Source organism: Silene latifolia, chromosome 11 (assembly GCF_048544455.1).
Source record: "Silene latifolia isolate original U9 population chromosome 11, ASM4854445v1, whole genome shotgun sequence".
Lineage (NCBI taxonomy): Eukaryota > Viridiplantae > Streptophyta > Magnoliopsida > Caryophyllales > Caryophyllaceae > Silene > Silene latifolia.
The window spans coordinates 199,157,718-199,215,340 of record NC_133536.1 but is presented as its reverse complement, the minus strand read 5'-3'; the positions used below and the strand labels follow the sequence as shown (position 1 = coordinate 199,215,340).

Here is a 57,623-nt window from a genome sequence, read left to right as displayed (position 1 = left end):
CGTAATTGGTACACGGTGGGTCTTTCGCAACAAGCTAGATGATGTTGGAGAAATCGTACGGAATAAAGCTAGACTAGTGGTGCAAGGTTTTAACCAACAAGAAGGAATTGATTACGATGAAACCTTTGCACCGGTAGCTAGGCTTGAAGCCATACGAATGCTTGTAGCTTTTGCGTCTTTTCAAGGTATAAAGCTTTTTCAAATGGATGTCAAAACCGCATTTTTAAATGGATACCTTGATGAAGAAGTGTTCGTTGAACAACCTCCGGGCTTTATAAACAACGAGTTTCCCAACCACGTTTTTAAACTAGATAAAGCACTCTATGGTTTAAAACAGGCTCCTAGGGCTTGGTATGATAGGCTTTCAAAGTTTCTATTGGAAAACGGTTTCATACGTGGGTCGGTGGATAAAACGTTGTTTATCAAGTCACAAGGAGATGAACTGTTGCTTGTACAAGTATATGTCGATGACATTATTTTTGGTGCAACTAACAATGTTCTTTATAAGTACTTTTTCGATTTGATGACTTCGGAATTTGAAATGAGTATGATGGGAGAACTTGGATTCTTTCTTGGTCTTCAAATCAAACAATGTGAGAATGGAACGATGATTCACCAACAAAAGTACTTAAAAGAAATGCTAAGTAAGTTTGGGTTGACTAATTCTAATCCTATGCCTACACCAATGGTGTCTAAAGTCAAGCTTGACAAAGACGAAAACGGTAAGAGCATTAGTGAAAAGGTATATCGAGGTATGATCGGTTCCTTACTTTACTTAACCGCTAGTCGACCCGACATACAATTTAGTGTGTGTGCTTGTGCCCGTTTCCAAGCAAATCCTAAAGAATCTCATTTCAAAGCCGTCAAACGGATTTTTAGGTATTTGATTGGAACACAAGGGCTATATCTTTGGTACCCAACTCACTACGAACTTGATCTTGTAGGTTTTTCGGATGCGGACTATGCCGGTGATACATTGGATAGGAAAAGCACCTCGGGCATTGCTACTTTCCTAGGACCGTGTCTCATTTCATGGGCTTCGAAGAAGCAAAACACCGTTGCATTATCCACGGCCGAAAGCGAATATGTGAGTGCCGCTCTATGTTGTGCACAAATTCTTTGGGTACGTCAACAATTGCATGATTATGGCCTTACTTTCGAGACTACCCCTATTTTTTGTGACAACACTAGTGCAATTAATATATCAAAGAATCCTATACAACACTCACGAACTAAACACATCGACATACGACATCATTTTCTACGTGATCAAGTTGAGAAAGGTCATATTTGTCTAAGCTTTTGTAAAACGGAAAATCAAATTGCGGACATTCTTACAAAACCGTTAGAAAGAGAACAATTCGAAAGACTTCGGTCGGAAATTGGTTTATTAGGTGACATACCGCTAAATTAAATTACGTTTTCCAATGATTGATTAGAGGGAGGAATAACATGTAAATAAATATTAGTCAATATGATACAATGCATGCAAATGTCGAACAAAATGCAACTGACAAACGTATGAGTGCACTTGAGTTGTTTTTGCATTGAGCTTCCAAAAATCACTTTATGTCCCATCACTTAAAAGCCTACACCCTAGCCTCACATTATCAACACTCAACCGTCCCTCACCTAGAATAACTACACCATCCCCTCATTTACTTCCATGTTTCCACTAAACACACCCTATTACCCACTAAATAAACAACCAACTCTCACTTTTTCGGATTCCCAAAACCGTCAAAGCCATTTCCTCTTCCACTCTCTTCAAAATGCCTCCAAAACTTTCCAAAGAATTACTTCAACTCAGAAATTCCTTTAATCCAAAATACATTGCCAAGAAAAAGATGGCTCCCAAAACCGCTGCAAAACTAGATGAAATCACCTCTGCCACTGCCAAACCAACTGTTGCACGAAAAAAGACAACCGCCAAAAAGGGCGGTGGTCGTGGCAGAGGAGGTCGAAGTAGGAATCCTCCTATTTCTCTACAACTTGATGCTGAAGTGGACATTGAAACCGATGAAGAAGAATCCGGTTCTAAGGGAACCAAAAAGAATGAAGATAGTCAAAAATCAAGTGGTGTTATCGAAACAAGTGAAAAGGGAGATCACTCAAGTGAGATGAACGAGGGGGAACTTGAAGGAGAAAAATCAAATGAGGGAAAAGAAAGTAAGGAAAAATTAGAGGGAAACAAAGAAAAAGAAAGTAATGAAAAATCAAAAAGTGAGGAAAAATCAGAGAAAGATGAAGAGCAATCAAAAGAAAGTGAAGAAAAATTAGATAAGAAAAATGAGAGGGATTCAGACGGAAAGGAAAGGAAGGAGGATAGTGATGTTCTAATTGAAAAGAATGATGATGATGTGCTTCTAAAGGATTTGGTGAGTGACACTTTAGAGAAGGATAAGAGGAGTGAGATTGATGCAACGGAGGCCTCCACTGTTGAAAAGGAAATCGGTTCAAATACTGAGAAAATCGATTTTGAAGTAGTTGATGTGGAAGATCGTGATGATGCCACAGTGGTGTTTGATGATGGGTTTGACCCGTTATTTTCAAAACCCGCATCACGAACCCGGTCCAAGAGGAAGATGCTTGAAATATTCGGTGATGATGACGAGGATGTGACCCCGGAGGCATCCCCTCCAAAACCCAAGGTTACCCAAAGAAAAAGGGGATCCGGGTCAAAATCAAAAGCACCCAAAAGGGCTCGTTATCAACGGGATTTACCGAGCATAAATGAGGATGAGATCATTGAGGAGAAGGTGCCTCTCAACACATGCATGGACCTTGTCATTGCTCCTTTTGCCGAATCATTCAAGAATGATATCCTCAACCATCTCAATTCTCTTGATCTCCCGGAGGAGATCTTCAAGATATGCCACGGTATGCTGCTTTGTTGCTTCCACAATGGTCGTCGTTATAAGAAATCTTGGTATGACACCTCTCCTGCTTTTAAATATTTCAAAGAGGCCATGTATGCACAAGGTTGGGTGAAATTTTTGGACAAATATAGCCCCATGTATTTGTCCGAAATCATCCAATTCTATGCAACAGTCAAAGTGGATGTTGAAACGGAACTCTCTCTGCCTTTATCAATCAAAAACCCTTTGTCCTAACCATCGACCAACTTGCTGCTCATCTTGATATTTGTAATGTCGGGCTTACCTCTTTTCCCAAACGTGATTGGGGTGAAGTTGATGAGGTTACCTCTACCCAGGTCATGAAGGTTCTTCGACCTCATGATGATGATGGCCCTACCAACATATATGCCTTTGAATTAACCGCACCCACCCGGTTCATCTTCAACCTGGTTTTTCGCAACCTTGTCCCTTCCAACAATAGCCGTGGGAGATGTTCTCTTCTTGACATGCTCCTAATTCATCACATTGTTAAGCACAAACCCATTAACCTTCCTCGCCTTATGTTTCACCGCATACTTGAGATGTCCACTGAGTTCCAAAGCGGCAACTTTGACAAAAATGCCGTAGTTCCTTATGGTATGTGGCTCTCGATAATTTTCATGAGGGAAGGGTTAGTGTTGAAGGGAAGCCCTGCAATTGAGAAATTGAGTGATGAGATGACACCGGGTCTTCTTTCTCGAATGAACTTGGAGATTAAGAATGGCAAATTGGAAAGGAAGAATCAGTCGGGTTCTACAGTGGGTTCTACCGTTGAAATGGGTGTGGTCCTTGCAAAGTTGGATGAGCTCCTTGGGATTGTGAACCGGTTGGTCAAAGAACAGGGCAAGTTGCGGGATGAAGTTGGTGATCTTCGCACCATGAATGAAGATCTCCTTGAGCGTCTTCAGAATACCTCCTAAACTCATGCCTCTTTAACCCGTTTCTCCTCTTGAACTTTGGCTCTTTGTTTTGTTTTAAGACACTCTCTTGCACCTTCGGTTGTTTGTTTTTATCTTGCTTGAACTATTTGCGTGTGTTTTAATCGTGTTGCTTGCCTTTTGCACATGTTTTCTCCTCCTTTGACGATGTCAAGAGGGGGAAGTAGTTTAATTATGCCATGTGTGATCTTTTAACTCTTAGGCTAACGTCCACCTTAATTATGTCTTAGCTTCCATGATTAACTGTTTTACTTTGGCCAAGCATGTTGCACCTTTCGAATACCTTGATCATGTTTATTAATTATGTTTATGTTGAAATTGACCAAAGACCGACTAACCATGGGCTAAGGGGGAATATCACACATGTTTGGACTTGTCATCATCAAAGGGGGAATTTGTTAGAACACATTAGATTGATGATGTCAAGTCCCCTTGTTATTTGATTGTTTGCTCTTAGTTGATATAATTAGTGAATGAAGCAATCAAATGGACTTTCAACAATGATTCAAGATGATCAAGTCATTCAAGGAAGTCAAGACAATGATACTTTCCAAAGCCTTAGTCGATATATGTAAGAGTAAGTGTAACATTCTCATTTAAGTCAAGTAATGGCAAAACCATGCAACGATGTGATTGCATCGTGGTTTCGGTACTATCATACGGAGGAGTTTTTCATCCAAATGTTTTTGAGTGTCAAAACTTTGCAAACCTTAAACCTTAAACATTTGAATTTTCAGAAACTTGAAAACAATCTGAAATTTTGGAGTCACAAGCCCACTTGACTAAGCCTCTAGATTTGTGCAAACACCTTTTACCAAAAATGGCAAAGAAGACTTGTCAAACTTCTAAAGTAAGAAAGGCTTTTTGCCATTTTGGTAAATTGTCACATGTTGAGTGTAGAAGCTTAAGTTTTCTGATTTCTTAAGCCCCAAGCCTACAAGTCTAACACTTACCATCACTCAAAGCTATCATTTTAATATTGGATTTAATTTTTCAAAGTGTACTAACCTAAGACTAAATCCACTATAAATAGAGTGTCTTAGTCACATTTATTTCTCAAGACTTCCAAAGCATTTATTGTAAAAACCTTGCAAATCATTTGTGCATTAAAAGCTTTGTTCTTCAAGCATTTGCAAAACGTTTTTCTGGTTTTAAGTCTTCAAAATTGTTTTCGAAAAAGCTGTAAAACCTCCAAGTATCAGTTCGCTGTACTGTGACATGATGAGTTTGTTCCATGATTCTCGTGTTAGATCCTCATTGTAATCTCCATGTTCATTTAAGTGAACTCTTGAGATTCAAGATTCTGTAACACCTTGAGATAGAACCCATAAACTCTTGAAGCGGAGTAGCTTTAAGTTTGAGTGCAACCGGAGTAGGTTGGCGAGTTATTTTCATTGTAAGGGGTTTAGTAAGTTTGAGTAAATTTCTAAACAAGCAATAAAATAACGGTTGGACGTAGGCCTCGGAGTAGAGGCTGAACCAATTTTTAAAATGTCGTTTGTTTGTTCATTTACTTTTACGTTCCTCCACTTTGCCATTTCTCGCATGTACCTAATCAAGTTCTGTGTCACAGTCACCTATACCGTGACATAGAACTGCTGTACCTTCTTGTGAACTTACATCTAATTAAGTTTCTCAAGTCTTGTACTTCACTTATTCTCTACTTAAGTTAATTAATTAACCAAGTTAAGGATAAATTTTTAAAAGGTACACCTAATTCACCCCCTCCCCCTCTTAGGTGTTAATCGTTCCTAATAACTCTTCAAAGTACCATAATAACAAACTCGTCATTGCCACTTTTAGACACTTTGAGCACAACGAGCTTGGTCAAAATGACCATTAAACAATGATGACAATAATCTTTTTTATCCTTAAAGTCTTCCTCGTCGTATTCAAGTATGTGAGGGAGAGTAGTCAATCTTGGGAAACTAATACTCGCCTTGGTAATAGGATTAAACAGTTGAACATTCAAGTCAATCCCAGCCATTGCAATCCAACCATAAGGCGAACCCCAACATCTTGCTCCTCCGAATGTTTCAGGGAGATTCAAATTGTAACACTTGTTATTATTAAGATTAAAGATCTTACGAATGCAATCAGGATTATCTTTCGTGTTTTCAGGAAGTAAAAGCCATGGAACAACCGACGCAGCCGTCCACTGATGCTTTATTGAAGATGAAGCACGATTCCAGGACCGACAAACCGCAGAAAAACAAATAAAATCTTCGAAAAATTCCAACTTGAATGCAACAGTAGTAAGAAGATCGAGAGGCAATGCAGACCAATCTACAGCCATAGGAGGTATCTTAATTAATTAATTAATTAATCTCTTTCTCTTCATCAACTTGGATTTAATGATTTATATATAAACGTATGGAAACTTCAGATTTAAGAATACTTCTATCATGAATCAAATTTGGAAACTAAACCATCTTCGAGTCCATAATATTCCCAGGTGTCGTATGATTACCTAATATGCACAACAATACAAGTCCATAATATTCCCAATTTCCCATAATATTCCCAATACAAAGCATGCAATGACATGAATTGCGAGGTTCTGGGTTCGACTCCCTGCATTGGCAGTATGCGGTTATTGCAGGGGGCCTTTAGGGTCTGATAAAAGAGAGTATCGGCTTACCGGGTCTATTAAAAGAGATTGTTGTCGCGTATTTCTCGGGCTTTAGTCTCTCAAAGGTGTATCGCCCTAGGCTACTAATGAGAGATGTTTCTCGTTACTAAAAAAATTAACATGTTCTAAATTTATTAAGGCAAGCATAATTATCGATATGGATAAAGAAGCACAGGAGTCTCAATAACAACAGAGAGCGAGATTGAATGTATTCGTCACAAGCTTGTGACGGATATCGCCGTCGCAAATGAGAATTTGTGATAAAAGCTAAAGCATTTCAAGTCTTCTTAGTGTTCCTTAGATTTTTACAAACTAGTATTGGTGTCCGGCTTCGCCCGGGCTACCTCTACTTACCATTAAATTTTTTTTTTTCATTAAATAAAATTACTTAAAGTTGCATAACCCATAAATTTATCATTAATATATTTTTCTATGACATATCCTAAAATTACGATGAAATAAATTTTCAGACAAATTCACTACTCCCGCTATTAATATTTTACTCTTATTAATGAAACAATATTAATAACATTTCACTACTTACCCGTAATCATTGTTACTTTCACTACTCCCACCGTAATTATTGTTACTGTCACTACTGCCGCATTAATATTGATAATTTCACTACTCCCGCCGTAATTATTGTTACTTTCACTATTGCCGCATTAATATTGATTATTCCACTACTACCGTCGTTGTTTCTACCACTTTCACTAATCTTGCTGATAATATTGTTACTTTTACTATTCAAATGAGTGATTACTATCATATAATTATATCCAATGTTACTACAATTCTTTTCTTTACTAACGAAATTACTTTTACTACTTAGGCATGCAATTTTAAGATGATTATATATTTATATAAATATATTACATATATGCATTAAATCAAATCGAAAGAATTATGCAATATTATATATTATGGAATCTAACTTGAATTATTTATAACCTACTTATATTATATGTTTGTATTGTATGTCAAATAATTCAAATCTCTATACATCTAATAAACTATAAAGTTTAATAAAATTGCATAGATTTTAAATTTAATATATAATTTTATGATGATAATAATTAATAACATAAGTGTACATGTTTATATTAATTAATTGTTTTTTTTAGGGAAATTGACCATCTTCCGGTCTTTTATAAATATTTAGGAAAATTACCAAGCATCTTCTTTCTTTTAGTCTCCTTGAAATTGACCATCTTAATTAATTATTTATTAAGAAAATTGATCATCTTAATTAATTATTTTATTTTAAGGAAATTGACCCAAACTATATATATGTTTAGGAAAATTACCAGCTTATATATATATAATTTAATTTTAACCCAAACTATATAATATTTGCATTGAGATCCCTTAATCGGGTCTATCACACAGTGCTAGTAATTTAAAACTATATAGTATAATTAATTTGTATAACTTTCTTTAATTACATTGAAGTCCCTTGGTTTCTGGATTTAATATATAGTATTGATTGATTGATTGATTGATAGTATTGATTGAAAAAACTTTAATTTAGGTGGGGTCCCTCACTTTTCTCACTTACTTGATAAATAATTAATTACACTCTCTTATGCTTTTATTAAGTGATTAATATCTCTCTTACTTTCATTAATTAAATACTATGTTACATTCTACTACGCTTACATGAATGATTCCATGATCTTTGATTTAATTTAATTCCTTGATTAATTGTTTATACATAATAATTTCGGCACAAATTTAAAAGGAAAAAAAATCATACATAACAAAATTGCACATAAAATTTAAGGAAATTTGTGAATTTAAAATAGTAGCCATATAAATTTAAACAAATTGAAAAATAAAATAATTAAATAATGACAAATATTTATTGTTTATAACTGTAAATTCTTTGCCGTATCTTTGACCATTCTTTGCAAACATTGTTTAATCAAAGGTGAACCATGTGATTCATACAAAGAAACTACTAATCCTTTAAGGGGGTGTTTGGTTGGGAGGTTTGGAATGGAATGGAATGGATTCTAGTCATTCTAGTGTTTGGTTGGGGTGTTTTGGAATGGAGTTAGAATCCTGATGGATTCTCATTCCACCCCAACCCCTTGGAATCCCATACCCACCTCCTCCTCATGGATTCAAACTTCATTCCTTCATGTTTATTTTTCGAATGAACCAAACATGTTTGAGAAGGAATGGAATTGGAACCTCATACTCCTATGATTTCTCATTCCAATCCAATCCATTCCTTCATGTTGGGTCCTAAGGATTGAATATAGGAAATACATGATTTTGACCCGGGCATCGAGCTAAACCAATAGTTTCTTGCACTTAAGGCGGCCTAAGTTGTTGCCTTAGGTCCAAATGGATTTTATACATGTTATCCACCCCATAACTACATTTTCGGCATACATACGATCAAATCTTATAATTAGAGGAGTCAACTATTTGCCAAAAATAGGGCTCTTATCGGGCTAGTTGGTTTCTTAAAAAGATTGAGCTCGGACTACTAAGTTATTGTGGGCTATGTAACTATGTTACACCTTACACGTAGCATAACCAAAAACCAACCCACGACCTTTTTTTCGTTCTTTCCATATATGCTACCAAAAAACCCTACTTTGTTTCCTCAAAAACAAAAAAAAAAAACAAAAAATAACCCTACTTTGATTTCTCCCGCAAAACCCTAGGCACAACCACGCCATCCACCGTCCATCTTGACATCAGGCCGTCGTCGCCCTCCTCTGACAAAGCCACGGTGAAACTTGGCCCTCCACCGCGCCGTCACATACCCAACCTCCTATTTATTAAGGTACAATTCCTGTTTTATTAAGGGTTATTGTGTCTTTATTAATAAATATGGTACTCCGTATTAATTAAGATATTGATGACTTATTATCAATTTTGATTACTATTATTAAGGTACAATTCCATCCACCGCGCCGTCACATACCTCCTATTTATTAAGGTACAATTCCATCCACCGCGCCGTCACATATCTCCTATTTATTAAGGTACAATTCCATCCACCGTCCATCCTCACCATTATGACTGATTAATTAATTAATTAATTAATTAAGATAATATGTTTGATATTTCGTATTATCAATAATGTTTAATTTGCTTTTATGTTTGATACTTTACTCCGTATTATCAATACTGATTACTACTGTATTATTTTATGTTTGATATATACTCTGTATTACTAATATTGTAATTGATGTAGAATAGAATTTTTTATGTTTGATATGTAATCCGGTGCGAATTCTTGTTAAAAACCTGGTGGGGATGTTTGAATTTCATACAGTTTTCTATTGAAAGAGAGAAAATGAAAACGTTAGTAAAATGAATTTTAAAATGAAAAGAGATTTTAGACGGTTTTAAGTTAAAACGCACCCACAACCGATTGAAATAATGTTAAAATGAAAAGCAGATTGTGAGATGTCTTAACTTAGGATCGTGCTAAGCAAGACATAATAATAATATATTTATCAAAGAAAATAATGAGAGGGGAAGGATGTTATGCAATGAGGTCTGGAATATAAAAATAGAAGCAAAATGTATTGAAATTGTGAAATGTGTTACAACGGAGGAAGTACAGATTGTATAATAAGTGATTTGGTTATAATAAATTCAAGTACATGCTAGGTATAGGGTTCGTTTCCTAATCTTATCAAGGTCGATATGTCGTTTAAAAGTTATTGAAACGTAATCTAGTATAAAACGTATATGCATACGTATTACAATAATGGAGTACAATATAAATGCTAAAATCTGATAGACTCCCTTAGTAAAGTAAATCCTCCTAATATAAAAGTCTGCATGCTACTTATAAGCAACGAGCACCAGTTAAGAATAATCCGTAAAAATCTCCGACTGCTAATTAGTTGATTATGGAAACTCCTGTTAGGTTGTAAAATTTAGAGGCTATTATATGTTACCACCAGTTGGAGTATCCTCTAAGACTGTTTATTATATAACAATGGCGTATCTAGGATTTGGACATAGGGGGCAAAAAAATTTCAATGATTTGGGTGACGGGAACTAAAGTTTATACTAAAAAACTCGTAAATGAGGCTAATTTAAAACACTAAATTAAAATAAAATTAGATCCAAAAAATTCGAAAGATATAAATAAAATAAATATTCGTGAATGAAATAAATATGTATAGGTATCTACAAAGTACAAAATCTACAAAGTATAAAAGTCAAGTCTTTTCTTGACTTCCTATTGGCTCCCCTTTCTAGGAAATTTAGAAAACTTTTTATTCCAAACATGGTCCACCATAATTTTAGGGGATTTAATTTCTACCACTAGTTTTAATCCCGTGCAAAAAAAATACACGGGTTAATTATTTGATTGTGACATACGAAATATGTTAACTAATACGGTAACTTTCATGTTCTAAATTAACATACTAAATAAGAAATGTTATTATAAAAGGAATTTCAATGCACAAGTAAAAATCAATGAAACTCAAATTTGAAAACATCTCTTCATAAATTACATTAATAAGTAGTTGCGTCTAACATACGTTTATGACCATCGCATCTTATCTATAAAAATTCAGAAGACAATACTCATTGTACAGCGCGCCACGTCATTAATGCAATTTTTTTTTCAAAAATCCAGGTTATGGTGGGACCCATGTGTGTGCAACGTATTTAATTATTCAGAAATCCGTCTTTTAAAACATGCGCTAAAATCCGTCTCGCAACAAATTATATAAAATCATCTTATGGAATACTTCTTCGAATTAATATTATGATAAAATTTTATACATTCCGTGTAAAGAAAATGAATAACATTTACGCAGAATTAATTACAAATGCGAGTAAACGTAATTGAATTACATAATTTTTAAAACAAAATTACACAATAAAATTACATAATTTCAGGAATGAATTACACTTATATACGGATCGAACATACATCGGGAATGAATAACATGTATTTTTGTTATAAATAATTTTACCATGCAGTAACAAAATCACAACATAATTTTTTAAAAATACAGGGTACAAATTTTTTTTTTTTAAAATATCAATAATGAAGGCATATGTACTAGGAATATAAAACTCGGCATCTGAACTATCAGCTGCGCACACCGAAATTGGTAGGTGACGATGATAGAAAATCGAGTTAATATAGTCTTCATTTAATTTACAAGTTATTAAAAAAAAATTAATAAAATTTTTAATTTTTAATTACAAGCATTGAAAGCTATTTTTAATTTTTTTTTTTACTCTAAAAAAACAAATAAATAAATTTTCATTTAATTTACAAGAGATTAAAAATTTTTTAATAATTTTTTTTATAAATAATTCACAATTGTTATAACAAATATTTTTTAAATAATAAAAACACAATAAGATAAGTCGAAACACTTTAAAATATGTTGTTTTTAAAAAAAATAATCCTCTAAGATCTGTATAGAAAGCCGTTCATCACCGATGACTTATGTACTTGGAGCGAAAATTCTGGCAATTTAACTATCAGCCTCGCACTCCGAATTCGGAAGATGACAATGATAGGCTACCGAGTAATTTCTACTTCTACAAGTACGAATGATAGGCAACGTTATTATCATCATGATAAATACACTTGGACCGTCCAACCATGAAATCCGAAACTGCATTAAATCTTATCTTTATTAATTCAGAAGACAATACTCAATTTAGGACGTGTCACGTCATTAATTCAACCTTTTTTTTGGAAATACATGTTATGGTGGGACCCATTAGTGTGCAATTTATTTATTTCTTCAGAATTCCGGCTATACAAACATGCGGCAAATTCCGTCTTAGAACAAATACTATGAAATAATACTATGAAATAGTTTTATACATTCCGAATAAACTAAATTAATGGCATATAAGCGGAATGAATTACAAATCGGAATAAATGAAACTAATTACAAATAAATGAATTACATACTTTTAAAAAAAGTTAAATAATAATAAAATTAAAAAATTACGAGAAGAAATTACATTTAATTACGGGATTGAATTACACATAATGTGAATAATCTACATGCATAATTTTTAAAAACTAGATAGTACCATATATTTTAAAAAAAAAATTATTTGTTATTTCTTCTTAAACCATTGCACCATTGCATGTGAACACATACTTGTTACAAGTTTAAACATTAATTATATAGATCGTTGATTTAGACCAACTAGATAAGTACAATAGAAATGCAAAAAAAAAAAAAAATACATCCAAAAACATTAAAACCGGCCTAAATACATACCCGTGCACGGGCTTAAAACTAGTTAATCTTTATAGCAATTGCTCATTCTACTACCATGATAGATAAGTCAAACCTCCACAAACAGGTGGAATGTTGGATGGTACTCATAGAGTCATAGTTGACATCTTTACTAATAATACTTTTTCCCGTGCAAAAAAAATGCACGGGTTAATTCTTTGATTGTGACATACGAAATATGTTAACTAATACGGTAACTTTCATGTTCTAAATGAACATACTAAATAAGAAATGTTATTATAAAAGGAATTTCAATGCACAAATAAAAATCAATGAAACTCAAATTTGAAAACATCTCTTCATAAATTACATTAATAAGTAGTTGCGTCTAACATACATTTATGACCATCACATTAAATCTTTATAGCAATTTCTCATTCTACTACCATGATAGATAAGTCAAACCTCCACAAACAGGTGGAATGTTGGATGGTACTCATAGAGTCATAGTTGACATCTCTACTAATAATACTTTTTCCGTCCATTTAGATTTGACACATTTCATTAAAATACATCTCACGTATATTAAACGAATGTATGGAATCTAAATAAACGGAAAAAGTACATAATAGATAGAAGACAAAAGAAAAATATCTCGATTCAATTATTTTAAAGAAAAAAATAATAATTACCCTTAAATTAAATACTTAATTTTATATTACTCCCTTTAAAAAAAAATTGTATACAACCAAACCCAATATAATAATAACTCACAGCTCTCACAAATCTCACAAGCCCAATATAACAACTTTAAGAAATCTTTTCCTCAATATAAAACCTAAATGCTCACTTTTATTTATTGACCCCTCCCTTCATCTGCCGCCACCCTCTCAAATCTTCAATGCTCATTTTTTTTTATTTTTTTTCCTTTCCACTATTTTCAACTAAAATCTATCACCCCCTATAATTTCATCTCTATTTCCATGAGAATATAAAGTCCTGTCCAATATATAGATTTTTTTTGTTATTATTAGTTCATTATTTTTATCTTTCTCATCAATATTGACACTAAAAGTAACAGTTCTAGAAAAATAGGTAAAGATTTTCATATTTGTTGTTTAAACTCATTGGTTTTGTTTCCTGCATGTGAACAATTTTGCTGTTTTGATTGTGAAATACAAAGCTCATTGTTTACAATTTTGATTTCTGAATTACGAAGCTATTTTGGTAGGCATTTAAAGACGAAATTATCAAATAAATTATTTTCTAAGGAGTTCTGGAATTTAATTACTCACTGTGTTTTTTCATTATAAGATTATTTTATTTTATTCTTATATTTTGCATATAAAAATTGGTGCTTCATTTTATATGCAAATACTTTTTTTATTTTTTATTTTCATATCTTATTTCTTCGTTATTTCTTTTTCGAATATCTGTCAAATTGGTTCAGTTTTAATAGTCCTAATTTTTTTTTAATTCGAATATTCATTGATCTACTTCAATTTTAATATAATATATAATGTTCAGTTCATTAATTAATGAAATTAAACTATATGGAACCATAAATGTATTATCATATTATCATATAATATAAAATTCATTCAATAGTAATTAATATGGCAAATAGGAAAGAGAATTGAAAGTAAGAAAGAGAGAAATTAATTGGATTTAAGATCGTGGCTTTCATTTTCAGTAAAAAAAAAAGTGTTTCTCAATCCCTAAATTTAAGGAGCCGAGCTAAATGCTTCAGCTTTTATATATAGGGGATGGTACATTCTTATTTAATTTCTACAATCAACATTTCTATTTGATACAATCATGCATTGCAATTACATCAAAGACTATAAACTATACAAAACAATATATTACGGAGTATACATTTCATATAATATTAAAAATTTACGAATAAAAATTACAATTGCAAAATTATAAATATAATGTGATCTAAGTATACACACACACAAAAAAAACTTGGCCGGATTATGTTTAAGCCGTGAAAATATATGGAACTTGGTATGCAAAAACAGGGAAACACAACACAACTTGTCGTATTTAAAAGTTAAAATTGCTTATATGCCTTTAAAAAAATCTAGAAAACACTAATATGCAAAAGATGAATTCGAATTTACCGAAATTAATTATGTAAAATCATTTAAAAAATCCATAATAGACGAAAATGCTGTAGATTTAATATTTTGGCATTAGAAATTATGTTATACTTGACAATAAAACTTTACAAAAGAAAAAAAAATCGAAAAATAATTTTACTGACCAAAAATTCAGTGTTAGATACATGCAGCCACAAATCTACCTTTTTCGCAAACCAATATCAATTTTGTAAAACATTCGTCACAAGTTGCACGAAGTATGTAAAGGAGATTATGGTAATTTATTTAGGGTTTGACTAATGGGATGTAGTTGTGAATATGAGAGAATGAAGTGAGTTATGGGGCAATTAGAAGGGTGAGGTTTAAGGGTGAAGGGGAGTGAATTTCAACTTTTCAAGGTTTAACGGATATTGTTTTAGGGTAGGGTTTAGTCATTAGTATGGCTTATGAAGTTATGGGTGGTGTTTTCATTGTTGGACTGTGCGCAAACTATTTATTGTTTAGTCCCGTAAAGTCGGGGATTTGGTTGTTGGACCGGGTGAAAAATATTTTTTTTTTGTTTTTTGAAGTGTGAAGAATATTTGGGTCAATTGTTTAGTGGCGTGAAGTAACTTGGTACAAAATGGATTATTGGGTTTTACAAATAAACAATTAAATAAATTTTTTCTTAAGACGATTTTAATTTAAGATAACATGATCACGTTTTTAATTATCCTCTCTATATAAAAGAGAAGTCTTTTGAAGGTATGTGATTGATCCCTTAATTTTAGAATAAAAGCAAAACTATTTCTCCCTCCGTTCCAGTCAATAGTTTACACTTAGGCTTTGTTTGGTAAAACTAACTCAAAAGGTAGCCGAAACATGGAAAGGTGGCTAAAAACTGAAAAGCTAACTGAAACCTGAAAATGTAACTGATAAGGTAGTTGAAAATTAAGAACTGATAAGGTAGCTTATTATATAAAAAAATGTTTGGTAAACTAACTGAAAAGGTAACTGATTTTGATGAAATGACGAAAAAGGATATGATAATTATTTATAGATTTAAGGGGTAAAAAAGAAAAATAAAACCAAATCAGGTATCTGAAATCTCAAATGCTACTCTAGGTAGCATTTTGTTTCAGGTAGCTTATTTGGTTAAATAAGCTACTTGCCAAACGCTTACAAAAAAATAAGGTACCTTAAATTTTGGTCAAATAAGCTACTTTGACCAAATCAGGTACCTGAAATGCATTGCCAAACATATCCTTACTTTATTTCTCCCTTACAAAATAAAGCAAATGTAAACTATTCATTGGGATAGAAGGAGTACACCACTACCCCACTACCTATGAAAGATACATTTTTTTTCAAGTTTAAAACTATGAGAATTTCATAAAAACATATTAGCAATAAAGTTTTTAATTTTTAATTTTTTCATGATATATTTTAAAATTTTAACATACAAGCTCTAAATATTTGGAAAATTATGATTTACATGAATTGAAAATTTTATTTTTTTAAAAATAAATTCAATTGGATAATCATTAGATAATTACTCCCTCCGTCCCGGTCATTTGTTATCCTTTGGTTTGCCACAAGGACCAAGGAAAGAGAAGGGAACCAATTACTAAATGACAAGTGGAATAAATTGAGTGTGAATGATCAAATTGCTCATCAAGTTCATTCTTAAAAAAGAAAGGATAACAATTGATCGAGACACCCCAAAATGGAAAAGGATAACAAATGACCGGGACAGAGGGAGTATTTTTTAAATATTTACCGAGTAATAAAATTGTTAGATTTACTTATTTCTAACTTTTAAAAGTTTTAACATTCGATTATTAGATACATTTGTAGATAGTGTTACAGCAGACAATTGGCCTGAACTGCATCACATTATCAGGTATATAAATCTTTGGCACCAAGGTTATGATTGTGTCATTACACTGCTGCAATGATTTACCACTTTGGAACACAGATTGGATGGCCTTAGTCACCTCCTGGCCTGCAATGGTCCAGCTATCTTTAAAGAATTGACTACTGAAGCCATCAGGCCCAAGTGCTTTAGTACCAGGGATAGCAAACATTGCCACCTTGATTTCTTCAGCAGAAACAGGAGCCATCAGTAGTTCAGAGTGGGACATACTTAAACATTTGCCTTACTTCACCACTTTAACCTTAACATGTTCAACTGGTTTGAAGGTACCCAAAACTGATATGTTGTACTCCTCAAAAGCAAACTTAATATTATCACATGTGGTTCACAGCTTACCCCTTCTATCCTTCACTTGGTACACCTTATTTCGAGCTCTTATTTTCTTAATACTTGCATGAAAAAAGGAGATATTGTCATCCCCCTCTTTCAGCCAAGCTTCTTTAGATTTCTGCTTCAAACAATTAAGTTTAGCCTTGATAAGGAATTCCAGTTCCTTGGAACAGGCTTTCTCTGCATTGTAAAGATCCTTATTCATTGGATCATCTCTTAACTTGGTTTGGAAATGTTTTAGAGACAATTTTGTGATCTTCGTTAAATTTTCAATATCACTAAATTAGTTAGCATTCAGTTTCCTAAGCTCCTTTTTCATTCCTTTGAGCTTGGAGACCACTTGATACATAAGTGTCCCCTGAACTTCCTTCTCCAATCCTCTAGTCACAACATCTTCAAAGCCATCAGCCATAGACCACCACATGTTATAAAATTAAAATGGTGATTTGCTTCTCTCCACAGTCTCCTCAAATTGAATAAGACAAGGACACTGGTCAAATAGTCCCTCAGGTAAAAAATTAGCATAACTACTAAGGAAGGTAGTTAGCCAATCGTCATTGTGAAACACTTTGTCAATTTTGCTATAAACGTTTCCATCAAATTCATGTTTGTTGTTCCATGTGTAAAAGGAACCACATCCCTTTAACTCATAGAGCTCACACTCCTAGACCGCTTGAATCATAGGTTGCATATCAGCAATAGTGACATTTTCCTCTCCAATTCTCTCATTAGGTGCCATGATGGCATTAAATCACCACATACCATCCATGGCCCCTTGCACATCCTGAAGTAAATTCTCGGTTTCTTCCATAAACAGTCTCTCGCAGCAGCTTTGTTAAACCCAAACACAATTGTCAACCAGATCCTTTTATTTTTATCCAACACTTCAGCATGTATACACTGAGCATGTATACAATGAGCTGTGATGTCCTGCACATCCACACAGAAAGAACTAGGATCCCATTAAAGCCAAATCCTCCCTCCCTTGTGTAGACTAGTATTAGTGCAGATTGCCCAGTTCGCACAAATATTATTTTTCACCTTAAGCCAATTAATACTCCTTATTTTAGTTTCTAATAACCCAAATAAACCTACTTTATTCTGGTTAAGGAACCATTTTATTTCATTATGTTTATCATTACTAATCATACCACGAACATTCCAAACACCACAGCTACCCATTATCATATGGATGTCTGCTAGACTCCTCTTTCTCATGCATAACCCTCTCAATCAACCCACTCTTAGACTTCTTTAAAGAGAGGGACATGGCTTCCATGAAAGAGAGGCCACCAGGTGTGAACATCTTTTTCGCCCCATTATCTCCTTTTAACATTCTTGATATGAATCTCCTTGGCATAGATTGTGTCACCACAGGTATACTAGTCCCAGACACTGGAGGAGAACTAGTCCTCTGGAGTACTGGAGTCTATTGTGCTGGAGTAATTGGTTGACTAACAGGTTGTTCAGTATGACCTCTCCTCTGCATAGGTTGCTGGACCACTTTGGCGCAGGTTTAGTCTGCTGCGTTTTTTTTGTAGGAGCTTTAGGCTTCCATACTTTCTGTCCCACGGCAGTAGTTACTTTCTGTCCCACGGTAGGAGCGTTTTTTTTACTAGTTGAATTATTCGATTGAGCTCTGACTACCAAGTTGTGGGGTACGTTGCCTCTAGCACTCTCTACCCCCAACAAAGACCCTTCCAGCCACACTCTGCATCACAATGCATCACACTAACTAATTTAGAGAAATCTAATCTATTTAGACGTATAGAGTAGCGACAACTAATTTTTGGCAGCATGTTGCCTTCCATTATAGAATTAGCGTAAGTTGAATAATCCGTCTCGTCAAAGTCATGGTCAAAATCTTCAACTGCTAAGCTGCAGGTCATCTTATTCAAATGTCGTTTCGAGTTTCATATTATAAAGGTATTTTTCCAACAATTTCTCGATAGGTGATAATAACAAAGAGAATAAATATGAGAGCATATTAGAAGTTGTAGAGTACACTTACTATTCCATGAAGATAGTAGAGTAACAATACTCTTCTATCAATTAGAAAAGCGTTGTTTCTATGGGGCCCTACATATACATGGGCCTTCTACTTTGACGGAACGTAATTTAAGCTTTTATTTTGAACTTTAGCGGACAAACACACCAATATATGAGAGCATAATAGAAGCGGTTTTGGCCCGAGTGATTCACATTCGTCTTTATTCAGTGAAACTGATGAGAGAAAAGGTGTAATTAATGGAAAGCTGTAACTGATGGAGTGAATGAAGTAGAGGAGGCACCACATCACGAGATGAGGCTTTTACTATGGTTGTGGTATAATGTCAACAAGGTCTACTTGGGCGCTAATATGCAAGGCATCAACCTTGTCACAGTGAGTTGCTATGCGTTGAATTATGAATGAGGTATGTCACACACGCCACTGTACATTTATTTGATTCATGATTTTGATGTTTCTAGCTAGTGTTCATCAATTGCTAAAATTATTCATCATAATCACGTGAGAAACAAGTTTGTGGATGATTTTTTGACCCTAATAAAAGAGTGGAATAAGCTTTGTGCAACCTATTCTTCCACTCTTTTATTAGAGTCAAAAAATCATCCACAATCTTGTTTCTTACGTGATTGTGATGAATAATTTTAGCAACTGATGAACACTTGCTAGAAATGTCAAAATCTTGAATTAAAGAAATATGCAGCGGCGTGTATGACATACCTCATTCACAATTCAACACATAGAAACTCAACGTGACAAGGTTGATGCCTTGCATATTAGCGCTCAAGCAGACCCCGTTGACATTGTACCACAACCACAGTAAAAGCCTCATCTAGGGACGTGGTGCCTGTAACACCCCCTCATACCAAGGTGCCTTACCAGGACCACCCCACCATGAGAGTGTGTTACCATCTCGGTTGCCCGAGGTTAGTACATGCCAAAAGCGTCTGAATTGAGCACAATTATTAAAGTACTGAGAAATGTAAAGTTTACAATATCCAAAACCAAATACTGTTTAACAAAATACAACTTCAAAGTCTTAACATTAATCGAGTACCTGTCCTGCTCGGCCGAGTTACGCTATAAATAGGTTTACAGATTACAATTCCCCTATCATGCTCACTATTCCCGTAAAAAATACATAATCTTAAGAACTTAAAAGCCATGTTATAATCACATCAGCATACAATGCATATATTAAAACTTTAATGCCACATTGTAAACATATCAGCATACAGTTCATGCTTATTCGAGTTCTAACATGACAACCATTCACAACCCGTCTCATCTACCATCTCCTCCCATCACCGCATTCACAACTTTAACACATATACTTTCCACTATCAACCTTTACCAACCTTCATCATCACATACATGTACATATAAAACCTAACTCTCACCACTTTTCCCATGTTACCGGGTCGAGTTAGTGAGGGCCAATTTGCGACTCCGGGACGTCTCCCGAGTCTTTGCGGTAGCTCCAAACAACTCTCCCCGGGTCCATTTTATTTGGACCCCCTAAGTTCATTAACTTCATTTGTTTAGGTGCCGGAATCTTCGGCTCTGATACCACTTTGTAACACCCCCTCATACCAAGGTGCCTTACCAGGACCACCCCACCATGAGAGTGTGTTACCATCTCGGTTGCCCGAGGTTAGTACATACCAAAAGCGTCTGAATTGAGCACAATTATTAAAGTACTGAGAAATGTAAAGTTTACAATATCCAAAACCAAATACAGTTTAACAAAATACAAATTCAAAGTCTTAACATTAATTGAAAACCCACTAAGACTCAGACGGTGATGCTATGACTCGTGGTGGCAAATCTCCCAAGACAATCCCCAAGCTCTCACTAGCAATACCTGTCAAGCCTGCTCACCATCCCCGAATGGATCACCGCAGATTCCACAAATAACAACGGGGTCAGTAATACTCAACTAATAAGACAAACAAATGCAATAATTGTCTGATCATCACCAATTCCCAATCATCCAAGCTCACACAGTAACCGACTACTCACCAAAGTGTGTAGCCCTGCCAGATTACCCATCGCAACAGGTAATCCTCGCCGCCAGTGGGTGACCACAGCCGATCCCACCTAGTCCAACTCCTCAATGAGCGACAACAATCCCTATCCCTTAATGTGCACATCCCCTCCCGTGGCGGGTTCCACGGAGGGCAAACTAGGGTGTAAAGCCACTCCCGCAAGTGACTCCACCACAATCACAATCACATGACATCGCAATCATCTCAATCCCCCCACACCAACATTGTCACAAAAACCTCCATACTCCGATGATCAACAAACAACGATAATTACAACAACATATCATACAAAGCACAGTAAACTGAGTAGGGAAACCCTACCTTAGCAATCAACAGCAGTATGCAACACGGACAATCAAAAAGGCTCCTCTACGAAGTCTTCTCCTATACAATGATCATGCAACACGATTACACTTTGTACAATTCCCAAAATCCCCTTCTCATATAAATGTACAGTAACCCAAAAAAAGTACAAATAATCACGAAGATAAAACTTACCAACAGTGCAACGAGAACTTATACGCAAGAATCACGACGATTACCCACACAATGACGCTACGAAATGCTTAAGAGAATGATTAGGGAATGATTTGGGTGTGATTAGGGTAACGTAGAAATGATAAAGCTTTTAAAATGATATTAGAAACTGACGCGGAAATATAAAATACCCTAAACATTCCCTAATCAAACCGTCGAAATAACACTCCGCCAAACCGGACACTCGGTCGAGTAAGTGCATACTCGGCCGAGTGTCCAATACTCGGTCGAGTATTCACTATACTCGGCCGAGTATTCCTCGGCAGAACCAAAATAACACACAACCATAGCACTACTCGGCCGAGTAGGCTCTACTCGGTCGAGTAGTCACCAAGGAAAATCCGTAGTGTTACAATCTTCCCCCCTTAAAAAGAACTTCGTCTCGAAGTTCACACTCTACTATACAAGCAAGCGCAACACTACGTCACAAGACTATACCAACTACATAAGACAACTCCAAGGAACTATACAAGCACCACAACAAGTTACCACAAAATCATTTCCCGACTCGAACCAAAACAAAGAAAAATAAAACAAAACACCATCGCGACCATCTCCTACCCCCTTAAAAAGACAACGGTTACGTCCCCGTAACCAAACATACCTGATCAAAAAGGTTAGGAAAACGTTCTCGCATAGCTTCCTCAGGTTCCCATGTGGCTTCCTCCACATTATGATTAGACCAAAGGACCTTGAGTAAGACCGTCTCACCATTCCGGGTCTTACGAACCTTGCGATCAAGAATTTCCTTAGGAATCTCGGCATAGGACAAGGATTCATCAAGTTCGATGTTCTCCATCTCAAGGATATGCGACGGATCACTCACATACTTCCGGAGTTGAGATACGTGAAAAACATTGTGCACTCTATCCAAAGCTGGTGGTAAAGCTAACCTGTAGGCTACCTCGCCAACACGGTCCAAAATTTCATAAGGACCTATAAAATTTTGGCTTAGCTTACCCTTTTTCCCAAACCTCATAACACCTCGCATAGGTGACACTTTCAAAAGAACCTTGTCACCTACCGCAAACTCAATGTCCTTGCGGTGTAAGTCGGCGTAGCTCTTTCGGCGATCTTGAGTCGCTCTCATCTTTTGGCGAATCAACTGGATTTGCTCAACCATATCTTGAACCAGTTGTGGCCCTAAAACCCTTTGCCTCGGAACTATCATCCCAACAAACTGGACTTGGCATTTTCGGCCATACAAAGCTTCAAAAGGTGCCATCCCAATGCTTGTATGATAACTATTATTGTATGAAAACTCGATCAAATCAAGTCTGTCTTCCCAACCGCCCCCAAAGTCCATAACACATGCCCTTAGCATGTCTTCTAAGGTCTTGATGGTCCGTAAACCGACCATCGATTCCGGATGAAAAGTCAGTACTCATTTTCAACGTTGTACCCATCAACTCTTGCAGTTCTTGCCAAAACTTTGATATGAACCTCGCATCACGATCAGAAACGATATCTTTCGGTATACCATGTAACCGAACCACATGCCTTCTGTAACCCAATGCCAGCTGCATCTTAGACCAAGTATCCTTCATGGGAACGAAATGGGCTGACTTGGTTAACCGATCCACAATCACCCAAATCATGTTGTTACCTTGTTGTGACCTAGGTAGCCCCACAATGAAGTCCATGGAGATCGACTCCCACTTCCACTGCATCTTGTCAAAGACCGAATCTTACCTTGTGGTCTCCTTTGTTCACCTTTGACCCTTTGGCAGGTCAAACATCTAGCCACAAACTCCGCTACATCCCTCTTTATGTTCGGCCACCAAAAAGTCTTCTTAAGGTCTCTGTAAAGCTTGTCACCACCGGGTGAATGAATAAGGAGTGCAATGAGCCTCGACAAGATCATTCTCCTTAACTCTGCATCGTCAGGAACACACCATCTCCCATCAAAACGAACACTCCCATCTGGATGTATAGAAAACCTGGAAGCTGCTCCACTCTCTACCTTTGACTTCCACTCCTGGATCTTAGGATCAAGCTCTTGCTTACTTTTGATGTTTTCATACAACTCTGGCTCGATCGTCAAATCCCCGATGGTATCCCCCTCTCGAATCATAAAGATCCCCAAACTAGACATCTCATCTCTCAACTTCAGCAAGGACATAGCTGTACATAGCGAATGAATGCTCTTCCTACTCAACGCATCTGCAACAACATTAGCCTTACCCTCGTGATAGATGATCTCCATATCATAATCTCCAATCAGCTCCATCCACCGTCTCTGTCGCATGTTAAGCTCCTTCTGAGTGTAGATATACTTTAGACTCTTATGATCAGAGAACACCTTAAAAGTTGTGCCATAAAGGTAGTGCCTCCAAATCTTAAGAGCGAACACAATCGCACCTGACTCCGGATCATGAGTAGGGTAATTCTCCTCATATTGCTTCAGCTGCCTCGAAGCATATGCTATCACTTTCCCTCCCTGCATCAAGACACAACCAAGACCATTCTTTGAAGCGTCGGTATAGACCTCAAAGTTCTCACAACCCTCTAGCAAGGCTAGGATAGGAGCTGTGGTCAAGCGTTCCTTTAAGGTCTGAAACGCCGTTTCACAACTCTCATCCCAAACAAATCTAACTTCCTTCCTCATCAAGGATGCCATAGGCCGAGCTATGGTAGAGAAATCTTTCACAAATCTCCTGTAGTAGCCGGCAAGGCCTAAGAAACTCCGAATCTCAGCAACATTCTTCGGCGATTCCCACTTGGTAACGACCTCAATCTTACTAGGATCCACAGATACCCCCTTCTTAGATATTACATGGCCCAGAAAAGCCACTTCCTCTAACCAGAACTCACACTTGGATAACTTGGCATAGAGCTGATTTTCTCTCAAGGTCTGCAGAACTATCCTCAAGTGCTCTTCATGATCTTCCTTAGTCTTAGAATAAACTAAGATATCGTCGATGAAAACAACCACAAACCTATCCAAAAACGGTGTAAAGATCCGGTTCATCAAATCCATAAAAGCTGCTGGTGCATTGGTCAACCCAAAAGGCATCACCACGTACTCGTAGTGACCATAACGAGATCGGAATCTTTGTTTTAGGAATATCCTCATCTGCTATCCGCGCGGTGATGATACCCGACCTCGATCAATCTTAGAAAACACACTGCTCCACTTAGTGATCGAACAAATCATCAATCCTCGGCAACGGATACTTATTCTTCATCGTGACCCGATTGAGCTCTCGTAATCAATGCACAGTCTCATACTCCCATCTTTCTTCTTTACAAAAAGGACTAGAGCTCCCCACGGTGACACACTAGGCCTGATATAACCCTTGCCTAACAACTCATGTATCTGCTTTTTCAACTCTGCCAACTCTTTAGGTGCCATACGGTAAGGTGCCGTAGATATAGGACCCGTTCCCGGCTTAAGCTCCACGCTGAAATCAATATCCCTCTTGGGATGCAAACTCGGTATTTCCTCAGGAAAGACATCTTCGAATTCTCTCACCACGGATATCTCAGAAGCTGTCGGCGGCTCTACTCGGTGATCTCTCACATGACAAAGAATCAAGGGACACTTCTTCCTTAAACATGACTTTAAGGTCATCACAGCTATGAACCTACACTTAGGCTTTACTACAAACCCTCTATAGGACACCCTAACACCCTTGGGCCCCTTTAAGGACACTCTCTTTTGTCGACAATCTATCCTGGTATCATACTTACCTAGCCAATCCATCCCGACAATCACCTCAAACCCATCCATAGGAAACTCTAACAGGTCTACTGGTAAATCTACCCCTCCAATCACCATGGATATACCCTTATATAACTAGAGACACGACACAGACTCCCCTGAAGGTATGAACACATCATCTTTTACAACCTCAAACTTCCCCAAACCCATAGACACAGCATGACTTTTAGATACAAAAGAATGTGTAGCCCCGGAATCAAACAAAACAAAGGACGGTACATTATGAACAAGAAAGGTACCGGTAACTACATGAGCATCATCTTGTGCTTCCTGCTTGTCCATCATGAAGAGCTTTCCATTGTTTTTTGTCCTCCACCCCGAATCAAGCATTGGAGGTACTTGGCTTAGCCGCCGAATCGAGTGTGTTTGTTGTTCTCGCGCCGATAAGATCCACCACCACCGCGGTTGTAACCGCCCGGTTACCCCCGTCCACCTCTGTTGCCCCATGAACCTCCCGGTCAGTTACTAGCAAAACTCGAGTCGGCCCCCGAGAAAAATTCCCGATCGAGCTCTGAACCATTGCGGGCTTGTAGCTCGTGCATTCCGTCTTTGTGGCCTATCCCACCACGGTTGAAGCACGTAAGGTTGGTGTTGTCACTTACAGCCCGACCCCCATTCTTTCCCCAACCACGAGAACCTCCAGAGAAACCGGCTCCACTAGAAAAAGCCTTGGCATGGTTGAAATTCCCTTTCTTGTTGGTTGGCTGACTATTGTTTCCACCATCAGCCTTCCTCTTTTCTACACTAGTTCTCTCCTCGATCTCTCTCGGAGAGATCCACCATTCTCTCGGCTTGACCCGCTCTCGATACACTTCCTTGAGGTCGTAGCAACCCCGGTGGCATACGACTCACGATCTTAGCGAGATAAGCCCCTCTCAAAACGGAGAGCCAAACCTCTTTGCCCGAGCTGCATATCTTCAACATAACGAGATAGCTCCAAAACCGATGCTAGTAATCGGTGGATTGTCATATCCTCGTCATGGTGAAAGAATCAAAGTCGGATCTCATCCTGTGTCGGATATGCTCCGGCACAAATCGCTCCCTCATAGCACTCTTCAACCGGACCACGGAATAGCCCCTTTCGCCTGGTTGTAAGCTCTAGCATCATCCTTGACATTCTGCCACCAAACTGCTGCTTCACCTCTTAGGTAGTACACTACCCGCTCGACAATCATGTCCTCGGGGCACTTAACCATTTCCATGAGAGCTTCAATCTCACGGTGCCACTTCTCGAGCAGCTTTGGTTCACCTACCCCATCATATGTGGGAGGGTGGAAACGAGCAATGTTGATGCTAAGCTGGGTTGCATCCATCGACTTCTCGTTCCCTTTTCCCACATTTTTGAGAGCTTCAAGGAGAGCCTCTTGTTGCTCAATCATGCGAGCAACCTCGTCAAGAGTCATCTCCGAAGCTTGGATCTCACAAGCAGAGTTCTTTTGGGCGGCATTTGAGTGATAAGAATTAAAGAAACGTAAACACATGCTCAAAATTTAACACTCTTCCGCCATAAGAACACTCGGCCGAGTATACATCATACTCGGTCGAGTAAAGCCAACTCGGTCGAGTATCCCTCCAGATACTCGGTCGAGTATTGACTCCAGAAACGAACGTCAAAACACAAAAACAACACTCGGTCGAGTGTAACAACACTCGGCCGAGTGGACACTACTCGGTCGAGTATATGTTCATGCTCGGTCGAGTTATCACAAACAGTAGCGACTGCTACTTTCCATCAAACAACACTCGGTCGAGTTCTTGGTTACTCGACTGAGTACTCCATACTCGGTCGAGTACCTGCCCTGCTCGGCCGAGTTACGCTATAAACAGGTTTACAGATTACAATTCCCCTATCATGCTCACTATTCCCGTAAAAAATACATAATCTTAAGAACTTAAAAGCCATGTTATAATCACATCAGCATACAATGCATATATTAAAACTTTAATGCCACATTGTAAACATATCAAGATACGATTCATGCTTATTCGAGTTCTAACATGACAACCATTCACAAAGTCTCATCTACCATCTCCTCCCATCACCGCATTCACAACTTTAATACATATACTTTCCACTATCAACCTTTACCAACCTTCATCATCACATACATGTACATACAAAACCTAACTCTCACCACTTTTCCCATGTTACCGGGTCGAGTTAGTGAGGGCCAATTTGCGACTCCGGGACGTCTCCCGAGTCTTTGCGGTAGCTCCAAACAACTCTCCCCGGGTCCATTTTATTTAGACTCCCTAAGTTCATTAACTTCATTTGTTTAGGTGCCGGAATCTTGGCTCTCGATACCACTTTGTAACACCCCCTCATACCAAGGTGCCTTACCAGGACCACCCCACCATGAGAGTGTGTTACCATCTCATGCCCGAGGTTAGTACATACCAAAAGCGTCGAATTGAGCACAATTATTAAAGTACTGAGAAATGTAAAGTTTACAATATCCAAAACCAAATACTGTTTAACAAAATACAACTTCAAAGTCTTAACATTAATTGAAAACCCACTAAGACTCAGACGGTGATGCTATGACTCGTGGTGGCAAATCTCCCAATACAATCCCCAAGCTCTCACTAGCAATACCTGTCAAGCCTGCTCACCATCCCCGAATGGATCACCGCAGATTCCACAAATAACAACGGGGTCAGTAATACTCAACTAATAAGACAAACAAATGCAATAATTGTCTGATCATCACCAATTCCCAATCATCCAAGCTCACACAGTAACCGACTACACACCAAAGTGTGTAGCCCTGCCAGATTACCCATCGCAACAGGTAATCCTCGCCGCCGATGGGTGACCGCGGCCGATCCCACCTAGTCCGGCTCCTCAATGAGCGACAACGATCCTGTCCCTTAATGTGCACATCCCCTCCCGTGGCGGGTTCCACGGAGGGCGAACTAGGGTGTGAAGCCACTCCCGCAAGTGACTCCACCACAATCACAATCACATGACATCGCAGTCATCTCAATCCCCTCACACCAACATTGTCACAAAAATCTCCATACTCCGATGATCAACAAATAACGATAATTACAACATGTCATACAAAGCACAGTAAACTGAGTAGGGAAACCCTACCTTAGCAATCAACAGCAGTATGCAACACGGACAATCAAAAAGGCTCCTCTACTAAGTCTTCTCCTATACAATGATCATGCAACACGATTACACTTTGTACAATTCCCAAAATCCCCTTCTCATATAAATGTACAGTAAACCAAAAAAAGTACAAATAATCACGAAGATAAAACTTACCAACAGTGCAACGAGAACTTATACGCAAGAATCACGACGATTACCCACACAATGACGCTACGAAATGCTTAAGAGAATGATTAGGGAATGATTTGGGTGTGATTAGGGTAACGTAGAAATGATAAAGCTTTTAAAATGATATTAGAAACTGACGCGGAAATATAAAATACCCTAAACATTCCCTAATCAAACCGTCGAAATAACACTCCGCCAAACCGGACACTCGGTCGAGTAAGTGCATACTCGGCCGAGTGTCCAATACTCGGTCGAGTATTCACTATACTCGGCCGAGTATTCCTCGGCAGAACCAAAATAACACACAACCATAGCACTACTCGGCCGAGTAGGCTCTACTCGGTCGAGTAGTCACCAAGGAAAATCCGTAGTGTTACAGTGCCTCCTCTACGTCATTCACTCCATCAATTACAGTTTTCTATCAATTGCAACTTTTCTCTCATCAGTCTTACTGAATAAAGACGAATGTGAATCTCCTCATATAAGAGCAAGTGTACTCCACTCTTCTCCTATGTAGTGCCTTCTAGAAACACTATGATTATTCTTTAAATCAACTGTGAGTTTTTAGCACCGTCCTAACTTAGGGCCGTTTTGACCAAGACTTTGTAATATTTATCCATCTGCCCTCCAGATTTACCTTCTTGGCTTACTTCCTGTACCATTTCTATCGTAAAAAGTTTTTTCTGATTCTGATGTTTATTAGGTCATACCGCATACGTACCATGCAAATTTTTGATGGCTTTGTGATGGTTAAAGTTTAACCTCAAAAGTGAATGTATATTGTTGCATTAATTTTGATTCCACAAAAAGTATGGGAGATAGATGGGGAAAAACGCTTCTAATTCGAAGTAGACTAATCGAAGTAAATCTTGGATGGTTGATTATCTAATCGAAGTAGACTAAATGACAAGCAAAATAAACTAATTATGCAAATACTAAATTAAAGGAACAAGCTAAAAGGAATTCGGATTTACTCAATAGATTAAAGGCCTAGGGCGCGATTAAGCAACAAACATTCATAGTCACCATGTTAATTCTGTCAACTAGTCATCTAGGGGTAATTAGATGGGGAAAAACGCTTCTAATTCGCCTATTAACTTCCCCCGGACTCATAATAGGACACTAGTGATATCTACTCAAATCCCTCCCGGGCTCATAACTCGATTTCCCTGACTCAAAGCTCAAGATTCAGTAAAACAGACCAATTCTCACTCACCTCTCACAATGACCAAGGTCATAAGCACGCGATAAATTCCCGGCCTTTTCAACCCTTCTCCGAAATGTGGAGGTGTTGGAGCTAGTGTCCTCCACAGTTAGTGTGATAACGTGTATAAATCTCTTATAGGTTCACAGGGTATACTTAGTATTTTATCGGTTGATTAACGTTTACTAATAACGGTTGGCTTGCTAGAAGTTTGACGTTATTATCATACTGATGGCGGTGATCAACTGGTCCCTAAAAGTCACACCTAAAGGATGTGTTTGAGAGATGTGATTATATGAAAATATAATCACATTGATGCCTTATATGACTAAAAGGTTAGTCCATGTATTTGACTAAAAGGTTAGTCAATGTGATGATGAGTCGATTATTTAATACAATTAAATAATATCAGCTGAGACGAATTAATTGTTAATTCGTAAATTGAATATAAACAGTTATGTTTAATTAATGTATATAATGTTAGCTTAAATGACTTAAGATGTTAATTCGTAATTAAACATAAACGGTTATATTTAATTAGCAAATTATAAATATGCGATATTTATAGTTAATGTATATATTATACGAAATTGTCATAATAAATGTTGACAGACCGGTATTAATAAATCGACTACAAACTGTTGTGTGTGGACTTATTAAATATGTGACGATATAAATGACAATTGATAATTATACACATTTATACAATTTGATAACAACTTAAAATAAGAAGATTTTCTCCTTATTTTGGTTGGTTGTTACACGGTTCAAGGAAGGAAAAAGGAGAAAAATATCTTCCCTATTTCTCTCCTTTTTGGACGGTTAAAAGAGGAGTGAAGGGGATCATTTTTCTCACTTGTTTTTGACCTAATATTCTCATCACTAAAAACCTTAAATAATTATTAGAGATTAGGGTTTTCTTTCTAGCAAGAAAGAGGCATTTTCTCGGAGCATCTTGGGTGCAACGATTAGGAGAATATCGATCTGGATATTTGTTCTTAGGCCAAATTGCTAGGACCGGAGGTTAATTCTAATCTCTATTCTTTTGTTTATGCAATTTCGTTTATGACTAGTAATTTCATATTTCATAATTTCGTTATAATCCGAATTTCGGCCGCAGCAATTTTTTTATGCCGAGATATTTTTTTTTTATGCCTTATTTCCATTTTGATTTATTGATATTGTTGTTTTAATATGTTAAGATGATAATATGATAAATTTGTAGATGTTTTGATTTAATAAGAATTAAATTGAAATGTAAATGGAAATTGTTTTGATTGTTGATGTTCATTTGTTTTGCTATATAGTTTTGGCATACATGATGTTAAATTGTTGTTTATGAATCATGATTCATTAAATTTAATAATGTTCAAATCAATTGTGATGAATCAAATATTCAGATAATTGATTTAATCATAATTTAGATATTCATTTTAAGAGATTAAATTGAATCATCTAGTTTGAATCTATGTTTAAATTAAAAGATGATGATTATGCCAATCTTGTTATAGTAGCAACATTAAACAAATTGTTCACATAAAAATGTTTTTTTTTCGAGATAAGGAAAAAAAACTTGTTTTCATTTTTAGGGAACAATGCCGAGAGCATTTAAAAAAAACTGTTTTTTTTTTGTTTTTGAGGTATGCCGAGAGCAATTAAAAAAAAAAATTGTGTTTTGGCCAATAATTATTATACATTAAATCTATAATGTATGATTGTTAGTTGTGAAAAAGTTCACAAATTTCTAGATACCCAATTATTTTAAAGTGGTTTAAAATAATGTTGGATTAATTTAATGTGTATTAAAATTGGAATTATTGTGAGTAATTGAGGAATTGTCACATAATTTTGATTATTTTAAAATAGGTGGTTTGGATAAATTACTCTACATAATTAAGGAATTATGTCTTGAATGATTAATTTATAGTTGATACATTTTATTTAAGTTGTATGAATTGTTGAATGGTTTATTTATGTATTTTTGCAATCGGTTGTAATTTGTATTACCTAGTGTGGCCTTAGTTGATTATGTTTTCGTAATGATGGAAACATAATCTTGATGTAATTTTGAGATCTCGTATCTCCTTTGGTTTTCTTTAAGTATTATGTTTTGAAATTAGAATGTAAATAGGTTTATTTTGTAATTTTTATTTGTAATTTTGAGAAGACTAAAGATGGAGATTGGATTGCTCACTCCCACTACATGGACCAAGATGGAATATCAAGACAAGCTTCTCGGGTCCTAGGAAGGATTCCAAAGTTGTATTTATGTTCATTTTGGAAAATAGGCCACACTAGGACTTTGTTTTTGTTTTACGTTTTTCATTCTTGTTGCTTTTCTTCGCATGATAATTAGTGCATCATATTCCGCCTAAACCAAACCACCTACTTAAATGCATGAAAATTGACTCATATAGTTTGGATGTTAGTTATCATTCATCTTAGTTTATTCATTTTAAGTGAACTAATCTTTATAGGCCAAACAACTATGAATCCCTTCTTCGTCGGTAGGCATATTGGACCTTACTCTCCATGTGACCCCTTCTACGTTGGGTGAGTAGTTTGTGTTGACTTATTTTACCTCGACATTATAATCCGAAGAGTTTCTCGTGATTATGATGGACTGTAGATAGAATTTACAGAAATTTATCAACCAAGAATTCTAATAGTAGAATTAGCCAAGAGGTTGACTTATCAATTTACAGATAATCGAGTCTTGGGATCATTTATATAATTCTTGAGGGAGGACAATTGTATAAATGCTTGAGTCTTCGCATTATAACAGTTTTGCATTAGACTTAAATCATAACGATGAGTATGCTTATTATATTTTTCTTCCTTTTTTTTTTCAATGGAAGCAGGTGCGATAAAGAACGTACTCATTTTTGCAATGGAAACCAATTTGCAAAGACGCTTCATTGCCCAAGGTGCAAACAAGATTTTCACCACGCTCACTAATGAGTTCTCAAAAACACCGAGAATCGTTACTTATGAGCATACCTGTCGCTTCTTTGAGGCGAAACTCCAGAAGGGCCAACCGGTTAGCCCACACATTCTTGACATGATTGAGAATGTCGAGAAACTGGAGGCACTTGATTGCAAAATCAGTGAAAGCATAGTCATTGACCGTATGCTTCATTCACTTCATGATGGTTTTGCCCTTTTCAGGGCAAATTACTACATGAATGACATAAAGAAAAGTCCTTATGAGCTACACTCCCTTCTCGTACAGATCGAGAAGGATATGAAATTGAGTGGGAGCATGAAGCAAGATGTTCTCATGATTTCCAATAAGAATAAGGGTAAGGGCAAAGCTCACGGCGACCTAACTGTAGGAAAGCCAAAGTTTAAGAAGTCAGGAAACGGTAAGAGTGGGCCTGGTGAAACTAGTGGCTCACAAGGCAAGGAAAAGAGCAAGGGCGGTAACGTTGAGTGCCACCATTGTCACAAGACTGGGCATTGGAGGAGGAACTGTCCTGTGTACCGTGAGGACATAAAATCAGGCCGCGTCACTCCTGTTGGTATGTCATCTTATATTCATATGATTGAGATTAACCATGCAAGTTTCGGAACTTGGGTACTTGATACTGGTTGTGGTTCTCATCTGTGTAATCATTTGCAGGGCCTAAAAAACATCACACCCCTCGCAAAGGGTGATGTGGACCTGCGAGTCGGGAATGGAGCAAGAGTTGCTGCAGTCTCCATGGGAACATACGTAATCCAGCCCCCGAATGGTTTTGAGTTATATTTATATAACTGTTACTGTGTACTCAGTTTATCTAAGAATATTATTTCTGTTCTTGTACTTGATAAAGACGGTTTTTCATTTTCAATAAAGGACAATAGCTGTATTTTCTCTTTTAATGAAATGGTTTATGGCAAAGCAGTTTCCATGAATGGAATTTATATCTTAGGTTGGTGACAAAGATCAAACTTATCTATGGCATTGTCGAATGGGACACATAAATGAAAAACGTGTAAAGAAACTCATTGAGAGTGGGACTATCTCCACATTTGATTTCTCTTCATTTGGCACGTGTGAATCATGTCTTATCGGCAAAATGACTCGAATTTCCTTCAAAGGTGTTGGAATGCGCGCAATGACCTATTAGGACTCATACATACTGATGTATGTGGACCTATGTCAATCACCGCAAGAGACGGCTATAGATATTTTATCACTTTCACGGATGATTTGAGTAGATACGGATATGTCTACTTAATGAAGCATAAAAGTGAGTCTTTTGAAAAATTCAAAGAATACCAGAATAAGGTTGAAAACCAACTGGGAAGAAAGGTTAAAGCACTCCGTTCAGATCGTGGTGGCGAATATCTTTCAAATGAGTTTGATCAACACCTTAAAGACTGTGGAATAGTTTTACAGTTAACTCTACCTGGAACACCTCAATTAAATGGTGTGTCCGAACGGAGAAATCGAACACTACTTGATATGGTTCGATCCATGATGAGTCACACGGTAGTACCTGATTTATTATGGGGTTTTGCTCTTTTGTCAGCTATTCTTATACTTAACTGAAGTCCGTCTAAAGATGCCGACAAGACTCCGTATGAAATATGGAAAGGAACGGTCCCTAACTTGTCCTTTATTCGGGTTTGGGGCTGCGAGGCTTATGTCAAGTGGAGACACGAGGATAAGCTCGGCCCGCGATCGGTCAATACATACTTTATTGGTTATCCAAAAGGAATGTTTGGTCATTACTTCTATTCGCCTACCAAACATCGAGTTTTTGTTGCGGCTAGTGCAAAGTTCTTAGACAAAGAATTTCTCGAGAACAAGTCAAGTAATAGAACCTTCGAGCTGTCGGAGATTCAAGAACCAACAACCGAGGAACAGATGGAGGAAGATGTTCCTTCAACTAATGATACGGTTAATATTCCTCGGGAACCTAGAAGGTCGGGTAAAGTCACTAATCCTCCAGACAGATACATTGGTATGGTCGAGGAAAATGACGTTTTGCTCCTAAAGAGTAATGAATCCGCTACCTATAAAGGTGCCATGACCTGTTCCGACTCTAAGCTATGGCTTGAAGCCATGCGATCCGAGATGGACTCCATGTATGAGAATGACGTATGGGATCTTGTTGATTTACCTAACAAGGTACGACCTCTTCAGTGCAAATGGCTTTACAAAATAAAGCATTCTGTAGACGGGCAACCAGATACCTATAAAGCACGACTAGTGGCAAAAGGTTTCACTCAAGTGCACGGATTGCATTATGATGAAATTTTTGCACCCGTATTTATGTTGCGTTCTATTCGGATAATCTTAGCGATTGCCGCTTTTCATGACTATGAAATTTGGCAGATGGATGTGAAAACCGCCTTCTTAAACGGTTATTTGGAGGAGGAATTGTACATGGTACAACTCGAAGGTTTCATAGATCCTGAAAATCCTAAGAAAGTGTGCAAGCTTAAACGTTCCATTTATGGACTTAAGCAAGCTTCTCGGACTTGGAATCATCGTTTCGACCAGGTGATAAAAGAGTATGGTTTCACTCGATCGGTCGAGGAACCATGCTTATATGTCAAGTCGAGTGGGAGCAAGATTGTTTTCTTGATATTGTATGTCGATGACATACTCTTGATTGGGAATGACATTCCTCTCTTATCTTCGGTAAAAGGATGGTTGAAGAACCATTTCCAGATGAAAGATCTGGGTGAGGCACAACGCATATTGGGAATCCGTATCTATCGAGATAGATCACGACGGATGTTATCACTGAGTCAGGAGTCTTATTTAGATAAGATTCTTGAAAGGTTCAGCATGACCAAGTCCAAGAAGGGGAACGTTCCAATGACTTCTGGGATGCATTTGAGCAAGTCTCAGTCACCCAAGACACCGGAAGGGGTTGAACGCATGAGTCGCGTTCCTTATGCATCAGCCATAGGATCAATCATGTATGCCATGATATGCACATGTCCAGACGTGGCATATGCATTGAGTATGACGAGTCGGTACCAAGGCAATCCAGGTGAAACACACTGGATGGCTGTTAAAAACATCCATAAGTACCTACGGAGAACTAAGGATTGGGCATTGACTTATGGAGGAGATACTAAGCTATGTGCAATCGGTTACGCAGATGCTAGCTTCCAAACGGATCGAGATGATTCGAAATCTCAGTCTGGATTCGTCTTTACTCTTAATGGTACTGCGGTCAGCTGGAAAAGTTCCAAACAAGAAGTTGTAGCAGATTTTACCACTGAATCCGAGTACTATGCCACTTCAGAAGCAGCAAAGGAAGCTATATGGATGCGTCAATTCTTACAAGGACTAACCGTAGTTCCTAGTTCGAATGACCCAATCACCATCTATTGTGACAATAGAGGTGCCATCTTCCAGGCCAAGGAGCCTAAGTCTAGCAACAAGTCTAGACATGTACATCGTAAGGCTTACCTGATCCGTGATTACGTGGAGCAAGAGGAGATAGTGATTGACAAGATTGCTTCGGATGACAACATCGCGGACCCTCTCACTAAACCATTGAAATATGATAAGCATGAAGGGCACGTTATTTCCATGGGAATTAAACGTGTTCCTGAGTTGTAGTAGTTGCTTATGGATTCGATACATTTTCCTTTTCATATGATATTTATAACTTCATCGTTTTATTTAATATTTTGTTTTTCTGTGGATTGTACGACAACATTGAACGCCACAAAGTGAACTGAATTACATTATATTTGTTTTGGTCCGTAATCGCCTACATGAGCTGATAACTCTGGCTATTACATTGTGAAGTTGATTGATGGTGGGTTCAACAAGTCATAAGTCAAACGGTTGGCTGATCGATCGCAGATGCGAGTTATAACGATACCTCGTAGGACATTGTGACAACGTAATGGAGTCCTAAATGTTTAAAAACATTCGGTGCCGGATCGTGGATTGGACGTCCATTGTGTTCCTAGAGTCGATTCTTTTGACTATCGACTGTCTCTTGAGATTAAGGCAGTTTTTGGGTGACTTTGGTTTCTTTCTCATGGTCGACCGTAACAGGAGGCTAAGCGATTTTTCTTTGGGTCATTTCATACTTTGTGCTTATATCTGCAGGATTCGAGTTGAAGAAAATATCCAACCTTTATCAGGTTTAGTTATTTCTCGGGGCCACTCGAGGAGTTGAATCGAAATGCATGGCCATGCTTGAATGATGATTCGTTTATCAGTTAAGTTACTCTCTAGTCGGGAAAACCACTCTTGATATTGATCACTTGTAAAATACGACCTTTGTGAATACGGATTTTGCAAATTGTTTTACATTGAGTGGGAGAAATTAAGGATATGAGAATCGGTTATCGCACATACACTTGTGAGGACAAGTGGGAGTTTGTTGGAGCTAGTGTCCTCCACAGTTAGTGTGATAACGTGTATAAATCTCTTATAGGTTCACAGGGTATACTTAATATTTTATCAGTTGATTAACATTTACTAATAACGGTTGGCTTGCTAGAAGTTTGACGTTATTATCAAACTGATGGCGGTGATTAACTGGTCCCTAAAAGTCACACCTAAAGGATGTGTTTGAGAGATGTGATTATATGAAAATATAATCACATTGATGCCTTATATGACTAAAAGGTTAGTTCATGTATTTGACTAAAAGGTTAGTCAATGTGATGATGAGTCGATTATTTAATACAAGTAAATAATATCAGCTGAGACGAATTAATTGTTAATTCGTAAATTGAATATAAATAGTTATATTTAATTAATGTATATAATGTTAGCTTAAACGACTTAAGATGTTAATTCGTAATTAAACATAAACGGTTATATTTAATTAGCAAATTATAAATATGCGATATTTATAGTTAATGTATATATTATACGAAATTGTCATAATAAATGTTGACAGACCGGTATTAATAAATCGACTACAAACTGTTGTGTGTGGACTTATTAAATACGTGACGACATAAATGACAATTGATAATTATACACATTTATACAATTTGATAACAACTTAAAATAAAAAGATTTTCTCCTTATTTTGGTTGGTTGTTACACGGTTCAAGGAAGGAAAAAGGAGAAAAATGTCTTCCCTATTTCTCTCCTTTTTGGACGGTTAAAAGAGGAGTGAAGGGGATCATTTTTCTCACTTGTTTTTGACCTAATATTCTCATCACTAAAAACCCTAAATAATTATTAGAGATTAGGGTTTTCTTTCTAGCAAGAAAGAGGCATTTTCTCGGAGCATCTTGGGTGCAACGATTAGGAGAATATCGATCTCGATATTTGTTCTTAGGCCAAATTGCTAGGACCGGAGGTTAATTCTAATCTCTATTCTTTTGTTTATGCAATTTCGTTTATGACTAGTAATTTCATATTTCATAATTTCGTTATAATCCGAATTTTCTTGATGAAATAAACCGATATTTCCAACAGGAGGTCAAACTGGTTCCCAATTATACCCTCTCAAGGTTCTCCCTCCCGGGTTCAACCCAAATTGGCAAGAATGTAAATGGGTGGTCAGTTGAGGACCTAACCAATTTTCATTGGTGGACAATGGTACACAACTAACCAAAATCCCAAATAAAACATGAACAAGTAAACTCCTTTGGTAAACTCCATTAATTTTACCTTTGACAACTAATTTAAGTAGAATTAATCATGTTAATTACTTATGACGGGCCTAATCGCACCCTAGAAAAAGTATTACTCACTACTCATGTTAATTAAGACCAAATAATTGATAAAGTTTGATGCTTTGACACTAAACATGATATAAAATTAATTCTCACAGTTAAACATGCAATTAATTATGTGAAAGGAGAGTATTGACTAATTAAACTAAGATTAAGAATTATTACTAGAAAAAGAAAGAGACTTTGACACAATTAAAAAAAGATTTAAACTCTACTAGAAGAACAATTAATCATGCGATTAATACTGAAAAGATAATTACTAACCAATTAAACATAAACTAATGAAAATGAAATTGACAAGATAAAACAATAAATTAAAGAAATTAATAGAAGTATACCAACAAGGAAATCAAAGAAAGAAACTTTGATAGAATAATTGCTTGAACAAGGAAGAACAATATGAGATCCAATATTTCTCCTACCAACTCTTTCAAACACCCAATTCTAGTATAATTTCTAATATGATGATATGTTTCTCAAAAAATAGGGTTTTGGTATATATACAAAGGGCCCAAAACAACATTACAATAGTGAAAAACTGAATAAAGCCTAACAGCACGGGTCCATCCGGTGTATAGATACACTGATCGTGCCTTTTTATGCCGAATGAGGGTCACTTACGCCCAGGTATTGAAGATACGCCCACAAAGCCATTTGGGAACGCTATATGACCCTTTGTTGCACCTTGCCTGACGGCGTTACACCCAAACTCTTCCAATATAGGCTTCGATACTTCAATTCTTCACTTGTAAAGGTCATGGTCTTTGCTTGATCTCCCGATTAGCCTACAAAAGCGTAAAATACTACAAACATCTAGCAAAATGCGTGAGAAAGGTTCACAAACGCAAAACTTGAGACATGAGAGTATTTGCATGGAATATCAAATAGAATTGGGAAGAATGACAAGAGTATTAGGCACAAAAATGAGGTCAATAACGTAGTTATAAAATCTCCCCACTCTAAACCCTTAATCGTCCGTGAGTAAGCAAAGACATGCTCAAAAGTAAGCACAAGGAAGAATCTAAATAGGTAAGCGAAAAACACAATATATAAGAAACGCTAACCATTATTCGAATTAATAAGCCGAATGAGTATTAGCGCACTCGCTCTACGCCCCTTCAACTCCTGTAGTTGTGCTTATGGGGTAAAGCATTACTCTTAAGGCAACTTGGGTCTTGCACAAAATTAAGACGCATCCTAACATGTTAAGCCCAAGTGATCAAATAAGAATGCATATATCAAAAGGATAGCCTTTTTCCTCATCTAAATGGCCAAGTGATATTCTAGTCAAAGGTTTTTAAAGTGGTAAAATGTCGTCTTGGGGTCATACAATTGTCAATCCTCTAAATTAAGCTCAAACAAGATGCGTTGATAGACAAATTTGACATGGAAACAAATTCCAAGGCGGAAAATGAGGAAAACTCGACAAGATTTACAAGTTTGACATGACCTCCACGAGATTCAACCAAAAAAAATCAAACTATTGACCTATATAGTTATCCAAGTACCGACTCCTCACGATTTTCACTCGTCACACATATGAATTTCGGGTGACTTTTTGTGCAAAATTGGACAACTCACTCTCCTACTACGACTCGTGAAAGGTTGCCCGCAATATAATGTGGAATCCTATCCTATTGACCATACAAGAGATGTAAAAAAAGAAAATGCACATATAATGAAGCAAAGGGTTGTAATGGGGCTTATGGTATAGGGTAGAAACGGATTGGTGCAAGCACCGATTTGGGATATGTGGAGATTTATATCAAGAAGTTGTCAAAATTCCCGCTTAAACCCGACTTTATAACAATAAATGAGCGGTTGTAATGGGGCTTTTTTCTCTTTTTATCTCTTCTTTTTTTTTCTTTTTTTTTTCCCTTTCTTTTTTAAAACCTCTTATTAAATACAAATTAACCAAATGAAAACAAAAGTTTCAACTCATAAAACTTAAGATCATTTCAAAACCTCTTATTAAACCTCACAATTTTGGTAGTTGATACGATACTTGGTCAAGTCAAAGCTAGGTTAGGTCTCATAAAGGGGTTAATACTTGTAAAAATTATACATATTATCCCTTTTCTAACCTCATGTCAGAGAGCACAAATAAGATTTCAAGACTGGTCAAATTGCAACACACCCAAAGTTACTTCACCACTAAGTCTTTCTAGAGACTATTATAGGGACACCTATGACCAATCTAGGTTCTTGAAGATTCCTCTTCTTTCTTTGATTTAAATAAAAACTAATTCATTTTGTGATCCATCGTAGAAAATTTCTAACTTTGTCAAAAAGAGTGTTCTACACTCAATTACGAGTCGTCGGGAGTCCATCATCCCGTGCCCGTGTCTTTCAGTTAATGTATAAGTGACTCACATCAATTATGGAAGAATTAGCAACTCGGTAATGACGCGCTAGTGTCAAAAGTCTTAAATTGGAATGGATCTTACCCAATTGTTCGACCCTGGCTTAACTTCACCTAAAAGGCAGAATGGTAATTAATGATTTAGTAGCCAATTACACTATATTGATTATTATCTCATTATTAAGAATACATTTGAAAGTAATTAGGACCATTCTAGTCCTCTTTTAGTTGCATAAATAAAAAAGAGTATATGTCATTTTTATTAGTCACTTGATCTAGTTTTTGAGTTACTAGTAGAATAGACTCGAAATATTTTAGGGGGGGTATCTCTTTAGTGTAGAGCAATCGACCTCTTAGAGTCAGTCTGAACAAGGGCGTGTAATTGACCACCTTTTCCATCTCCTGTGGTGTGATAATTCCTTGATCGTCGTGTCTCTAAGTGACCTCTAGGTTTGGAGACTCTATCTTTTTACCCGATTCATCAATTTTCTGTATTTCAAATGACTACCAAATTAAATAGGCACAAATTGCTTTCTACCAAATTTGTTAATTTCCCATGACTATCAGATGAGCACAAACTCATATGATGAACCATTTTAACAAACATTGTCCATCCATTTCCATTGATACTAGAAAACTAGTTCAAAAGTATTCAAACCAGATTCTTAGTACACCTGTGTCCAAACATAACAAATAAGACATGGGAGAGCGCACTTCATGCTATTAAAACAAGAGAGGTGACCACTAGTCCCTTAGAATGAACTTAAGATGTGAATCCAACTACCAATACAAGCTCAAAAATACTCACACCAAAGACACATAAGTCGACAAAAATTTCAGCCAAAGTTGCAATCATCTCCAGTGACAAACGTCTCAAAAAGTAAAAGACAAAAAAATAATAATATAATCTCTAATGTACAAATCCAATGACAAAAGTTTCAAAAGGTCAAAGACAAAAGCATATGATCTCAAATAGATACAAGTCCAGTCTCAGAAATTCTGAACAAAAAATCTCAGTCACGTTTGTAATCAAATTGCAGAGTGGTCATTTTTTTTTCATTTCTCAGAAATATGCAATCAAATTGCAGAGTATTCATTTTTTTTATTTCTCAGATCAGTAAATCCACAGTTCTTTTGTCTCCATTCCTCCTGGGACGACCCTTTTATTCATTTAGGTGAGTGAGAAAGGCACACATGTCTCCAGTTTCTTCTAACGTCATTGAACCTTCAACTTCACTCCATTTATCACCATCGTTTAGTATCTAAGATTCGGGGATGTACACTAAATTTATACGGGCATAAAAATATTTTGTTTCTATGGTATTAATTTTACTTAATTAGTAGACCTTGTTACTTCAAAGATGGCAAAACTCATTAACGTATAACTCAAATTCACAAGTAAAAAAAATGATACAATCATTCTCCACACCAGAGAAATTATTAGAAGTTACTTACATAGTAACAGTGTCCAGTCTTTCTACTTGGTTCATATTTGGGTTAGACCCTATCTTTTTCAAAATCTTTTAAAAAAAGAATCTCAATTTAAATGTTTTCAAAAAAAAAAAAACTCCTGATTTACATTCATCATATCTAGGACATGCATTTGCACTTTAGGTGTCATATATATTCCACTAACTGCAGCAGGTGACTACTTTGTCATTCATCTTCCGGATTCATCCAATGTGAGGGATTCTCTTAAAGTCTCATTTTTCTCGTAAAATAAAAATTTTGCAAATTTCAAAATCAATGATTATGAAAAATTCCAGTCTAATCTCTTACGGAATAAAATTTTGCAATTCTCCAGCCAATTTCTTGAAATAAAATTTTACGATTCTCAAATTTAGTTTGTTTCAAAAAAAAATTTGAAATTAACCTTGGTCGGCAAACCCTCACATGCATTTGAATTCTTAAAATAAAATTTATGAACTTCTCTTTTTTGCGAAATAAAATTTTGCAAATTTCAAATCATTTTGTCGGCATACCCTAATATGCATTTGAGTTCTTAAAACGAAACATTTCTGAACTTCACTTTTTTGCGAAATAAAATTTTGCAATTTTCAAATCAATTGGTCGGCAGGCCCTGACATGCATTTGAGTTCTTAAAATAAAATTTTCTGAACGTATCTTCTTGCGAAATAAAATTTTGCAATTTTCAATTGGTCGGTAGGCCCTACATGCATTTGAGTTCTTAAAATAAAATGTTCTGAACTTTCCTTTTTGCAAAATAAAGTTTTGCAATTTTCACATCATTTGGTCGGCATGCCCTGGCATTCATCTGAGTTTTTAAAATAATTTTTTCTGAACTTGCCTTTTTGCGAAATAAAATTTTGCAAATCCCAGTTTGTAAAATCAGATTTTGCATTCTAATCCTATTTCAAAATAAAATTTTGAATTCCTCGGTCGGCGGGCCCTAAGCTTGTGAAATCAGATTTTGCAGGTTCACTCTTAAGTGAAAAAAAGTAAAAACTTAACCAGATTTCAGACCAGCGAAACAAAGTTTCGCTTTACCAGATCCAGACCAGCTAATCAAAGTTTAGCTACACCAGATTTCAGACCAGCTAAACAAAGTTTGGCTATTCCATATTCCAGACCAGCAAAAGAAATTTTTGCTTTACTAGATTCCAGACCGACGAAACAAAGTTTTGCCATGCCAGTTCCAGCTCCATTCCAGATTAGTAAAACAAAGTTTTGCTAAGTCATTTCTAATGTCTCAGTTTCCAGCTACTCCAGACAGGTAATATAAGAAGCCCATGTATGTTTCTTAACCTTTATCTGTCTTGACCGGTCTACTTTGACCTTCGTCTTACTCAGACTTGGTCAAAGTGAGGGCTTTTGTATACACCTTAAAGTTGTCTACTAGCCTTATGGGTACCCAATGATGAGGATAAAATTTAGTGACTAAATGAAAATTGACAATGTTATAATATATAGCTCTTTACGCTTATTTCCCGAAAACATGTAAAATGGCATAAAACCATTCACATACCGTCTATTCTTGTTCACTTCACTTTTGACGTTCCATTTCATGTTATTAACCATTTGATAAATTTGCGGAGTTGTATTTTTGGAAAACAATTCAAGTGACTTTGTTAAGATAATTGAAAGGGGAATTGTGTTGTTCTCATTAGCAAAGGAGCAACCTATTTATACAAGAGAGTTATGCCTTATACATTGAATTTACTCATACAATAAATAGCATAGTAATCATCTATCTCGTAAATACGCCAAAGACGAAAGACCAAAGACTTCTTGTAGTTCGTATAATCCATAATCCCAACACCCCCATCAAAGTGGAGCATGAAGTTCGAGAATGCCTAGCTTGCGGAGTAGGTAAGAAAATTGAGGCACACCCAAGGCTTTCGTAAAAAGGTCTGCTAGTTGCTCTGTCGACGGAACATGGACTGGAGAAATTAACCCCTCGGTTATCGCATCACGAACAAAGTGACAATCAATCTCTATGTCCTTCGTTCGCTCATGAAAGACCGGATTCTGGGCAAGGTGTATGGCAGATTGACTATCACAATAAAGCTTCATAGGCAATGGGAAGAAACATCCAAACTATCTTCATCTTCTCGATCTTCAAGAATCTTCTTCGTCTTCAAAGGTAGGTAAGAAACGAGTATAAGACTCGTTATAAATTTCTTCGAACAAGAACGTTAAGTTTTTCAGACTTGTCGAAAATGAGTTAATTTGCAGGAACACTAATCGAACCTGACAAATATCATTAAAACGGAAAATTATCCGTGATTTTCAAGATTTGGAGAACGCTGAGTTTTTTGAACTCCAAATAGATCACCATCATGGTGATTAAAATTGCGTAACTCGCCAGTTTTTTTCAGTGTGTAATTCGCCAGTTTTTTTCAGTGCGTAACTCGCCAGTCTTTTTTATTTTCATTTGTGTACCACCTTGATAAAAAATCGAAGAACTTTGAATGATTTCAAAGACGAAGAAATTTGGAATTTTTTTTTTTTAATTCAACAAGAGGACACGATGAGAGTCAGTGTCTATGAAACTTGAATTGATCAACTTTGATGAACATGATCAAGGGTTTTGTGGTGATGAATTGTACGTGCGGTGGCAATGAACTTTCTTTTTGTGTTTTTATTTATTTTTATTTTTTAAAATTTTTTAGGGTTTTGGGTAAAAAATAATAATAATTTGAGAATTTGACGAGAATCCTGCCGGTGGATGTGATAGATCTTCGCCCACCGGCAAGAAAGCGAAAACGACTTTCTAGAGTCCTCATGAAAGACTCTCTGATACCATGTTAAGATAATTGAAGGGAAAATTGTGTTGTTCTCATTAGCAAAGGAGCAACCTATTTATACAAGAGAGTTCTGCCTTATACATTAAATCTACTCATAGCATAGTAATCATCTATCTCGTAAATACGCTAAAGACCAAAGACCAAAGACTTTTTGTAGTCCGTATAATCCATAATCCGAATAGACTTACTATTTGCCCAAAACCAATACAAAATGAACAAGAAAGAAAGATCACTAATTACAAACACGTTGAACGAACTAAAAAAAACTGACAAACAAGCGAGCAAGGAGCTGTAAGAAAGTGTCATGGTTTGGAAATTGACAGCACTATAATTAGCTGTCAAAGATTTATGATCTAATTTAGATAATGCACAATGCTAATTCAAGACGTAAAAGGAAAGTACATTGAGGGAGAGAATAAAAAATGATAGAATTTCATAACGGAGGTAGAAGAGGGACTTTGCATTGTTGCATTGTTATAGGTCACTTGACGGACAAGATAGAAAATCCGAACGAAAGAAGAGCATGAGAGCTCAAACTCCACCTTACAGAAATTGGAAGGAGAAAGGAGAAAGAATTGGAATAATTTTACCAAGCGTTTTCTCCGATAATTCATGTATTGTGATACGTGCATTTTATATAGTCTTTATGAGCCTTTATTGCACGTATTCTTATACGTTTCTCGTAGTTTTATATTGCGAAATGCCTAAAATAGTCTACTTTGGTTCGCTTTGCTTTATTTGCAGGAATGGACCCGAAAGTAGCACAATCGTGCCTTTTTCAGTCCCCTTAGCAGGCAGTTATGGAAATGGAAGAATTGAAGCGGAATTGCCTTTGCCTCGGGAAGCGTGAAGTGGTCTCGGAAGCTAACCAATGAAGAAAAGAAGCTGGTTCAGTGGCTAAGCACTCAATCGAAGTCTTTCCTGTTCGATCGAGTGAATATGGGTGGTTAACAATGCTCGATCAAGTCCCTGCTGTACTCGATCGAAAGGTGGTATTTAGAGGTTACTCAATCGAACATGTTAACTATTCGATCGAGAGGTTTGGCTGAAGATTTGCTCGATCGAGGAGATTGAAGTTCCTCGATCGAGAGGTTTTCTATATTACACGGGGTTTTATTTCGTGTGAGCTTAGTTAGCTTGTTAATTATGTTTAGGTTAATAAATATCTTCTCTATATAAAGAAAAGACGTCATTAAGTTTAAGTATCTTTTAATCTTTCATTAATCTCAGAAACTTAATTACTCAGCAGACACTTTCTTGGTCCGACGTTGCTTGTTCTTTATTTCCGAATCTAATCTTTGTAATCCTTCTTTCTCTTTTATTCAAACTTTAATTCTCTTTTGCACCTTTAATTCCTTGCTCTTAATTTCTGTCCTTAATTAGTAGTGTTAATTAGTTTATGCAATCCTCTTTATTTCATCTATACATCATGCCTCTTATTGATTCATTAATTATTGTTATTGTGTTATTCATCGCCATGAGTAGCTAATTTCTCTGTTGCTCGGATTAGGGGAGCCATGGTAGTGAAATAATGATGTTGTAATTAGATTAGACGATTTTGATTATGAGAACTGACTCATAGCAATTTAATTGTAATCGTTTAGTTGAGTGCATGCCTCTAAACTAGTTAATCCGGTTAAATTCAGACCTAGATCGGGAGAATGGAATGAACAAGCCTGTTATGAACAGTAGACTACACTAATGAGGATGAAAGTTAAGTTAGTAGAATTTTAGGGCGGATAGCGGACCGAGAGGACCTTTTCTTTACCTTCTTACATCAGACCGACTGATCTCGTTATGACAGAATTGATTAATTACCATGGTAAACCGACTTCATAGCATTTCTCTCTTTATTTGATCACACTTAATTCGTTTTATTATCTTTATTGCTCTTTTTCTCTCTGCCTTAATCTCATTTAGTAGTTAGAAAACAAATCAACACACCCCAGTTGTTACCGTGACGGACTTAGATAGCAAGTAGATATAATAGCCTCCCTGTGGAGTAAAGATATGCAAAGAGAGAATTGAATTAATTAAATGAAGAGAGTAAAGAGAGATTACAAGGTTTGAGATCCGGAAATTGAGAATGAACTAACGTCGAAAGAGAAAAATTGTCTACTGAGTAATTAAGAGTAAAGTATGCTGAATGAAAGATAATTAAACCTAATCTTGTCTTCTCTTTATATAGAGAAGATATTTTTATTAACCTAAAACAAGTTAATATAATAAATAAGTTCTCGCGAAATAAAATCTCGCGTATTAATAGAGAACTTCTCGATCGAGTAACTTCAATCTCCTCGATCGAGTAAATCCTTAGCTAACCTCTCGATCGAGTAAATCATCTACTCGATCAAGGAACCTCAAAGCAGCACCTCTCGATCGAGCACAACAAGCTCTCGATGACCTCTCACCACCCATGTCTACTCGATCGAAAAGAAAGGTTAACAAAAGTCTTCGATCGAGTACACAGCCACTGAAACGGCTCCTTACTTCGTTAGTTTGGCTTCCAAGACCACTTCACGCTTCCCGAGGCAAAGGCAATTCCGCTTCAATTCTTCCATCTCCATAAATGCGTGCTAAGGGACAGAAAAAGGCACAATTCTGCTACTTTCGGGTCCGTTTCTGCAAATAAAGCAAAACAAACCAAAGTAGACTATTCGGGGTATTTCGTAGCTTAACACTACGTAAATTACATAGAAATACGTGCAATAAAGGCTCAAAAAGACTATGAAATGCACGTATAAAATCTCCCCAAACCGAACCTTTACTCGTCCTCGAGTAAACTTTACGCAAACTAATGGAACGGAATAGAAAACTCAGAGTTAGCTACAAGTTGTCCACCTAAACCGATTTAATGCAAACAAAGTGACACTTATAGCCACAACAGTCAAGTGCAAGTGAGTTGTATGATGTTTATAAATAAGTTGAACTTTCGACATTGCAAGACCTTTAAAAATGGACTCTCACGGGTCACTCTTCTCTCATGAAGCAAAGGGTAAGCATATATGTGTAAGAGAAGAAGAGAAATAGCCACTCGCCTAGACTACGACCCACATAAACATGCATGCAACTAATATGATAGACAATTCTAACCACCATACATACATTCCAACCAAATAAAGTCCGTCACAGCCGAGGGCTTACAAAAGTATGGAAAAGTGAGGTAATGGGTAAGAAAAGGCAAAATATTTTTGGAAATGTAAGGTAATAATCAAGCTAGCAACCTAATCAAAACTAAACTAAACAATATCTGATTCTTACCCCCATCAAAAATTAAGCATAATGCCCTTAATTGGCATACAAACTCACTGACCAAACAAACACTCCTCATAAAATAGAAAATAATGCATAGGAGAAAAACTGTCAACCATCAAACTTTTTCACTTTTCTTTTCTCTTTTCATTCTTCTGTTTCTCGGTTTTTTTTTTCTTCAACTTCTTTTATTTTTCTTTCAACCACTTCATCCCCCTTTCTCTTCATAAATTACCAACTCCAAATTAATACAATGCAAACCAAACGCGGATCCATATACAAAATACCGCAAAAACATACTCTAAACTAGCTTGACAAGGCAGGCTAAATTTGGATTTAGTTAAGGGTCAAAAGGCAGATTTGGCTAATTGTGGAGTTAAATGGGTAAAAATGAAAGAAAAAGGGAATGTAAGCACCTCCCTGCATGTGACACCAACCACTAAATTGATGAACATGTTATGCAAGGAGTATACTAGTCACAATTCTACATGAACTGGTTATAAATGACACAAGTTATTTGTTCAGCTGTATTTTAACATTAACTCGTAGATAAGCAATAAGACAAAGCCAATAAGATATCAATTTGTTGCAAGGCTTAAGTGAAAGGACTCATTATAGTGCAATTTCATCATGGAAATCTACCGTTCCGACTCAACCTATATGCAAAAGTAAACGTGATTTTTTTTTTTTTTTTTTTTGAATTTTCTATTTTTTTTTTGGATTTTTCATTATTTTTAAAAATAAAGAACAAATGCAAGCAGAAATGCAATAAACGTAAATGCAAAAACAGATGCAAATGCAGACTCAAAGGATGCATTACCCTCCCCAAACCAAAACGGACAACGCCCTTGTTGTCCTCCAGCATACACCAGTAGAATAATGGGGGATAGGGGAAAATACAACCAATATGTAAACAAATAAAATAAGTTAAAATGAGATGAAAAAGAATAAAAAGCAAGAAATACTTACAATATATACGAACTTCCCCAAACCAGTCAGCAAACTGGGGAAGTGAGTAGAGCAGTAGCTACTCGTCAGCCTCCTCCCCGTCAACCACCTAGTAGGAGGGGTCCTCCTCCTCTTCTCCTCCTCTGACGACCTCCTGCAACAAGCTTAGCACTGTACCTCTCCTCTCTCTGTGCTGAGTCCTTCTCACTCGCAGGTTGTGGGTACCCCTCCGCCGGGTACCGGTAGAAGGAAGGGTGTGGCCAGTTAGCTGGGACGGGACGTCCTCTTATCATGTGGTACTTATACAAAGAGAATAAGGCAAGTGCCTGATCCTGCTCCATACGAGCCACTCTCCTGCGGAAACTCAGGATCAGTCTCCGTGGAAGTGTCGACCTCACGTAGGGCAGCAGCGCGTAAAACAGCGGTGTGAGACCCAGTAGTCCCCCCAGAACGAGAACTCGTAGCGATAGCAGCTATAGAAACAGTAACACCCACAACAGCAGTAACAACAGCTGGTGTCGACACAGCAGGGGTCGACACCATGGGACCCGTGGTAGCAGGAGTAACCACCTCAACAGTGGTGGTAACAGCAGCGGTGGTGGTGGGTGTAGTAACATGTGCGGCAGTACTGGTGACGGTGGTGGCAGCAGGGACCACCGTCTCTGAAACAGACGGGATAGTAGTAGAAGTAGAGGCGGAAACTGACATATGACTATCCATCCTTATAATCAAAGCAAGTTCCTAAATCAAAATGCAATCAATCATACTCGATTTTTCCCCAATTCAAGTTTTCGAAAACCCTAATTTTCTAAATCAAGAATAAAAACGCAATTAAACATGAGATAAGAGGGGAAAGAACTTACTTGTGACGATTACCCAACAAAGATATCAATTAAAATCAACAAATACGCAGATTAATCGAAATAAAAATCGATTTTTTGAGAACCCTAATCCCGCAAAAACCCTCAAATTGGTCGAAAATCAACGAAGCAAATAAGGGTGATTGACTTAATTAATGATAAGCAAGATATTTAGGTATTTAATTTGGTAAATTTGGGGACTAAAATGGTGAATTTAGGTTTGGGAAAGGGAAGGTGTCGATAAATTTGGGGAAAATAAAGTTAAGTAAATGAACAAAGTGAAGAAGAAATAACTCCCTCGTGCTCATATCAGCTGAAACTGCTCGATCGAGTGGTTTTAAACTACTCGATCGAGAGCTTTTATCGCCATTTGCTCGATCGAGAACTTTAGTTACTCGATTGAGAGCTTTTTCTTGCACAGTTGCTCGATCGAACACAAAAAGTGCTCGATCGACGCTTCCCAATGATCAAAGATCTCCCAAAACCTGCAATTTACGCAAAAATATTTCCCGCAAAAATACCAAAATAGCAGCAGCAGTCTATATTCGGTCTTAAGCTAATTAACCAAACTAAACTAATGCTATTGTTTAAATGCAATTTAAAAGTCTAGTAAATTCAAATTACAAATTGTTTTTACAAACGGTATAGCGTCCCGTTTCATCTTCCAAAACACTTGATATCCCAAAAGAGGGCTTCTGACTGGACGAGGTCCCTTCAGCATCGTGGACCATCCTTTTTTACTTCCATGAACTTGAATTGATCGAAGAAGAGTAATCTGCATCTACATACGCCTTTACTCTCGTCTTTTCTTTCTCCTACTTCTTCCTTTCATGGCCTTTTTGGCCTTCTTCTTTGGCATCATCTTTGTCATTGAGCTCAAGTTCCACTGTACTTTTATCACCGAGATCTCCAACGCCCAATCCGCCTAGACCTGTAATTACATAAATGACAGAATGGTCCTCCATATTGCTCCTAATATGGGGCGGAGGTGTTCATATCGCATCACATGACTCAACATTGTCAATTGAAGGTTCCGTGTCAGGGTCTGTAGAGGGTAGTGCATTGCAGGGCTGTACTTACATAGGAGCCCTACGAACACTAGACTGATAGAAGGTCAACTCCTCATCACCTACCTGAAAAGTCAAAGTCTTTCCTCCGATATCTATTACGGCACGAGCGGTATATAGAAATGATTGTCCTAAAATAATAGGAGTGTATGAGTCTTCGGGGATGTCTTAGACTACGAAATAGACGGGAATAAAGAACTTCCCTATCTTAACAGGTATATCCTCTAAGACACCTAAAGACCGTGATAAAAGTACGGTCGGCCATCAGTACAGTCATATTAGTACAATGAAATTTATTCAAACCAAGCCTCTTAGCGAGAGACAACGGTAAGACACTCACACTAGCTCCCAAATCGCATAATGCATTATCAATAAAATGGGTCCCGATATGACATGGTATAGAGAAACTACCCGGGTCAGACAACTTAGGTGGGGTCTTATTTTGAATAAGGGCAGTGTCCGCTTCAGTCAAAGCCACCGTCTCATGGTCATCAATATGCCTCCTACGCGCTAAAATATCTTTCATGAATTTTATATAGGAGGGTACCTGGGTTAGTAACTCGGCAAAAGGTACATTGACATGAGGACTTTTCAAAATTTCATCAAATTTACCGAATTGAAGCTCGATCTTCTTGCCCTGCAATCGCCTCGGAAATGGGACCGTAATTGGAATAGCTAGTCCTTCATTCTTTTTCGCCAAAGAATTATCACGTTCAACATCAGATTCACTTGATCGAGCAGTAGAACCTCTCGATCGAGTAACTTTCTCAGCAATAGTGCTCGATCGAGCACTTTGATCTACTCGATCGAGAGCTGTCTTTTCAGCGGTGCTCGATCGAGCACTTTCAACCCCTCGATCGAGGACATTTTCAGCAATATCCCTCGATCGACCACCTGAAATCAGTCGATCGAAGACTTTTGTTGGATTCAGCAATTTATCGTCAAAAGATGACTGTTCATGTACAACATCTTTAGTTTCTGGGACAGAAGTTTTAGCATCTTTCTTTGGCATTTAGGGTCCTTCATAAGAAAGACAACTCCTCAAATTAATCAGATTTACCGTCTCATGATGTTTCTTGTCAGGTTGTGACGGTAAATGACCCGGTTGCCTTGAAGCTTGATTAGTAGCCAGTTGAGCCATTTGGGATTCAAGTGACTTAATTGAAGCATCTTTCGCTTGGTCACTTTTCTGCAATTGAATTGTCAATGATTGCAGCATCGACTTCAACTCGGCCATTTCACTTATGCCACTAGAAAAGGCACCTTGTTGCGGCGGTGGGAAAGATGGAGGCTTTTTAAAGCCTTGTTGTTGAGCTTTATGAGGTGGTACATAAGCTTATTGCTATTGCGGTGGAGGTGTAGGATTCAAGACATTTTGACTAGTCCATCTCAAGTTAGGATGAACTCCAGCTTGGTTATTGTAATAGGAGCCTCCTTGCTTATATTGTTGAAAGGCAAAGACTTCTTCCTTCTCAGCTAAACAATCCACAGCCGTATGACCATCACTACTGATGCCTGTCGTTGTGTGCACCAAAAAAAATATTTATAAAACCAAACTACTACTAGCAAGGGGTAGTAAGGGTCGATCCGCAGGGAGATAGAGAGATAATAGTTGTTTCTAATTTTAGTCTAAGGGTAACAGTTGTGGGGGTTTGGATTGATTAATAACTAAACTAAATGCAAATAAAAATAAATAAGACAATAAAAATAAGCAATAAAAATAAAGATGTGAACAAATAATGAAAAGGAGCTAGGATGATCAGGTCACTATAGCTACGATGGCACATAAGTCTAGGTAGGTCTCGAAATACAGTCGTGGGTGATGGGTATGACAAATCCTCTCGGTCCAAGTCAACTAATAGCCCCTCTTGGTCTATGCTATTAGTCCCTAGATGTCACTAATACTAACTTTCGTTCTTGACTAGTGATTCTAATGCCTAAATTACATTATCTTTCGATCTAGCAATTTAGCCGTCTTAATTCGTTAATTTAAGTCCTTCCCTATCTTTCGATTTACGGGTTGGTCAAAACTAAGCATCTAACAAGTCTCCGCTAGGTCTCATTGATAGATATTGCACTTAACGATTCAACGAAGTAAATCAGACACGAAGTCAGTCGATCGACCAGCTACCCCAGTCGACCGACCAACCGACTCAGTCGACCGACCAGATAAGCCAGTTGGTCGACCAAGCCCTAATCCGAGGGTAGCTATTCTAATGTCATCTACGCTATAGATCCTCTACATCCTAGCAATGGTGATTTAGCTACTCATACTTGTGATAAAAACAGCAATAATATTATCAAATAAAGCTAACGGATTCATGCTTAGATTAAATGAACAATTAACATAAACGATAATTGGCTTTGGGAATTCTAACCTAACAATTCTATACTACGAATGAATTAAAACAGCGAGTATTAAACGAAGGAACAGAAAATACCGTAGGGAGAATTGAAGAGGAAAGATCGAAACCAAATGTAAAGAAAGCTTTATTGACGGAAAATAATCTAAACTAATGACTATCGGATTGTATATTAAGAACTTGATGAGAAAAACTGGATGATTATTCTGAAAACTAAGGTTACGTTATATAGGAATAATCCTGCGTAACCTTTATTCCTAAACCTAATCACAATGGGCTTTGGAATTCTCGATCTTTTAACTTGCGCACCAGCTCGTGGGGTGGTCGATCGACCACTTGGACAAGTCGATCGACCAAGAGCGCTGTACAGAATTGCATTCTGACGATTCCTGCAGCGCGCACCGATCTTAAAACAGCTGCCATTTCTTCGTTACTTGGTCAAATCAGGCGTTCTACGCGGCGTTGGAAAGCTAAAAGGATAAGCTTTCACTTCCAATTATAATCACTTGATTATCAGGTCTAGAACTCGAGATATAGCCATCTGAAGCAGGCTGTAATATCGTGAAGTGCTTCTTTGCTTGTTAAACTCGTACGCACCCATGCTTTTGCTATCTTTAGGCCTTGAAACGCGCACCAAGCTCATTCCTCGAGTCAATACTTCATGTCAAATCCTATGCTAAACACTCCGGGACAGATTTGGTCCATTTTCCGCCATATTCTTCACATTCCTACAAAATCACACGAAAAGGAAGAAATACACGAAACAAGGGAAATAGTAACATAAACTACTCAATTGAGCTCTGAAATGCGTGTAAAATAAGGTGTAAAACATCATATTTAGGACACGCATCAAACTTCCCCAAACCAAACCCTTGCTTGTCCCCAAGCAAGAACTAGACTCGATCTTAAAACCTAAATGGAACGAGTTCAATCTCAGAGCGAAATGCATCTATAAAGCCTAAACCAGTTTAATGCTACAACGAACAATCAATTAGCAATATGAATCATGCAAACGAGTTATGTAGTCGTTAAAAATTGCTGAACCATCAACCTTTCAAGACCTTTAAAATTGGACTCTCACGGGTCACTCTTCTCTCATGAAGCAAAGGGTAAGCATATATGTGTAAGAGAAGAAGAGAAATAGCCGCTCGCCTAGACTACGACCCACATAAACATGCATGCAACTAATATGATAGACAATTCTAACTACCGTACATACATTTCAACCAAACAAGGTCATGTCATAGCCGAGGGCTTACAAAAATATGGTAAAGTGAGGTAATGGGTAAGAAAAGGCAAAGCATTTATGGAAATGTGGAGGTATAGGCGGCTAAGCTAGTACCAAGACAAAACCATATGACAACATCCATTTCGAACTCACTTATAGGATTAAGCACATGCGCCCTTCATTTGGCACAAAACTCACCAAACCGAACCGAAAATACTCCTCAATAAATGTAAATAAAGCATAGGAGTGAAACCGTCTACAAACAACATCTTTTCCTTTCACGGTTTATTTCTTTCAACATTGTTCTTTCTTTTTTTTTCGAATTTTTTCAACATCTTTTTTTCCTTTTTTCTTTCTTTTTCACGTTTTTTTTTTCATTTTTCATTTTCCAATTCTTTTCTTTTCATCCTCCTTCTTTCTTTTTTACCATCTCCAAATAACGCAATACAGACCAAACTTGGCACAATAAATTATATACCGCAAAAGCATACATTATATTATCTTGACAAGGCAGGCTAAATTTGGATGTAGTTATGGGTCAACAGGCAAATTTGGCTAATGTGGAGTTCAATGGGTAAAAAAATGAAATAAAGGGGAAATTGAAAGCACCTCCCTGCATGTGACACCAACCACTAACCCGAATGTATGCAGGCAAAAAGCAATTGAATTTCATAAATGCGCAAATTAATGATACATGATATGCAAGGAGTAACTACTCACAATCCTACATGAAACCGGTCACAAATGACACCAGTTATATGAGCTCTAATCCTTAGAAATTATAAGTAGGTTGCCAAAATTTCAGGTCAAGTCTATAATCCAGCAAATATTTTAACAAAAACTCGTGGGTATGCATATGTGATTCTACTAATAACATGTCAATTAAGAAAGGCTTAGGTATAAACAGCTGAAAATGCAATGTCATCATTGAAATACTACCGTTCCGACTCAACCTATATACTAAAATAAACATGCATTTTTTTGAATTTTTGAAAATTTTCAATTTTTTTTTTTGAAATTTTCTGTATATATATAGGAAATGAAATAAAACAATGCAAACTCAAATGCAATAAACGTGAAACAGAAATGCAATAAAACATATGAATGCAGTGCAAAACCCTTTCCCAAACCAAATCACACAATGTCCCCATTATGCAAAATCATATAATGAAATAAAAGGGAAACGGGAATTTGCGATAAATTAATTAAATAAGACATGAAAAGGACTCGGAAACTCACAAGACTTTAAGCGCAGCAAAAGGAAACCTCCCTAAACCAGCGTGAGCTAGGAGGTTTCAGTAGCCAGCAGTGCTACCAATAAGTACCTGAAAAGAAGCAAAAGTACCGCGCATAATTCTGAGAAAGCAATTTATGAAACGCAAAATTATGTGCAAGATAAGATAACGAAAGAAAACAGAAATGAATCGGAAAATAAAGTGGAGAAAAATACTCCCTCAACTCCGCAAATCGACCAAACACATCAGGCGAATGGTCGTGAATAGGTACAACAGCGGGCAATGGTCGATCGACCACCTTACCCAGTCGATCGACCAGAGTGACAGGAACAGAAGCTCCTGGAACTGTAGCGCTCAGTCGATCGACTATACTGGCCAGTCGATCGACTGAAATACCTGCTGTAACTTTTTTATTTCTTCAATTAGCTCAATAAATTGAGCTAACAAGGTCAATGAACTTGCAAATACACACAAAAACGCGCCCAAAATTGCGCAAACCCAAAGTAAAAGACTAAAGTATTTAAAATCCTAAGCAAACTTATTAAAATGCGAAGTCTCGCGCACACGAAAAACGATAAATAGTCTAAAAGCAATAAAATAGTCTAAGAAACGAAAAGATCAACGGAAACTGCGGAAAATCTCCGACCAAGGCTTCTGTCTACATGAAGTAGCTTCCACAGTGCTCATCTCAGAAGCTGGACTCCACTCTACTCCGACTGGAATACTCAATGGATCATCTCTAGCATCTTCCCAAGCATGGCCATCATCTTCTAGCTCCTCACACTCAAGATCTGACTCCGAAATTTTGACTGGCTCCTTCTTCTTGGGCTCCTCATCTGGCTCCTCATCCGTGCCATAGCTAAGACATCCAAAACCGCCTCTCTGAACAATGGGCTCCTTCACAGCTGGAGCAATGAGCGGCTTCTCCTTCCCCAAACCAGTTCCTGCAACATCCAAAACAAGAGAATTGCCCTCCAATTTGCTCCCATTCTGGGGCGGAGGTGTCATAACAGGAATAGGCACAGGTAATGAAGGAGGAGTGTCAGTAATTACAACATAAGACTTACGAGTAAAAATCGCATTACAAGTCACAGGACACATAGCATCTTTCTTCCTATAAGTCTGGGCAAAACTAATGGACTGCTTCCCCACCTTAAAGGTCAGTGTCCCTGAGCCAACATCAATAATCGCACCAAAGAAGGTGTGCAAAAAGGGTCTACCCAAAATGATAGGGATATGGGCATCCTCGGGTATGTCTAACACAGTAAAGTCAACTGGGAAGAAGAATTTTCCTATTTGCACAGGAATATCCTCTAGGACTCCTACGGGCTGGACCGCAGAACGATCAGCCATTTGCACTGTCATATTAGTGACCGCAAATCTAGTCAATCCTAATCTCCTAGCGAGACTCAAAGGCATGACACTAATACTAGCCCCTAAATCACATAATGTCTTCTCAATTGAGAAGGTACCAATATTACAAGGGACTGAAAAGCTACCTGGGTCAGCTAACTTGTGTGGAGCAGTGTGAGTCAAATAAGAGCTA

General features: G+C 37.1%; 1 protein-coding gene across 2 annotated transcripts; it reads left to right on the top strand.

Moving 5' to 3' along the window:
• Positions 1-9,088: 9,088 nt before the first annotated feature.
• On the top strand, positions 9,089-33,694 carry LOC141615302 (uncharacterized). 2 transcript variants are annotated; one of them, XM_074433712.1, is made up of 4 exons: positions 9,089-9,267; positions 9,378-9,423; positions 32,692-33,351; positions 33,453-33,694. In XM_074433712.1, the coding sequence occupies exons 3-4, from the start codon at positions 32,721-32,723 to the stop codon at positions 33,485-33,487; spliced, it is 666 nt and encodes a 221-aa protein (XP_074289813.1). In that variant the 5' UTR covers positions 9,089-9,267; positions 9,378-9,423; positions 32,692-32,720; the 3' UTR covers positions 33,488-33,694. The 2 variants fall into 2 exon arrangements, with proteins under 2 accessions (XP_074289813.1, XP_074289812.1); XM_074433711.1 differs by having other exon boundaries at positions 9,378-9,469.
• The last annotated feature ends 23,929 nt before the right edge of the window (positions 33,695-57,623 follow it).

Excerpts from the sequence above, each read along its gene's own strand:
- LOC141615302 (XM_074433712.1), top strand. The coding sequence starts at position 32,721 with ATGGAAACCAATTTGCAAAGACGCTTCATTGCCCAAGGTGCAAACAAG. Across the intron at positions 33,352-33,452 it reads AGGCCGCGTCACTCCTGTTG|GGCCTAAAAAACATCACACC; the intron begins GTATGTCATCTT and ends AATCATTTGCAG.